The sequence below is a fragment of the Myodes glareolus genome, chromosome 6 (assembly GCF_982192425.1).
Source record: "Myodes glareolus chromosome 6, mMyoGla1.1, whole genome shotgun sequence".
Classification (NCBI taxonomy): domain Eukaryota; kingdom Metazoa; phylum Chordata; class Mammalia; order Rodentia; family Cricetidae; genus Myodes; species Myodes glareolus.
The window spans coordinates 29905203-29977291 of NC_142031.1; the positions used below are offsets into that span (position 1 = coordinate 29905203).

The 72089-nt window shown below is 41.8% G+C and overlaps 2 protein-coding genes and 1 long non-coding RNA gene across 4 annotated transcripts in view; 2 read left to right on the forward strand and 1 right to left on the reverse strand.

Moving 5' to 3' along the window:
* Window positions 1–813: 813 nt before the first annotated feature.
* On the forward strand, window positions 814–5753 carry Mrpl19 (mitochondrial ribosomal protein L19). The gene is made up of 5 exons (XM_048416439.3): window positions 814–1062; window positions 3331–3449; window positions 3626–3760; window positions 5067–5248; window positions 5361–5753. The coding sequence occupies exons 1-5, from the start codon at window positions 842–844 to the stop codon at window positions 5580–5582; spliced, it is 879 nt and encodes a 292-aa protein (XP_048272396.2). The 5' UTR covers window positions 814–841; the 3' UTR covers window positions 5583–5753.
* A 2412-nt stretch (window positions 5754–8165) lies between these two features.
* Window positions 8166–46228, reverse strand: Gcfc2 (GC-rich sequence DNA-binding factor 2). Of its 2 annotated transcripts, XM_048416438.3 has the most exons (17): window positions 45943–46227; window positions 44092–44334; window positions 39497–39721; window positions 38130–38224; window positions 34852–34967; window positions 32125–32311; window positions 29836–29959; window positions 28377–28458; window positions 27827–27939; window positions 25756–25955; window positions 23959–24109; window positions 21725–21843; window positions 19358–19434; window positions 17402–17468; window positions 15692–15838; window positions 10851–10975; window positions 8166–9848 (listed from the first exon to the last, which is right to left on the reverse strand). In XM_048416438.3, the coding sequence occupies exons 1-17, from the start codon at window positions 46181–46183 to the stop codon at window positions 9731–9733; spliced, it is 2430 nt and encodes an 809-aa protein (XP_048272395.3). In that variant the 5' UTR covers window positions 46184–46227; the 3' UTR covers window positions 8166–9730. The 2 variants fall into 2 exon arrangements, with proteins under 2 accessions (XP_048272395.3, XP_087763246.1); XM_087907120.1 differs by lacking the exons at window positions 8166–9848; window positions 10851–10975 and adding an exon at window positions 10984–14579 and having other exon boundaries at window positions 45943–46228.
* A 15584-nt stretch (window positions 46229–61812) lies between these two features.
* Window positions 61813–72089, forward strand: part of LOC125388538 (uncharacterized) — an 18688-nt gene continuing 8411 nt past the window's right edge. Inside the window, exons 1-2 of the long non-coding RNA XR_007228267.3 lie at window positions 61813–62000; window positions 63541–63614. This is a non-coding gene — a long non-coding RNA (uncharacterized LOC125388538). The remainder of the gene's footprint in view (window positions 62001–63540; window positions 63615–72089) is intronic.

A 72089-nucleotide genomic window follows, 5' to 3' on the forward strand; every position in this document is an offset into this window, starting at 1 on the left:
TGCCAAGTTGACAAACCAGCCAGCACCTATTATTCTATTTGGAGTTAATGAGAGCCAGCAAAAGAAGATACTCATCCTTCCCCCATGGAATGCATATTAGAGGAACTAAATACTAATATAATAATTATACAAGAGGTGAAGCAAAATTTCCAAACAGCATTCTACAAGGCTGGCTGTATGTATGATCAGAACTGGAGACACCAGGATGTTGCAGACCCAGAGTCAAACTACCAACCCTTTGTGAACCAACAGCCTTGGGACTGTTAGGTGAATTTATCTGGAGACCCCTCAATTCCATGAACACAAAGACTAAGAATGCCAACAGTCAGCATCTGAGGCCTACAGCGGAGACTTCTCCACTTCGTTATAGCACACCTAAATTGATGGACCCACCAATGTATTTGAGGAGTGTTTTACGGCCTTCTTTGTTCAGATACTATGAAAACTCCACGAAATTGTTACCCTATCAGAACATGGATTTATGGTGACTTAAATCTGTGTTCCTAAACCATGGTCACTAATACCTGGCTCCAGAATAAACTATCTCTTATTCCCTTTGAGGAGACAGTTGTGTTTTTGCATACAGGCACAGGCAAATAACAAGTGAAAACGAGACTGGAGCGGCGTTCCAGCTGTGAGGAACATTTACTGATGCTTTAGAGGACCCATGGTTCTCAGCTGTAACTCCTGCTCCAGGAAACTGGCCTCCTTTTGGCAATACAGTGTCCTCAAACTAGCGGTGATTCACAGGAAAGCAGATTGGTCCCATAGGAGCCACCGTCTGGCCATACCTCGTCGCACTGACTTCTGGGAGCTGTAGTTCTGCATTGCGTGTGTAGACATGGCAGCCCCCATGGCAGAAGGCTGTAGGGTGTCCCTGAACCTGGCCCGGAGCTTCCGAACGGCCAGGCCGCGGCTCGCTACACTCGCGTCTGATGTCTTCTGTGTCCGCACGGGACCGAGCCGGCTTCAGAGCACCGGACCTTCCGAGCCCAGTGGGTTCAAGCCACCACCGAAACCTGTCATGGTGGACCGGCGCCGAGCCCCGGAGGAACAGAGAAGGTGAGGCTGCCTCGGCCTAGAGGGCGTGCGCGGGCGTCTGCAGCTCCTAGAGCTGCCTGAGTGTTCGCACTGCTTACCTTGTAGCTGGGCTGCACATGCTCGAGTTCCGCGTCTGCCCCTCTCTAGATCCTGAAGAGACGCAGGCTTGGACTCCCATTCCTCAGTTTTATGTGTTCTAAACTTTTCATCATAGTTGCACCTGTGAACGTGTTTGAGTTGCCCTGACGTCCCCAAACCCTTCCTCCTGGGTGGAATCTGTTGGCTAACGCGGTGGATTTCTGAGCCACCTAGGTTTGCATAGCTAGATCCTGTTTCGGAACATTCACAACCAAGACAAATCTGACTTTTCGTGGGAAAAACTTGGTGCGATTTTGGGCTCCGTAAAAGGGGCGTGGCTTGTCTCTGGGCTTAAATATTTTAAATATCCTGTAGTTCTGATTTGAAATATGCTTGGACTTAGGAAAGCTAATGATTTAGAAAAGAAATATTTTTCTATGACCACATTATCTCATTGAGGTGGGAAAATAATCTTTCAAAAGCTGGCGAGATGCCTAGCCGTTAAGAACACTTGAGGCTCTTCCAGAGGACTCTCAGAGTGGCTCACAACCATCTGCAATTCCAGCTCTTGTGGATCTAGCACCTTCTTTTTGGTCTCTGAGGGAACCAGGCCATGTATGTGATACATATACATACATGCAAGCAAACACTCATAGACAGTCTTCAAAAGGTAACAGTATGGACCAACAGTGAGTGGTACAGGTGTCTCTTGTGCAAGCCTGTCCACCTAGATCCATCCCTAGAAACACAGTGGAAAAAAAGACCCTACTCCAAAATTCGTCTTTGCACCCCTACATGGATGCTATGGTATGCACCCCACCCCCAGTACACAACAATTATAAATATGGAGGTGTTTGTCTCCCTGTGTAGACAGGCGGGCCGTGAGCATACCGAGATCTGCCTGCTGCTGCCTACGACTGTTTGGATCAAGGTGAACACCACCATGCTTGGTGGGAGGTTTGCAGCTGGTGATTTTAATATATTTTCTCCATACTTACAGTTCAGCGGGAGACCTGTCGTCACAGGCTCTGCAGCCTGAGAGGCATGCAGTGTTCACACTAAACTGTGACAAAATTATAACTAACAGCAATAGTAACGTGTCAGTGGTTCATTAGCCTTAAACTTCAGGGTCTTTTTTTTTTTAAATAAATAGATGACAGCAAAGTTACCTAATTTCTATGAAGATTAATTTATGGTACTGAGTTAATCATCTTAAAGGGAACTATTTACTTTGGCTCGGGGTTTCAACAGTTTTAGCTAACTTTGCTTGGTCCTGGCCCTGTCACTTTGGCCTTGCAGTGACACAGTACAGCATGGCAGGAAGTATCAGTGAGGTAAAGCAAAAGAAACAGAAAGGGGCTGGGTCTCATTCTTGCCTTCAGGGTACATGCCCAGTGGCATTGCTGTGGCATAATTCTGTTGTTCACTGTAAATATGTATGGTTCTCATTGGTTAACAAAGAGCCGACTGGCTGATGACTGGGTGAGATTTTTTGGGGCAGGTAGAATGCTAGAAAGAAGGACGGTGTCTCGGAGACGCCATGAGATGCAGAGCGAACAGGGTGGGGAGTACATATATGAGGTAGATAAGCCTCGGGGCAGCACATAGATTAATAAAAGTGAGTTAATTTGTGTTACAAGAGCTAGCTAAAAACAAGGCTAACCTATCAGCCAAGCATTTATAATTAATAATAAGTCTCTGTGGTTATTTGGGAGCAGGCAGGTGGGAAAGAAAAGTCCGACTACATGACATGTTTTCTCTACTGGGTTGTAATTCTTTTTTGTTGTTGTTTGTTTTGCTTGAGACAGTTTCTCTGTGTAGCTTTGGAGCCTGTCCTGGAACTCACTCTGTAGAATGGGCTGGCCTCGAACTCACAGAGATATACCTGCCTCTGCTTCCGGAGTGCAATTCTTAAAGCTTTCTAACCCCCAGTGACTGCACAGGCTGGCAGCTAAGCTTTTAGCAAATGTGCCCTCTTGGACAATTAAGGTCCAGACTGTGGGGGTCTAGATGCTTTATAAGCTTTTAAACAAAATGTCTGGTGGGTACTTGGGAGCACTGACAGTTCAGTTTTAGAAATAACATGATTCCTTATTTAAATGGGATACATCAACATTATACCCTTTCATTTCTTTGTAAATCAGTTCTTCCCCTCACCCCCTTATATCGGCCCAAATTACCTTTTCCTTTTTAAAATGCCTTCCTTTATAGGTTCCTGAGTCCTGAATTCATTCCTCCAAGGGGCAGAACAAACCCTCTGAAATTTCAGCTAGAAAGAAAAGATATGCTCGAAAGGAGAAAGGTGCTTCACATCCCAGAGTTCTATGTCGGTGAGTGAGGTCCAGTGTCTGTCAGCAGGTGTGGGGGATAGTTCTTTGCATAAAGATTATTCTCTAGGTGTCTGGGTTTTGCTGTTAGTTATTTATTTCTAACATACTAAGTTATACACCTTATGTGTTCATTCCTGCGTCTCATGCCCGAGCTTGCTTCTCTTCTGACCCTGTAGGAAGCATACTACGTGTCACCACAGCCGACCCATATGCCAGTGGAAAAACCAGCCAGTTCCTGGGAATTTGTATCCAGCGGTCAGGAAAAGGACTTGGGGCTACTTTCACCCTTAGAAACACGATTGAAGGACAAGGTATATTTCTTCTTGTGCTTCCAGAATGTGAAAATGGGTTTTCCCCAAGAGATAACATGTGCTTTGCAGTGGATAGAGATTTGTGTTCACTGTTTAATGGACTGTTGGAGGGTCTACTTTCTTTTGAAAGCTTTTTATTATATGGACAACACCCATTAGGATTAGACTTTCTGGGCTGGGCATGGTCACATATGCCTGTTATCGTAGCACTAGGAATATGCTGAGGCAGGAGGATATCTTTTAGTTCAAAACCAGGTTGGACTACATAGTGAGACCCTGCCTGTATACACATGACATCTTCAAGAGGGGAAGCAGTGAGGGGAGGATTCCTTTTGCTTTATTAGTAGTGTGTTTGAGACAGGCTCTTCCCATGTAGGCCATGAGTGGCCAGGGTTTTGCTATATGGAGCTGGTTGACCTCAAACCTGAAGCAATCCTCCAGTCTCTTGCCCTCTGAGCATTGAGATTAGGATTAGGGATGTGAGTCTTCACATTTAGCAGGATCCTCCTTTTTCCAGAGTCCACCGGGACAGATAGGATGGTGTCCTTAGGAGTGAAGGCCCCTGCTTTGCTTATGTCATGACAGTTGCTGTAGTCAGCACTGCACTCTGGATTCAGAAGCAATCATGCATGCCATGACTAGCACAGTAGAGGAACAAATAGTGAAGTTCTAGAAAGATCAAGAATTGAAATGGCAAGCAAGAGTGTTTACTCTTCCCAGTGCACCTCAGGGTTCTCAGGCGTGAAGTTGTCAGAGAACTGTTACTGCGAGAGGAGCCCTTCAGGGTGAGTTCTTGAGGGGTCACACTCAAAACAGTGTCTTGTTCCCCAAGTAGAGGGCCCTGCCTGCTGTTCTAGTTTAGCCTCTGTTGCTGCCATAATACACTCCTGTCCAAAAGAAACTTAGGGGAAGAGAGTTTATTTCAGTTTACACGTTCAGGTCATAGCCTCCAGTGGAACTAAGACAGAAACCATAGAAGAATGCCATTCGCTGGCCCACTCCTAAGCTCATGGTTACCCAACTCTTCATCCAGCCTAGGACCACCTAGGATGTCCAGGAATGGTAGCTCCCATGGGGGACTAGGCCCTCATGTATCAACTGGCCATCAAGACAGTGATCCTGTCCTGTAGGCCAATCTGAGACTTACATGACATCATTCAATTTTCACTTTTTAATTTAAATGGATTTGGTTTATTTTGCTTTAGTAATCTTCAGTTTAGAAATTTTATGTGTTCGCTCCATCTCCTACTTGCTAGCTTTGTAGTACATGACTATATTATGAAGTATAAGCATGTTCCCTTTTTAGGTGTGGAGCTTTGCTTTGAATTGTATAATCCTCGAATCCACGAGATCCAGGTGGTGAAGTTGGAGAAGCGACTGGACGACAGCCTGCTGTATTTACGGGACGCTCTCCCCGAGTTCAGCACCTTTGATGTTAACATGAAGCCGGTCCCACACGAGTCCTCCCAGGAAGTGCCTGTTAACAAGGTACACCATGCACATGTGCTTAGGTGCCAGTTTGAAGAAGCACCCTGCAGAAAACTCAGGGAGACTTGTGTGTGCGTCTCACCAGCCCAAGTTCTGTTTTTGTTTTCCTTAGCTCCAAGTTAAAATGAAGCCAAAGCCATGGTCCAAACGCTGGGAACGTCCATACTTCAACATTAAAGGGATCAGATTTGATCTTGCTTTAACTGAGGAGCAAATGAAAGAAGCCCAGAAGTGGAGCCAGCCATGGCTTGAGTTTGATATGATGAGAGAATATGACACTTCAAAAATCGAAGCTGCGTTATGGGAAGAAATAGAAGCATCAAAGAAGTCTTGATCTTGGGAATGGTGAGGTGGCTGCTCAGGCCTGATGATCCGAGTTCAGTTCTGGAGCCCGGAGTGGAAGGAGAGAACTGATTCTGAAAGTTGTCCTTTGCCTTCTACATGCACACCCTAGCATGCGTGGACCCAACTTGTACACACACGTAAAAATATATTTTTCTTTTAAGCCCTTGTTTTGAGAATGCCTTTAGTTAATTGCAGGTATATTAGCTCGGGGTTTGGTTTGAAAGCCATTGTGTGCTTTGTAAGAACTTAGCTATTAAATCAAAGAGCACTACTCACCTTATCAGTACCTAGCATAAAGTCTGCACATCAGCTTATGGCGCTACACTGAGAATCACCCAACATTTGTTCCTTTTCTGGAGCCAGTGGAGTCAGCGTCACCAAAATGAGATGTACTGGGATATGAGCAAGGGGAGTAAAGTGGGAAATAATCATAAAGACACAGCAGTATGGGAGTTAAGTGTAATAGGCGCTGTAGAGGTGGATCAGTAAGAGCACTTGCTCTTGCAGAGGACCTGAGTTCAGTTCCCAGCACCCCGGTCTGTATTGTATGTATGTACATAGGTATCTAGAGACCAGAAGGAATCAGGTTCTCAGGAACAAGTCACAGCTGCTATGACCCACCTGACATGGGTGCTGGCAAACTGAACTCTCAATCACTAGCCATCTCTCCAGCCCTACACAGAATATTAAATGCCTTGTTTTGACAGGCTCATTAGCAGGTAGAAAAGGGTGCTGTTTTTCTCTGTGGAAGTCTCAAGGAGAATGTGCAGTCTGAGTTGTCATCTGGCTTCATTTCCCCCTCAGAGTTTACAAAAACCACTTGTGAGGAACTCCATAGCTCAACAGAAGACACCCCAGAGCACCTGGGAGACCACAGTGTGGACTGGGTGGTGAGTGTCCAACAGGAAGGTGGTCAGAGTGTATTTTTCTTACTTTCTGCATGAGTCAAGCCCTAGGGGGTCAAAACCCTGTGGGAACAGGAGTGTACTTGGTAATCCATCATGGGTTGGGAAGCTGGAATGCATCAGAGTAAAGGCTAGCCCACCTGTAACATCACAAAGCTAGCCTGGATCTTGGTGCCTACATCAGTGAGCCTCTCATCTCGGGGTGGCTTTTCTGGTGAGCACTTTCTGCGGTCCTTGTTGTCTTCCTGGCTACCTCCTGTAGATGGAGCATAACTTTACTACTTTCCAGAGATGCACACTGACCTCCATGGCATACATGGTGTGCCTCTCGTGTTCTTGAATCCTTTCCCTCATGTGGCCATTTTACTCCTGAGAGAGACGATCTGGCCTGTACTGTCAATCTGCTTTATGTTTCCTTGTTACAATTCTGGTAATAGTGCTTTAGTTCCATGCTGAGAAACACAGTCATTCGGGCTTCTGTTCCTTATGTATGACTTCAAAGTGTGTAGTTTTAAGTCTTCACGGTAATGAAATGATAGCATTGTTCCTTGGTGCCGGTATATTTGTATATACATTTTGGGGTGAACCTTTTAATGCAGTGACTTTGGGAAACTTGGCAGTTGTTGCTTTTCTCTCAACTTCCTGGAACTGTTACTTGGAGTTTAGATACCCACTACACCCTCCTTCCTTTAGTGTATGCATATGTGACTATGGGAGTGTGCATCAGATCCGCTGGTGCTGGGATCCGAACTCTGCTGAGCTTCTCCAGTCTCTGCCTGAGTAGCATCTCCTCTGATTTTCCCGAGTCTCTGTTTTAGAGTTTCCAGTTATATCTGTGACTTGTCTGTTTGGGTGTTGTGGGTGGGTAGAAAAATGAGGTGGAACCAAGGCTCACTCAGCTCCTTCTGTCAGTACTGGGCTGGGGATTCCCTGTGGAGTACCAGCGCTAGGTTGTGCACCTGCATGTTTATTCCCCTTACCCTGTTTCAGTGCTGACATTACATTTATGAGTCAGTGTAAGGAGAATAAAATCTACCCCAAATTAGTTTTCTAATTCATGAACATGGTCTCTCTCCCCAGTTAGGACTTTTTAGAGTTTTTCTTGCCAGGTGTGGTGACATGGCCTGCAATCCGAGGGCTTGGGAGGCAGAAGGGTCCCAAGACGAGTGTCACTTACACCTCAGAATGAGACCCAGTCTCCAGAGAGAATAGAACAGTGGGACCAGCCGAGATAGAGAAGAAAGGTGTGTCAGGTCTCCCACAGCCCCAGCTGGCTAGGAGTCTGTGAGCTGAATCACCAGGTGAGTGTCTGCCCGGCTGTGTCAGTGCATCCATTCCACAGTGACGGCAGGGTTGGCTTCACAGCATGTTTCAATTTCCAGAGTGTCTGCCCAGGTTAGACCAATGAGTATATCTACCCACGTCTATCTCTAAAAAAATCCAAAGCCAGAGAACAGCTTCCAAAAGTCCACTGGAACAGTTAAAAAACTAGAAAATTCAAGCTGGGAAGTGGTGGTGCACGCCTTTAATCCCAGCACTTGGGAGGCATAGGCAGGTGAATCTCTGTGAGTTTGAGGCCAGCCAGGTCTACAAGAGCTAGTTCCAGGACAGGCTCCAGAGCTACAGAGAAACCCCATCTCGAAAAAATAATGATGACAACAACAACAAAACACTGGAAAATTTAATGTAATAAAGTCTTTGCCATTTATATACAAAACTTTCTGTACACACACACACACACACGTGCTTTTGTAATGAGCAGCTGTCTAAAACGACATTAACGTGAGGATTCAGCAATGTTTGGGCTTTCTGTGGGGTTCCGTTTGTACAGTTTGTACAACAGTTTTAACATCTTCACGTAGAGAAGCACAAGCTTTCACTGCTATAGCAAAAACATGTCAGCTGTTCATATTACATGCAGTCTTGAAAGTAGGGCTTCCAAGTATGTAAACGCGGGCCAGAGTCACATCTTACAATATAACCAACATTTTCCAACTACCTTTAGGGCAATAATTTATACACGGGGTCATCACTGAGTAGCTTAACAGACTTAACCCCAAAAAAATCATTTTGCAAAAAATTCCTAATTTCTTAACTATCTTGCCTTAGTCTTCCTTAATAAGACAAATACTTTACATTTCTGTATTTAAAATTGCAGTGGCCTTCTTAATTTTACAATGAATGATAAAACAAAAATCCTAACTTGCTACCAAGTGATAACTTCATTATCAAAAAAACCTTAAAATTCAAAGAAAAATGTTAAGTTTTTTGATAAATTATTTGCCAGAACACAGGCAAAAGATCAATATTTTTAATATGGAAGTATAATAAGTCTCTAGAAAAAGATGGATATAGTTCACAAAGAATTACAGATAACCCAAACCAATATGTCTTCCTTCTTCAACAGGGGCTGGAGAAACAACTTAGTGGTTAAGATCTCTTCCTGAGGGCCTGAGTTTGACTCCCAGCATCTATATATTGTGGGTCACAATCTCCTGGACCCCTAGTTCCAGGGAATCTGATACCCTCTGGCCTTTTATGGTCTCTGCGTGGAAGTGGTGTACATAAAGTCACCCAGGTGTATACATAACCACACATACAAAAATAAACCTTTTTAAAAAAGATTTTTTTCCCTAACAAATTAACAATGAACTAAAAATCTGGAGACTCACTAGCACTCTTTCACTGAGTTCATACAATCAACTGGTACAGATTTTAGAAGGACAATTTGTTATAAAAATGTGTTAACCATCTCATAATTAAGCAGCTCATTCTAAGATTCCCTCATTAGCTGATGTGTAAACAGTGGGAGTTTTAATGCCAAAGCTGGCTGGGCAGTGGTGGCACACGCCTCTAATCCCAGTACTCGGGAGGCAAAGGCAAGTGGATCTGTGAGTTTAGGGCCAGCCTGGTCTACAAGAGCTAGTTCCAGGACAGGTTCCAAAGCAACAGAGAAACCCTGTCTTGAACCCCCCACCCCCCCAAGAAAAGGGATGCCAAAGCTGACGATGGCTTTAACTCTGGCCATGCTTCTGTGTACCCGATTTCTTCAACTCCTTCTCAGCCCGAGGAAGAACAGCTGCTGCTGTGCAGGTAGCGCCCTCGGTCACACAGCGCCAGGAAGGGCGGCCTCCAGGACACTGCAGTGGACAGAGGATGAAGAGGCAGCACTGTGCACAGGAGTGGAACTGAGCACTTTCATCAATGACTCTCAACACCTCCCACAGCGCACTCAAACGCCTGTAACTGGGGGTGTGGGGGGCTCCAGGTGATATTCCTCTATAAGGGATTCGGCTTGACTCAGAGCTTTTACCTTCATCAGGATAAGAACTATTTCATGGACTTCATTCCTGAAAAGAAAAACCAAAACGCATTGACTCCCCGCTAATGCAGTAGAGCCTACAGGTGTATGAGTGGTAGGAAGTCTTTAGTGCAGTGGGCCCTAAGCTTGATCCTTAGGACAAAACATAAGATGAAATAAAATGAATGAAAGAGATAAATTTAGAAGAAAAAGTGCTGTAACATGTGAAGGGAGTCACAGTGGACTCAGGATCTATCAGTACCTGAAACAGGAGCTCCATCTAAGTATTTAAAGTCTGTTACATCACTGGGTGAAGTGCTGGTTAATCCCTAAGGCACAGTGACACTAGCTATCATGTCACACAGAAACATGTTAAATGTGCTGCTGGCATGAACAAACGGGTGCTGATAGCTCCATAAAAACACAGCACATACAGTATATTACACCATACTCATACAGTATATTACACCATACTCGACGCTGACTACATTATTCATTTTTGTATTCGCCACATATACACATATGCATTACAGCATGTCGGTGGCAGCCTGTATCATACCTATTTGCATGAGCAATGAACAGACCATAGTATTGGCACAGACAAAACAGTCCAATGATGGATTTCTTAGACTGGCCCCAGCTTCATACACCTCATGATTGTAATTGCAAAGCCCAAATACAGAGTATCCTGGAAAATGAATGTGACTGGCAATAAAAAGCAGAACACAGAGCAAGCCTGCCATGAGGGTCTCCACAGTGCTGTGCTGTTCGATTCTACAGCCACGATACTGCCAGCTAGGTGGAGCAGTCACACCAAGACTTCATCAATACTACAGAAGGATGCTAGGCATGTGCCACAGTGCCTGGTTTATGAGTTCTTGGATTGAACCCAGGGCTTAGCGCTGTTAGGCAAATACTATGCCAGACTAGTTACATCTGTAAATCCAGATGTTAAAAATTATAGTAAAAGTACAAATCTTCCTTAAAATTGCTGAAAGCATTCAAAATTCTTGAATTATGCTTTGGAGGTGAAAGATTAAATGAGCATTACCTGAATTCACTTGTGGATAATTTATGTGCAGACCGCAACAAAAACTGAATGAAGTTTTCTAGTTGGGGAATCGATGTCCTCATAGCAGAGTTCTCAAACCATTTCTCTGGTAGACAGGCTGCTATCTGTCAAGACACATGGTAGGCTTAAAGCACAATAGCAAAGAAAGTTTGAGATTTCCCTTTCCTGTGTCAAAGGTAATATGGCTTGGTAGAGGGCTCAGTGGGTAGCAGCACTGGCTGTTCTTCCAGAGGACCCAGGTTTGATTCCTGTAGCCCACATAATAGCTCCCAACCATTTGTAACTCCCGTTCCAAGAGATTTGATGTCCCCTTCTGACCTCAGGTACTGCATTCACACAGTACAAACATATAAGCAGGCAAAACATCCATATATACAAGATAACTGAAATGGAAAAAAGTCACTCAATTAAAAAAAAATTCTTCATTGCTAAAAGCTTAAAGCAGATGGAATCTGCTCTGTGCATTGTTTAGCAATGCTTATAATTCCCCATACACAAACATTCAAAAGAAGAAATCAACAGGTGATTGTAAATATGTTGAATGGAAGAAAAAGAATGACAATTTGACCTATACCAGTGTGCTTTCTATGTCCGTAGAAGCCAAAGAGATCACTTTTTAGTGCACATGAGACAAACAAGCAGAAAAAAAAAAAAGGGTTTTCCAAAAATAACACAATTAGGGGGAAAGTCAAAAAAATGTTGAAAAAAAAATAACTTCCTCATAGCAACAAGAAGGAAAAAGAAAGAAGAGGGAAAGACAGAGTTCCCGGACAGTCGTGCAGGCCATGCTATCATTGGTAACATCAAGACCAGGATCTGGAGAAAGGAGAAAGCAAAAGCACCTCTGTGATGGAGTACAAATTCTGGAAAGTACCTTATAAAATAGAGCTGGTGTCAGCCTTAAAACAGTTGTAAAGAATGGTGGTAGGCATCTGTAATTTTAGGATCTGAGAGACCCGAGCAGAAAGGTGTAGGAGGATCTTCTGTCTACGTGTTACTTTCATTGGTTAAATAAAGAAGTTGCCTTGGCCTTTTGATAGGGCAGCTCTTGGGTGGGTGGAGTAGACAGAACAGAATTCTGGGAGGAAGAAGGTAGTGAGGCAGATGCTATAGCTCTTCTCTCTGAGATGGACGCTGGTTAGACTCATGCCGGTAAGCCACAGTTAAGTGGCGATACAGATTATTAGAAATAAGTTGAATCAATATGTGAGAGTTAACCAATAAGAGGCTAGAACTAATGGGCCAAGCAGTGTTTAAATGAATACAATTTGTGTGTTGTTATTTTGGGGTATAAACTAGCCAGGTGGCCGGGAGCTGGGCGGCAGGAACGCAGCCCGCTGCTCCTTTTACAACAGAAAGGGATTTGAGTTCAAAACCAGCCAGCCTTGGTAGCAGACAGATCCTGTCTCAAAACAATGACAGGGCTGGGTGTTGCTGAATGTGTAAGTGGCAGAGTAGGTGTAAGTGGCAGAGTAGGTGTTTAAAGCATCTGAGGCCTCGAGTCTAGACTTAACAGCAGCAGCAGCATCAACAAAAGCAATATAAAGTAAATAAAGGCCAGGAAAAAAGACTTACTGTATTATTAATTATTGAGAAAAAATGCAGATGTGGGACTGCAGAAGACAGAGACATGGAAGAGCTGCTTGTCAAACTATCTTTAAAAGTTTTGGAACCAGTCTTCACTGGCTTGGAACTGTCATTTGTGTGTGCTTCCCAGTGCTTTGCTATTTTACATGTGTCTGTAGGTTCTCATGGAGCCAGCAAGCCTGTCCATGTATGAGGTGAGACCATTCTGTTGACCTGTGGCCTGCTTCTCAAAACACACTTCTCCTTCATTACTTTTGAGATGACTTTGCAGTCAACTTGAGAACATTCCAGACAGAGAATGATTTAAATTTAAGAACTATAAGGATGGGATTATAGTTGTGCTACCAAGCCTGGATTCCTAAGCACCATTTAATACCATTTTTACCTTACGGGCAGATCAAATGTTTTGGGGACATTTGAGTATTGTAGTGTTTTGAATAAAAACAGCCTCCCTAGGTCCACATACTTGAAAATTTGAAGTCCAGTCCCCCAGTTCATGGCACTGCTTGGGGAGGTTAGAGAACCTGTGGGAGGTGATGCCTTACCGGAAGAAGTCCATCACTGGTGAGCTGAAAATGTGATCTCAGTATTCTGTTGTCAGGCCTTCCCCTTCATTACAGACTCTCTCTCCGAAACTACAACCCCAAACAAACTCGATCTTCTTTAAGTCTCCTTTGGTCATGGTGTTTTATCACAGCAACATAAAAGTAACTAATGCAGGTAGTTTGAGCTACCTTTAGTAAATAGTGCTATAATGTTCTTTGTACTTAAAATCTGTATGTTCAACTCTGATTTTGTCCTAGCATAAATTCTTAGAAGTCAACATTTAAAACTTTCAACATTGTCCTGAAGAGCTGTGTTCTCTTGCCAGTGACAGAATCTGTTTTCCAGAACCAGTACGCTGGATACTACAGGCCACAAGGCTTCTATAGCCCACGAATGGTAGCAGCCCAGGCTTACACCACAACTGGGGATTTTAGTGAAACAGTAACAGCAAAGCCCCACTGTTGTGCACTGCTGGCTGTACAAGCACCTTCGCAGTACACTGACTAGCAGGTCTCTGTTGGTGCTGTCACTCTTTGCCACAATGTTTGCAGGTTGTTTTCCAGACCCGTTTGTGGTGATTTGACTTGTATATTTTGGAGCCACTTCCAGACTTTTAAAATTTGATGTGGAGTTTAATCTTATGTGTTATAGTTGCTTTCCTAATTTCTAACCTAGTTCTTTAACTCTTTAGTTTTCCTTCTTCCTTTTCTCCCTGCCTCCCTTCTGTCTTGGTTTGTCTTGAACTCACGATCTTCCTGCCTGAGCCCCTCAAGTACTGAGATATGGAGTGTGCAAACCGTACTTGGCTCCTGGCATCATTAGTAAATACTTTCCTCCACCACTGCTGTTTCAAACCAGAATACTGATTCTTAAATATAAAAGTAGCTGCTGGGTTTTGCTGTTAAATGATTTGTGTACTCATGTGTAATCTCCAAAATGTAGTATGAGGGCTGGCTTGTTGGGGTTTCTGTCCCTCCCAGTACCCCAACAGCCGGCAAGCAACAAAGAAAATCACATACGGGACTCCATAAGATTATAAACTGACTGGCCCATTAGGTCAGGCTTCTTGTTAACTCTTATAACTTATGTTAACCCATTATTCTCATCTATGTTAGCCATAATGGCTCCGTACCTTTCTCAGCTGGGCAAGTTACATGCTGCCTCTTCGGTGGTCTGCGCAGGAGTGGCTGAGAGAGAGCTTCTGCTTCCAGAATACTCCCAGTCTCTTTGCTCCACCCTACTTCCTGTCTGGCTTTCCCGCCTATACTGCCTGCCTGGCCAATCAGCGTTTTATTAAAATATGATTGACAGAATACAGATAATTCTCCCACACCATTTCCCTCTTTTTTTTTTTAAACAAAGGAAAATACCCATAGTCCATTTGTTGGGAATGTGGGCGTAGTATTTTAGTCTACTTCCTGCTGGTCGGGGGCGCTGATAATCTTATGGGGACCTAAAGAAAATTTAGAGTTATAGTCAAGTCCTGACTGAAGTATCCTGTGAGTCTTGATCATCTCAGGCAGCAGTCTTGGATCAGTTCTGGATGTAGACCTCTGTCATCTGGGCCATCTGTTCCTATCGGAGATTTTTTAGGTGGCCTCCCTTGGTCAAAGGTGATTATTTTTAACTCTGAATAAATCCAGAGTCTCTCGTTTTTTGTGGAAACAAAAGCAAAATCTCTTCTCCAAAGTAACATACCTTTTGACTTCAGTTTTGAAGCCAAGGTATTTTCAAAATACCTATTTTGGGTTAGTTTAGCAGCATTTATAAACAAAAGTCTTTTAGCAGCTGTTGCTCCTTCCTCAACAATCAATTTAAAGAGAGCATAATAACATACAGTATCAAGATTTTCTGTGCATTTTTTATCTTTATGTGGCTTTATTTTAACCTCTATTTTTTTTATTTTTACTTTTACTTTTTGAGACAGGATCTTTGTATATCTTTGTCCTGGAATAACACTGTAGACCAGGCTGTCTTTGAACTCACAGAGATCCTCCTGTCTCTGCCTCCCCAGTGCTGGGCTCAAAGGTGTTTGCTACCACACCTTGAACTCACAGAGATCCACGTGTCTCTGCTTCCCCAGTGCTAGGATTAAAGGTGTGTACTACCAAACCTTGAACTCAGAGATCTGTCTGTCTCTGCCTCCCAGGTATTGGGATTAAAGGTGTGTGCTACCACACCTTGAAGTCACAGAGGTTAACTACCTCTGTCCCTTAAAGTCACAGAGGTCAACATGCCTCTGCCTCCCAGGCATTGGGATTAAAGGTGTGTACCACCACACCAAAATTTAATTATTTGGTTGTAATATAGATTTTAATAACTATATCTTTAAGAGTCATTCATGTCTTCGTATGTTTATGTACAAGTTCCTGAAGAGGCCAGAAGAGGGCACTGAATTCCCCACCAGTGCTGAAGTTACAGGTGTTATAAGCTGCCCAATGTTGGAACTATGAACTAAACTCAAGAGCAGTATGCAGTCTTAACCACTGAGACATCTCTCCAGTCCTACTACTTAAATCTCTGCTGTTACTGTTTTGAGAGAGGGTCTAACCTTGTAGTCCAGGCTGACCTAGAGCTTGCAACACTTATACCTCAGCTTCTCTAGTGATGGTATTAGAGATATAAGCTACCACACTAAAAATTACAGACATTAATGACACAATTAGAATTGACTCTATATAGCTTACCTGGCTGCACTTTTTAACAGCATCTGGTCCAGGGAAGGCATGAGTAAGAGCAATAATAAGATAGCGATTCAGCAGCTTCCCTAGTCCTAGATCTTGCAAGGTGTCATCTGGGAGAAGTCCATTCCAAAGAAGAATATTGCGGAAGAGCTAAAAGAAATACCAAGTAGTTATGTGTGCTTGCCCTAAAAGCTGTAATGGTAAATAACAACTGGTCCAACTCCCTCACTCTCACTAGTTGGCCCTGTTGTAAATGTCAGCTTTGGAACAAAGAACATTCCCAAGTAAATACCTGATCCTCACCTCCATCTATTTGCTCATCCTACTTCTATTATTAGGGTAACCAACTCCAATATACCTCATGCAACTCCACTGCAGCCCCTCCAGATCAGTGCCCCACTGTAACGCATCTTCTTATTGTCTGGGGCCACTAAGCCTAAGAGTGCAGTTTACCAGGAACAGAAAGCAATGTCAAGGCTAGTGCTGGTATTAACGTGTACTGCTAGGAAGCCTGGCAATGCCAAGAACCTCGTAGCTGACATGTAAAACAAGACAACCTAAGAATCTCCTGATAACAGGTTAAGTGGCTCATAATAAGATCTTTAATGAATACATGTTGCATTTGGAGGGCTGAATTCAAGTTTCTGTGAATTGTGAGAAATCTGGGTCTTCTCCTAGTATTCTGAGTGCTGAATGACATCTGGACTAGTAACAAGCCACACTTCACACTGTCACTGTCATCGCTGCCTGTCCTGGAAAGCATCTTCCCCGGCCTGGCCAGGACACACATTCACTCACTGCACTGAAACTGCTCCTGCTAAGGACATTTATGTCCTTCTAATTTCTCAAACACAATGGACATTTATTACCCCCTAGTTCTTTATCATGGCATTTAATACTCATTTTCATTCTTGAGCTCCTTGAGGCACAAAGGTTCACAATTCATTATAAGGTACATCTGAAGACCCCACCCCCACTCAGTTCCCCATCCCAGTCTTTTCAAAACTTGTCACTCATGGCCAAATACTGCCTATGCATAACTGCTGTCAAGTTCTCAGCTCTGGCCTAACCCCTGCAACAGGGACTTGTATGCCACCTGTATTGTGTTACATTTCCACAGTTCTGTGTGATTTACTACATCCAAAGGAGATTTCAGTCTCCCCCAAGCCTGCATCTCCTACATGTTTAAGAATGGTATAACACCAGGTGCCAACATCAGGCACTTGGCTGTGATAAGCCGTGTGTTCCTTACATGTCAGCTGTGGACTCTTTCTGATGCTTCACCTGAAATATCATTGGAACTGATCTCCTTATCATATCTACCTCCACTGACTTGACTTTAACTTTAGCTTCAATCAAGGGTAGTCAGTTATGACCTGAGATTAAATTCAACCCAGTGCTTCTTTTGTAGGGTCCATGAGACAAAAACTGCTTTTACATTTATAAAGGACATTATAAATATTAAAACGTAAAACAGAATAAGGCATGGTAGCACATGCCTTTAATTCCAGTACACAGGAGACAGAGACAGGAAGGCCTATTACAAGGCAGCCTGATCTCCATAGCAAAGACCAGGAGAGCCAGGACTATATAGTGAGACTATGGCTCAAAATTATTAGTGCTTTTGTACTGAAGTGGCAAAGTGGAGTTCAATACATATGTATGGATGCAAAGATTAACAGAGATACATTTTAAAGACAGTACTCTGCTTACCTTTAGAGCCCCCCAGAACTGTCTTTCTTGGAACTTTGAATGTGGTGACATCTTTCCTTCTTCGGAACTAATTTGAAACAAATGAGGAGGAGGGGGAAGGAAAGGAAAAAGAGAAGATATAAAGGACTATTATTTTTTCAGAAAACCGCAAAAAAAAAAAATAGGACTTTTTGTTGTTTGTTGTGTTTTGAATTCTGTGCATATCTGTATGTCTGTGTATGGTTTGTGCACAGGAATGCATTGCCTGCAGAGGCTGGAAGAGGCCACTGGAGTCCCTGGAGTTGGAGTTACAGGCAGTTGTGAGCTGCCCAACCTGGGTGCTGGGAATCAAACTCCAGTCAGCTCCGGAAGAACATTATACTCTTAACCACCAAGCGACCTCTCTGGTCCCTTTTTGTTTATTTTTAACTAAATAACTTAAATAAAAAATTAATCAAGGCCCTCTGGTGGTATCTACCAAGAATTATAAACGCATCCACACCCAACCAACAAGAGTTTCTGCAAGTGTGTCTTGTAGCTAGAACTGCTTGAGCACAGAACGGTGTATTGCCAGTTTGTTTATAACCTCGCTGTTGGGAAGATTATCACTCACATGCTGGTCAGTTATAGAAAACCTACATGCCTACTGTGCACTGAGAAAGGAACAAACCTGCCTGTACCTGCTTATAATATACTTCATCTCATATAGAAGGCGGGGGAAATAAGGTTATAGCATATATAAGATAAATGGCAAAAATCTGCAGTCAGAAGTCAGGGTAAAAGTAAATATATCTCATTTTAGGGAACTGGAGAAACAGTCCAGCAGCTAAGAGCACTTGCTGTTCCTGCAGAGGACCGGGGTCAGTTTCTACACCCACAGTTGTGTGGTTCACAACTGCCTGTAATTCCAGCTCCAGGGGATCCAATGCTCTCTTCTGACTTCTTCTGAAGTACACATACATACACACAGGCAAATGTTCACAATATATAAATCTTAAAAACAAAACACAATCTCATTTTAAAGATATACTTGATTTTAGCCAAAAGACTCAAGCAACTGCCTTAAATATGAATAAACCACAAGCATACTTTGAACTATGTGAATATATTAGTTACCTAAAACAGCACAAAAACAAAACTTACTGGGACATAATTTTTATTTGCAGATACCTCTTCCTGACTCAGATAAGCCAGAAATCTCCAAGTCTCCCACTCCTAACTTTCATCGTGGGAGTATCACTGGGTAGCTAGAGTTCACAAATTATCACTACCAAGAAGGTTTTCTTGGCAAGTATATGACCATAAATCAAGCCCCGTGTTTCCTAAGATGAACAGAGCTAACATCTGCATCCATGATGCTCCAGGCTGTGCTATGCATCCTCTGTACATGGCACTGCTCTGTTCTGAACACTGTCTTCATCATCCTGCTGTCCTGTGGGGGTAGCTATTGACTTCTCCCGCCTTGTACTGATGATAATGACAGTAAGGACCCAAGGTCAAACAACCCAAAATGGTAGAGCTAAGCACCTGTGCTCTTTACTTCTCTAGGTTACAACCTCCTGATTCTAGGGTAAATTTAAATACAGGAAACAATCAAACACAATGTCCAAATGTTAAGCATCATACATATGTGGGGCACATATGTGTATGATTTAGAGAAATACTTGCTGAAATTTCAGTTTGCATCTCAGAACAGTAAGTAAGTGCTTTAGGTCTAGAAAAGACTAAAGTGTTTTTTGCATTACATCCTACAAATTTGTATTCTCTAAGGGCTAGATAGGATGGCACATGCCTCTAATTCCAGCATTTGAGAGGTGAGGGCAGGAGTACACATATAATGTTGAGGAATTCAAGTTTATTCGCAACTTTGTAGAAAGTTCAGGAAGAGCCTGAGTGACATCAGGCTGTGTCTTACATGACCCTATTCCTCCTCAAAGAAAAGCTATTTCCCAGAGTATAAAAATTAAGAGCTCTTACCTCTTAGGATATAGAGGAATAAAAACATCATCTTCTATTGACTTCTTAATTCTCTCAGCAACAGATTTAAGTAAATCCTATTTAAAAATTTGGAAAGCATCAGCAAGCTATAATTGGAAATATAGTAACCAAATCAGAAAATTTTAATGGTATGAATGGTTCTGCAGGCACAACACTGTTACAACACTGTAGGAACTTGGAACATGCATGCGGTTGTCAGTGAGTCCCTCTCACTGCTGTACTGCATTCTGTGCATGACTACTACTATTAAACACTTGATGGTTTCCTCTTAGGGGGTCCATTATGCTTAATGATGCTATTAAATACCTAGCAGAAGTCTCTTAATGTATACAGAATAAATATATACACTAAAATGGAATTGCCGGAATAAAGCTCATGACCTTGTATTCAGCTTTGTACAATGATAACTAGAATGGTAGTACCTGATACTAGAAACCCAGTAGCTGGGGAGATCATAGGCCCTAGGGGCAACCTCCCCACTAGGGTCTAGCCAACTGATGTGGCATCAAACTACAGCTTAATATTTGTTATCCACAGACAAATGCTATTCATCCTTAACCAGAAAAGCTGTCTTTGCAGTAAATAGAGATGAATGAAGAGACTTGTGTCCTCAGCCCCAAATAGGACATTATACCCTCCCCCCCTTTAATGCAAAAGAAATGCTGCAGAAGAGAGAATGGAAAGAATGTATGAGCAGAAGACAGGGAGAAGAGATACAAAATACTATCTTCAGGAAATGGCACAGCCATGGCAAACACGAGATCTGAGCAGCAGTGGCTGTCTGTGTAAGCCTGAGATGTCAAGAGCCAATCATGGCCTGGGGAGGTCATGGGGTCCTATCCTCCCTGATGAACTACTGATGGATTCTGGAGGAGAGACAGTTATTGGAATCTATCAGGCTGTAATAGATCCAAACTCATGGCCACACAGTCCTGGTTAGAATCAGAGGGTCACAAAACAAAACAAAAGGATGTGGACATAGGAAGGGAGCTGTGGGAGGGAAGGATGGCAGAGGCAGAAGGGAGATGAGAGCTGGGGTGAGAGTAGACAGTGTATTATGTACACACGAAACTGTCAAAGAACAAATTTAATCAGTAAAGGGAAAAACAAAACAACGAAACTCAATAGTGGAATCCCATCTGTAGCCCTCCCAGCTGTGTCTAAGACATTCTGTTTTCTTCTGAGCATGGTGGCACACGCCTGTAATGCCAACACAAGATATGCAGATCTCTGTGACTCCAGGCCAGTCAGGGCAAGACACCCTCCATCCTTACTATACTGTTTCCCTGTTTGTCTTTTTTTTTTCTTCCCTTTTCTGTTTCTTTTCTTTTTCTTTTTTTTTTTTTTAACTGTTTGCAAATCTGGGAAGTGCAGCCCTGTTCACTGTACTTTAGTCTCACTTTGAAGAGCAGTGTGATTTTGGGCAGCTTCCCACAAAGACCTCCAAGCTATCTGCCTAAGGTCTGTCTGGTTTTTTGTTTTGTTTTGTTTTGTTTTGTTTTTTAAAAAGAAAAACAGGCCCTGTCCTTCCCTTCTGATTCCTACAAGTTTTCCATAAAGTGTAGATGCAGGTCTTTGTTGACTTGTCGGTCCTTGAACTTTGGATAATTCATTTGGTTTGTATACCAACAATTATAAATGAGACAAATATTGAATTCAGTAACTCAACTTAAAGGACATTATATTATATGCATCTATTGCATGAAGTAGTAGCTAAAGCCTCTGACAACTCTCTATGTAAACACTCAGATCCACTAGGATAACTGAGAATAAAGGCAGAATGAAAAATACCCAGCTCTAATTACTACTACTAAGATGAACAGATGATGGGAGTTTAAAGTATTTCATATATCAGCAACATTTCTATAGTGACATGCTGTTCTCATTTTTAGAAAGACTCCATATATTGAAAATTGAAATTGGCTTACTACCAATAAAAAGAAGCAGTATGTAGCACACATTAATCTACTCTAGACCTTATACCAAGAATATTGCCCATAAATGTACAATTTAAGCAAATGCATTTTTAAACAAAAGCATATTGAACTAAATAAAATTTTATTTCTTTCTCCACTTAATTATAAGTAACATACTTTAAGAGTCCTATATCAATAGTTATAACAACAAAAGCAAAACACAAATTTTATTTTACCCCATCTTTTAAATACTTTCTATTCTGGCTTAATAAGAGAGATCACTTTCTAGGTAATATATCCACATATTAAAATCTGAGCTTGTATAAATTATTTTACTTTGTGTGGTATTGGAAACTAAACTCATGGTTCCATGAATGACAGGTCAGTGATCGACCATTGAGCAAAAACCCAAATCGGCAAAAATCATTACCTGTTTGCTTTTACTAACTTCATTTTCAGAAGCGGAATGTTCAAAAACCAGTCTGCAATGCACTGTTAAACTTCTTGTCTGTGAGGTTGACAGGGGATCCCAAATGAACTCTACAAAATCTGAAACACATGTCAGTGGTCACACAAGTTAGTAGATCATGCTTCTCATCTTTAGCACACCTGTTCCATTCTTTACTGAGGTTAAAAATCCATGGCCAATCATGACATTTCCGATTTACACATACTCTCAATTTCTAATCATTACCACTTCCTCTTTGCATACATCCTAATTTCTTTGTCCTTGGGTTTTGCTACACCTGTCAGGTTAATCTATAAGCCTAGATAAATTCACTTCTCACTAACTGTGCCTGCAATTTGCAGATGAAAGGTAGTTTTAAAGAAAGGTATACCAAACTGATCTCCCAAAATTCAAGTGAGCCTCAACGTCAGCCAGGAATTGTTTGCCCTAGCCTGCTCACTTGCCTGGTTGATTCTCCTGGTTCTTACTTCAGCTGAAGGATCTATACTTCCTTCCTCTTTCTACCCTCATGAGTATGGATTCACATTTGTGTGAATACTTGATCATGTGTGTGTGTGAAGCCTCATGCCAATGGTTGCTATTGTGGCTACCCAACTTGCTATTAGGATCCTCTGTCTGCATGTTATAAGCACTTGGGATTACATGCCAGCCACCATGCCTACCAGGTTTTTATGTGGGTTCTGGGGATCTGAACTCTAGTCCTCATGACTGAGTACAAGAGTTTTTAAACACTACACTATCTTCCTAACTCCAACAATCCCTAATACCCTCTTCAGTGCTATCCACCATTGTCTCTCCTTTTAAAACAAAATTCCTCAAAGTCCTGTCTAGATGTCTACTTTGTATTTGTCTCTCTGGAATCCTCTCAATCAGGCCTCAGAACTCTCTACAGAGGGGTGACTACATCTCTCAAGTTAAACAGGATATATGCATAGCCAGCTCCAAAGATTGATTCTAATTCTTCTGTGGCTACTGTCAGCAACCAAAACTGGGTCCCATCTTTCTTCCTGGAAATACTCTGCGTGGATTTTGGGACACCATCCTCCTGGTCTTCTCTCTGGTCTTTGCTGGGTACTTGTCACTTCTATGAGGACTCAATTTTGTTTCCTTCTTGCTCCTTCTTGCACTCACTTCCTTATTATTTCATGTCACTTCGTGACATTAAGTGTCATCAAAACACAGCCACCTCCTGCCTGAACTCCTGACTGGTAAACTCAGCAACCTATCTGATACTCCACTCAGAGACAGGCACCCAAAGCAACACAGCCCACCAGAGTGCTGCTGAGTTGCCTCCTTCAGATTCCCAACTGAGTCAAAACCATGGAACCTTTCTTAATGTTCTCCTGCTCCCCTGCCCCACAGTGGATCCTTCAGCACACACTGGAAGTGCTGTCTTCAGAACACACAGAATCAACCACTAGAGGGCCTGGGCTGTGCTCATCCTATTACAGGATGGTGGGCTCAAACAGATGTGTTTTGACAGAAACGGGAGAGGGGCGCAGAGTCAGAGAGATGTGGGACAGCTACCGGGGAAGTAAGATGTACTAGACAACAGGTAAAGCCACAAAACCATGTGGCAAAATGTAGATTAATAAAAATGGGTTAATTTAAGCTCGAAGAGGTAGTAATAAGCCTGAGTTACAGGTCAAACATTCTGTAATTGATATAGGCTGTTGTGTGATTATTTGAGACCAGGCGGTTGGGACAAAAGAAAAGCTCCGCCTCCATTTACAGAGTTAGGATTAAAAAGTTTGGATTTAAAAAGTAAACCACTGTTCAGAATGAATAATAATCTTCAAAGTTTAACCAAGTTAAAAACTCATTCTCTGGAATACAATAAAAAGATTCTGGTCAAATACTGTTTTAGTAAAAGAAGCCTCTAAGAAGCAAAGGCATCACTAGCTGCTAATGGCAGGCACACAGGAAATGTAGGGCTCTCAAAGAACAAGAAATGGAAAAGAAATGTAAGAAAAGGGAAAGAAATGTATGTAACACATATGACGGTGTGCTGCTCTTGACAAAGAGTGACAGATGACTTAGTGTGCCACCACTACTATTGTGGGCAACGTTTGTACAATAAGCATTTCCCAACCAGGCTAATTACATATGAAATCAATTGCTCTTCACTGCATACAGCATTTCCTTGTGTCTCCAAACTTAAAGTATATGTGTGATTATAACAGAATCAAGATTACCTGTAAGGTGAGGAACAACTGTTTTGTTGATGACAGCAGACAGGATTTTTTTATCTGACTCATCCTCCTTCTTTGCATCTTCCTTGCTGCCGTCCATAAACTCTGTTATGGATGTGAACCAGGGCATCTGGTTTAGACCTATGGAGTCCAACTATAAAATGAGATTATAAAGTTATACATTATTAAACTTATAAGTTAACTTTTTCCAAAATCCCTAGAATTTTTCTATGGCTCAAAGAGAATAATCACGTTTTAACACTATATATACACCAAGGTAAGGTAGGATGGCATGGCAGAGCACCAGGGAAGATAACTAAAATCTGTGCTTTATACATTCATCCATACAGCAAACATGCAGCAAAGGCTGCTGTGTGCCAGGACATTCAGAGACCAGCAATGGCAGTGTTCAGAGTGGAAAACCATGTATGAGCTAGGCATTTGGAATTGCCATGAGATTTACTGATAAAATGCATTCATCTGACTCAAACAAAATTTCTTCAGTCTTTTCACTTCTTGTAAGAATAAATTTTAATATGCATGTGGTTTAGTTAATTAACCAGTTAGCAAACAGCAAGCAGATGGCTGATACTTTTTGAGTAGATGAATGAAATATCCGGAACTCCCTATCCTTAGAAGTGACCTTGCTGTATCCGGGGAAGGTGGTGTGGTCCTATGGAAGCCTGAAGACAGATATTAAGACCAACGAGGAAACACGCTGTTACCATTTACTCTCTTAACTCTTGCTGATTGCTGAGAGCTTTCCTTCCAGATCTTCGTTTTCTAGCATGCAGGATCCAGACCCTGGGGTATCTTCACATGTGGAGGGTTAGGGCTTCTCTGTATTTACTAATTCTTACTTTGTAACAGAGCTTAAATCCAGCACCCCCTTTGCCAGGCTCACCCTGAACTTGGTTATATCAACTGTCTTCTATATTTCATTCTTCCAAGGTGGCTACTCCGAGTGGCTCCTACAGCACCACTGCCGAGGCCCTGAGATGGTGCAGCAGGAAAGGCCCTTGCTGCAAGTCTGGTGACCTAAGTTGGATCATTGGAACTCACACAACAGAGAGAACAAACACCCGCACAATCCTCTGAACCCTATAAGCATGCCACGGCATGTATGCACCTTACCACATACACAAATAAGTGTATTTTTTGAGAACTCCACATTACCTTCCCTATGTATCAGTTTTCGTATTACTTTCATATCCTCAGCTGGGAATCCAGGTTTGAAGGCCAGTGTACTCACCCTGAACTGGCATCCCCCTCACTCTCGGGAAAGTGCTCTCATGAGCTCCTGCACACCCTGCGGCCCCGTTCTCATGCCTCTCCTCAATGTGTTCTGCTAACCAACTCTTTCCAGTCTGTCACTTCCAACTTCATAATCCTTGGAACAGGTTTTTAAGTCAAATTTACCAAACTTAATACAACATCATTCTGGGGAAATTTTCGCACATTATAAAAGCTTTAAAATAGGTTTGCATTACTGGTGTTTGGTCCTACTATGCCTTAGAATCCATATTCTTGTGTGTGTGTGCTTGAGCGCGCACATGTGTGCATGCACACCAGCACGTATGCTATGGAATGGCACGTGTGAGAGACAGAGAACAACTTGTGGCATTTGATTCTCTCCTTCAATCACCTGGGTTCCAGAATCCGAACTCAGGTCATAAGCCTTGTAGCTACCTGCGAAGTCACCAGGCCAGGCTGAAGTTGTGGTGTTTATAGTTAGCCTGATGGGCAGGACACATTAGTAGCAGACATGGCCAGCACAGGCACAAGTTTAAGCACTGATACCTTAAGAGGATTCCAATCAAGCAGCTGAACTCGTATCAGGGGACTTAAAAGCTTTGGTAAACAGAAACCAACGAAGGCTTCGTAGTAGGAATCAGGAAACTTTTCTCGCCACTGCTGAAATTTCAATAAAATATTCTGGACGTTACAAAAATCATCATGCACATCTTCAAAAACTTTCTTACAATCTTGTAAAATGTCACCTGCAAACAAAGTAAGTCTCTTTATGTTATGTATTTTAAGCCTACTTTCCTGCCAACAATTAATTATGAGTTTCAGATATTACATTTATTTAGTCACTTGTAACAAAGTGATAACACTGACACTGATAAAGCCTGCTGTGTACTGAGTTCCTCTCTACAGGCCAGAATGTTATACAGCTATCGTCCCATATCGTTACCATAGCCACCTTCTCCTTAAGGCAGATAAAACCCACTGATTTAAACAAAACAAGCAAATGATATTGAACTGAGGCGGGCCAGAAAAAAAGCCCCTTTCCGTTGAGTCTCGTGAACAGCAAAGCCCAGAACCTCTGAGCTGCACTGTGCCCTTCTCGGGTCACCATCAGCAGAGCACAGGCAGGTCACAGAATGGGAAGAAAGCTTAAACAACTGTACTCAGGCACAGGTTAGAACCCAAAATTCACAAAGAACCAGAGTTTAAAAACCAAGGAAAAAAAACTGCCAATCAATAAGTGAGCTAGTAACTGAACGTTTTCAAAAGAAACACAAATGGCCAACAGCAATTTTAAAGCTACTCAAGATCAGGGAAGCACAGATTACAACTACTGAGAGCCTGTCTCACTCTAGTCAGAAAAGCCATCAGGAAACCCAAGAGTAAATGCTGGAGAAGATGTGGGGGAAGAGGAACCCTATCCTCAGCCAGTGCGAGTGAAAATTAACACAGCCATGAAGGCAATCAGTTTGGAGACTCCTCAAAAAATTAAGCTATTTACCCAGAGAACCACAGACCCTATCATAGACAACCCTCATTTATTGATGCTCTACAAGAAAGGAAATGAACAACCAAGATGTCCACCATGAACTGATGTTGAGAACTTGGGACATATCTAACATGGAATACTATTCAGTACTAAAGAAAAATGAAATCACAAAATAGCAGGAAAATAGATGGACTTAGAATGTCTAACATTAAGAGAGGTCACCTAATCTCAGAAAGAAAAACACTTCACATTCTCCCTCCTAGGCAGATGGTACCCTACACTGCATACATGTCTACATGGAAACAAATTAAGTGTAGGTACAGTGTAGCACTGTAGAAAGGAGAACAAGAAAGGCTAGTATTAGGGGACAAAAATACAGGTAAAGGGCATACAGTCATGAGTCAATCTAAAGCCACTTGCTTTCTATTTTCAGTTCTGACTTAGTTTTTCCTGTGTGTGCGCACATAAGGTGGAGAGGTAAATAAAAGTGTAGCTGAAAGGATGAGGAGCCCAAGTATTAGTGCCCTGCCCCCAACTCAAGAGCCAACCTCTCTCAACACCACTACGAGAACCCTCCGAGGGCTGTGTGGGACAGCACTGCTGCTGCACAGGCACACTGCGTCTTCCTAGTCTGTCCAGCGGGAGCATTACACCTTTACTAGCTTTTCCTACACAACTGGAAAAGCAAAGTGTAACTGATAATGAAAGTACAGAACCCCAAGCACGCTCCAGGCTCACTGTGGAGTTCACTGAGATTCACAGTTGGGAACTTGGCAAATGCCTATTTTCGAGGATTTAACTTAATGTAGCTTCATGATGCTTTAAAAAAAAAAATAAAGTGATTTTTTTTAAAGGTGGTTTTTCTAAATTTAGTTGTTTTAAATTATAAATGGTAACAGATGAGGAAAGAAATGCAGCCGAAATGCTTGTCTGTGACCCAGGAGGCAGCAGAGAGCTGGCAGGTGCCAGAGTGCTCATATCACCCTTCTCGGGAGTAGTAAGTCTGATGCAAAAAACGTTTTCATTTTTCTTAAATTTTCCCATCTTAGTAGTATGGATCTAAAGGCAGCTATAACAAGTCTTCCTCACTATTTTAACACTTCAAAATAGGTTAGAACCTTGGCAATTGACCTTGGCGTTTTTGGAAGTTGGTCATCTCTGCAGGAGACAGCTCATCGTCACTAGAAGTCCCTTCCTGATGATCACAGTTGCCAGCGAGCAGCCTTGCTTGTCTTCTCTGCATCCTGCATTGTGCAATAAAGTAAACCAAAAGCAAACAGTTCTTGTAGAAAATACTGAAAAACAATGTTACTGTTCTCTAATGGACACATCACCATACTGACACCATTTTATCTAACTATGTCACACACTTTCTGTTTCTTTAGCTTCTTTGGTTCTTGTGCAACTCAGATCATTATCAGAATGGAAAGACTTCTTAAAGAGAGTGCAACTAGTTAGAAGTGGTTTCTAGTTCAAAGCAATCCGCCTAACAAAGGCCACCTCACTAGTTCTGCCTGAGCCCCAGTTTGTCTCTAAAGTAGTGAGGCCAGCTGAGCTCAACTGTGGTTTCACATCATGAAACTTGGCATGTCAGGTGGGGTGATTACCTCACAAAGTTAATTCTACTGCAATAGTGAAAGGTGCTTGCTCAATGTATTAAGACTTCACTTTGTACAGATACCTTCGTGCTTCAATCTCTTCCAGAATCCGTTGATCCTTGTCATCTAGGGCCAAGCTTCCATTTGCCGATGTCTCAGCTTTGCCTGTTAATTCACAAAATCAGCTTTGTACTACAGTCTCAGAACAGTGAATCACTGAGGTTATAGGTAAAATGAAGTGTATTTATGTGTATATATAACACGAAATGTGCTCAAAATGTACATTTTATTACCAATGAATTTAAATGTCCATTACTTATCAGTGTTAACAGGCATCAAGCCTGTTGTCCTAAATACATGTATCTTGCTGGTGTGTGCCACTTAGATTTCTTTTTTCTCATTCTTTTTTCTTTTCTAGCAATTGCACCAATTTCCTCTGTAGTCATATACTAGAGATATTTACCCGGCCAACATCTTACTTATACTATGTATGGCTTGCTTCATTCTGCAAGTTCCACTGTTTCGAATGACCAAATATGGGAGCCTGGCAGTCACTTTACTGTTCTTTGGATCTCACTCCCAGAGCACCTCAAGCTAAAGGCACAACTGTGGCTGCAGTGTGGTGTGAGGACGTGGAATGGCCACCCCTTACCAACTCTGCAGATACCCACCAGTCTTCGCAGGCTTCAACTACAGAGCTGGAAAGTCCTTTCCAACCATTCTGCTCATTTAATGGCATATAAGTACACGGTGTCAAGAGATCTGGGCAGATGGCTCAGCAGTTAAGAGCACTGACTGTTTTTTTTTTCAGTTCCAAGCACCCATATGGCGGCTCATAATTGTCTGTAGTGCCAGTCCCAACGGACTGCATACCCTTTTAACCTCTCAACAGTCCTGCATACGCGTGATGCACTTATATATACTCGCACACACATACAAATAAATATGTGTTAAATAAATTAAGCTAAAATAAATACTTAAACTCTGTCTCAAATGCTTAAGGGACTGGAAATTCTAATATTTAGTTTTTAACCTTAAACAAGGTATATTGAAACTCCTCTTTGTAATGTCAGGTTTCGGAGAAGGATCAGTATGAAAATATAGAAAAAGCTTTTTCTGGCTAGTTTTATGTCAACTTGACACAAGGTAAGAGTCATCAGAGAGGAGGGAGCCTCAACTGAGAAAACATCTTGATAAGATCTGGCTGTAGGAAATCTTTAGGGTATATTCTTAATTAGTGATTGAAGTGGGAGGGCCACCACTGGGTTGGTGGTCCTGGGTTCTATAAGAAAGCAGGTGGAGCAAGCAATGGAAGCAAGACAGGATTCCTGCTTTTGGTGATGAACTGTTACATGGAACTGTGACGAAAATAAACCCTTTCTTCCCTGACTTGCTTTTGGTTGTGGTGTTTCATCACAGCAATATAATCCTAACTAGGATAGCAGTTTTTCTTTTTTTAAAAAAATAGAGAACTAAAGATACTTTTACTCTCCAGATGGTAATCTAGCTTAGCGACAATAACAAAACATAGGGACTACTAACGTGATAACTGTTGCAGATAGGATGATTCCCATTTTAGCTCATCTTGCCTGCGTTTCAAAAGTGCTTCTGATCGTTTTAAAAGCAGCATGTGTGTGGATGATTCTACTTCCTCAATGCTGATAATCTGAAACACAAAAGTGACATTTCCCTGTTTATCAATAAAGAATTACAGAAAGAGTAAAAGGTATTATGATCACATGTATACATCCAATTTTTGAATAAATAACTCTAGTATTAGTGCAAGTATCACAGATTATGAACCAAATGACAGTGCCAGGAGAATGTGCATGGGACAGGTAAAGGACGGAGGGGGGGAATGAGAGGACAGAAGCTGGGATGCAGCTAAGTGGTACAGGGTCTGCCTAACATGCCTAAGGCCCCCATTTGAGCCCCAGCACCAGAATAAACTTCGTAAAATGGAAGAGAGTTTCTAGGGACAGCTCAGAGGGCTTTGCTACGGAAATCTGTAACCAGATGAAACTGGAATCCCACTTCCTCAGAGCAGTCACTTCACTCCAGTGTCCTGCAGCTGCTCCCAGGGTGACGGCTACAGCAACCCCATATAGGTCGGTAGGATGTGAAAAGTGTAATCCAAAGACAAATGAAGAAAAAAATTAAGACTAAAAAAATACCACAGAAGGCAAGCATCACTGACAATTAACATGTAAAGGACAGATACTATTTCATAGATAGAATGATATGAAAAGTAGACTTTTATTTTTTAAGTCTTTTTTCTTTTCCTTCCTTCCTTTATTCATTTTCTTTTTCTTTCTTTCTTTCTTTCTTCTTCTTCTTCTTTTTTTTTTTTTTTTGGTTCTTCCAGGCAGGGTTTCTCCGTAGCTTTGGAGCCTGTCCTGGAACTCGCTCCTTGCTCTGTAGATCAGGCAGGCCTTGAACTCCCAGAGATCTGCCTGCCTCTGCCTCCTGAGTGCTGGGATTAAAGGTGTGTGCCACCGCTGCCCAGCCCTATCTATTTTCTTTTGAAGTTCAGTGGTATAAGTAACTTATCTTGTAAAAAGGTAGTAGAGATTCCAATGTCAGGACTGAATATGCACAAAATACAATGTGTGAGGTCAAAGACTTAAAAATCTAATGTGAAATTTTAAAACCTACAAGTATCAAAATAAACCCTGTAAATTTTAGATTAATTGAACAACTATCTTAAAATTATTTAAAATTAAAAATTTTTAATTGGGCTGCAGAGATGGCTCAGTGGTCAAGAACACTGGCCACTCTTCCAGGATCCCAGTTCTATGTGTAGTACTCATATGGCAGCTCACAACCACCTGAAATTCCAGTACCAGGGGATCTGATGCTCTTTTCTGGACTCCACACACTGAATGCATGAGCTGCACAGACATACATGCAAGCAAAAACAACCAAACAAATTAAATATAATATGTTTGAAACCATAAATTCTAAAAACTAAGAGAAAAAAAAATCTAAGAACCAAGATGTGAACAGAGCAAAGGACTTAGAGAATTTATAAGAAAGAGATCTCCACAGGGAATGGTGGCTCACACATGTGAACGCCCAGAACTGGGGAAGCTAAGGCAGGATGATCACCACAAGTGAGCCAAGTCACCCTAAGCTTCAGACTGGGACCTTGTTCATAAGCAAAATTAATCCAGCTAAGAAAATGAAGGTCCACCCCCCCATCAAAATAGATATTTTACAAAATCCATTTTTTTTAACCACTCTAGCAATTAATTTTTCCAGTAATATGTCTTAGATGAAATGTTATGACTGAGTCTTAATATGAAGAGATGTCCCTAGTCTTATTGCAACATGCCATGCCATGTTTGGTTGATATCACTGGGAGATCCGCCCTTTCCCGAAGGGAAATAAATGGAGGAGTGGATCTGGAAGAGAGAGGAAGTGGAGGGAGGGATTGGGAGGAGAAAAGGGAAACTGCAGTCTCCATAGAAGACACGGAAAAAAAAAAATGTATACCGAAAGTTTTATGTAACTTTTTACAATAGCAACTAAAAAACCAAAAACCAAATGAAAACAAAAAACTCAAAACCCCAAAACCAACTAACAGCCCAAGTCTAACATTAAAGGGAATGTGAACAGCTTGTTAAAGATCTGTATGGTAGCATGTAACTGTCGTCCTGGAACTCAGTAAGAGCCTGCTGAAATCCCACCCCACCACACCCCTTCTACGTGGGTTCTCAGTCCCTGTGTTTGTTTAACCCCTTTACCCATGGAGCCATCTCCCCTGCCTGTCTTTTCGCTGCTAACTGACCAATAAGGGAGGGTTCTAACTTTAAGAATATTTATATATACCTTTTCATTTAGACAATCAATTATATTTTCCACATAAATTTTCATGCCTTTGTAGAATTTGTAGTTTAGATTTTGATCTGGTGCATTCTCCAGGTTCTGGATTGCAGTCTTTGAACTCTTGATGTCTTGTTCATATTTTTCATATTCTCTCTGGTGCGAGCGATAAGTATCCTGTAGTAATGTTAATCTAAATAAAATAAAAGTTTCATTTTTCATATCTTTTCTTTTAAGCAGTATGCTAATGAAGATGTTTTCAAACACAGCTAGGGACAATGATTCCCACAGAAACCTGGTTTAGGTGTGTCAAGCTAGGGCGAGGACAACTGCTGATCTCAAAGAAAAAGGCACAAAAGGATACCTACAGGGACTCAGGGACAGACGCTGACCACAGGACTAATTTCTCCATTTAATTATTTCTTGAAACTGGGTCTCTTTAACCCAAGCTAGCCTAAAATTCACTAGGTATCAAAAGGATGACCCCGAACTCCTCATCCACCCTCCCTCTTCTCCTCCCCCCACACCAGTGAGGTGTAAAAACAGTAACAGGCAGCAAAAATCATGAATGAATTATTTTAAGTAGAACATTAAAGTGATAGACTTTCTAAGCATATATTATGTTTAAAAAGATAGCCATACATCAGGGTATATATTGGCTTGGCTTTTTTTTTAAATAAAAAAAACGGGGCAATATAAAAATACCATGTACTTCTATAAGATACACACGAGGCGATTTCTAGAAGAAAATGAAACAAACTGGTGGCAAATCTCCGTAAGGAAGCCAGTTTTCTTCTCAGTGTGTGTCATTTTGTGCTGACTTATTAAAAAGCACTAGAACACAGTTTCCTTTTAAAATAAAAAGCCTACTTGAAAAACAGACCATAATAAAGTTAAAAGTGGCATTTACTCAGAGTATCTGAGACATTAGTCTACACCAGTGACCCACTGCCTCTCATTCTATCACTCAAGACAAGTCTCTCAGATGCAATCCCTCAAGAAACACCAGATGGTCTCTGGTTTATATGCAGGAGATGTAGGAGCTTTAATTCTGTTTTTATTCTAACTAAGGAAGACTAATCAAAACTCCAGTAAATGATAATGAATGTACTTCAGAAATAATCTTGAATCTGTTTAGAAGTTGGCAAGCTTATTTTGTAGCAGGTCAGACAGTAACTATCTCAGCTTTTAGAGCTACATAACTGCTCTTGCCACTACTCAGCTCTGTGCTGTGTCACCCAAGTACCCACAGGCAGTACTAAACATTCAAGCAGAGCTGTGTTCTAGTAAAACTTCATTTACCAACACACAGTGGTCTGGAGCCTGCCAACCCCACAGAATTAAGACACTAAGTGCTGGTATGTTTGAAGATTTAAAATATTTATTTCATAATATTACAAAGTGTCCTTTCTATAAAAATATTTTTAAGCAAGCAGCTACTGTTGACAGATACTGCAATGTGATTAAGGAACTGAGTTACTTTAAAGCTTACGTGTAGATATTAGAAAAGGAAAATCTGAACCTATTCTCAGGCAAGAAAAAAAAACATCTTGAGCTAGTCACTTGGGGGTAATGCAGAAAAAGCCTGATGCCCTGAGTTCAATCTCCAAACCCCATGTAAAGATTGAAGGAGAGAATTGACCCCTCAAAGCTGTGCTCTGACTTCACACATGTGCTATGCATATGTGCACTATACACTTTGAAAATAAATGAGGATATTCTCTAAAGGGCAGCAGAAACAAATGCACCCCTTATGCCATACTGTCACATGGGCTAATCAAACCCTGACCATCACATCTACTCTCTCATAAACAGGTACCAGCAGACACTGGATTCTGAGTACATTCTGTAATAAAGTACTCAGAACCAATAGCCTTTGGCAGGACATGCCATTATTTTAACAAAGTGTAAGTCATAAGGTTAGCACTATCGGCTCAGGGTAATTATCAATGCCCACAGTGTAAAAAAGATTGTGTTTCTGGAAGGCACTGTACCAAGAGTCATAAAAATAAGCTCTTGGCCATGGTAAATTTTCTGTTAATGTATTTTAAGAAAAAGCACATGCACACACACAAAAAGCCAGATGCAGTCACACACCTATAGTCCCAGCACTAGGGAGGCCAAGGTAGAAGAGTCATTATTCAAAGGCAGCCAGAGCTGCACAGTGTGAGGCTGGCCTGGGCTGCAGAGTAAGATCCTGCCTCACAAAATGCAACAAAACAAAGAGACATGTTCACTACTATAGCAACCGAAGGATGAGACTCAGAAAAGACGAATAAATAAATTAACTATGGGAACAAACAGGAACTATTTACTATAGAAGATGAACGTGATGGTACACCGTGGAAGCACATGGGGTTCCTTCTGAGGAGGAGGTCAGAGGACAGGAGTTCAAGGCCAGCTGGGCTACAAACCTAGAGCACATCTCTAAAGACCACACACACACACACACACACACACACACACACACGCACACACGCAATGAAATCCAGCAGTGTAGAAAAATGCCTTTAGTCATCATATTAAGTTTTTAAAAAATTGCAATTACTGGTTTTAATCGTGTAAGGAATATTTGTCATTAAGACTTAACAAGAAAATCTGCTATTTATATTGTAAAATGAGACCTTTTCCTATAAACCCGTTCAATGTGAATGTTTAATAATTAAAAGAATAGAGTGCTTTATTACTACTAATCACTGAGGACAAACAGATTACAAAACAAACATTACTCACCTATTATTTAATTGTTTCTTTATAGTTTCCAAGTTTACTGGTGCAAATGAAACAGAAGTATCAAACTTCTTCAGTGTTTGAGACCCACTGTTGTAGGAAAGGTCTATGTTTTGTCCCTAAAAGATATGAAGAGTTAATTTAAAAAAAAATTTTATTTACCACACAAAAGAGACTAAATAAGGTTCCCATGTCTTTATAATATCATGGTCACAATAAAATATTTTTAAAGAAATCCTTCATCAATTTTAGAATATATGAGTGCTTTTTATTTATTTATTTTTTTTGCAGCCAGGAGCTGTGGTGCCAGCCTCACCCACATAGCGAGTCCCAGGGCAGCCAGCGCTACATAGGGAGACCCTGTCTCAAAGAAACAAAACCCAAACCAAGCAACCCCAGCCTCCCACCACAATCCACCCCCGCCTTGGCAGTACTGAGGACTGAACTTAGGGCTGATGTATGCTAGGCAAGTGCACTGCCACTGAGCTACAGTTCTAGACTGTCTATTAAATTTATACGTACAAAACACATTTTAAAGTTTGGATTTCCATGAAAGTTAGTTCCTAAAATTTCAAAGCTAATTTTATAGATGTTCTGATGCATTCTTGGGACATCATGGAATTCTTGAAGAAACAGGAGTTAAGTAAAGCCATGGCTGTTTGGAATTTGGAACCTGTAGAGAATGCATTCCTAAAAGAGTTATCTTATGGCCCTTCCAATCAGTCTCTATGGCAACCACAGCTCACCACTACTCGCCAAGTAAAGCCAATTCTCAAAGTCCACTATTTCAGACAAGGAACAAGACACAAACCGGAAACTTAAGCCACTGTTTCTATTTTCCATCAAGCATCACAGCTCCCTTCAGGTGTTACCAAGCTTCTTCCACTTCAGTCTTAACCTGCAGATCCCAAATGGTCCCAGTCTTGCCATTCCTTCTGGTCAAACTCCTTACATCACACATATCTTTCAATAAGGAAGTGGTCTTCAGGATTTTTCCACCCCTCTCCCCATTTACTCACTCTTACAAAAGTGACCACCTGACATATTCCTCTGTGTCACCTCGGGACTCCACCGAGACCTGTGGCACATTCCTAAAGATTTCCTCAGCTGCCTCAAGCAGATTGCATTTCCCTGTAACTGGATGCTGTATGCTAAGGAAACCCCACAACTCCATTCCCAGTAATGTCAATGCAACCTTCTATGGTGAAAACCTGAGATGGATTCTGAGTGGGGACTAATCTGATTATGCACAAAGGGCCTACAGCAACACGGGTCCTCATGAAAGAGGCAGAGTGAAGATAAAGAGAGAAATGCAGCCACATGCTAAAGAATGCCAACAGCACCTGCAAGGGTCAAGGTATGAATTATCTTCTGGAGATTCTGGAAGAAGTGCCAATCAGCCCATATTCGGATTGGGGGTTTTTGTTAGTGTAAACTAAAGTCAGTGTGAGCTGTTACAACAGGCGCAGGCATCGAACACAGTGGCAGACCCCCGACAGGGCCATCAGTTACATACGTACTGGGTAACAATGCAAATGAAATAAGCCAGAGATTCTCCCACTAAATCTGCTCCCAAAGCTGGCAAGACTGAGGTGAAACATTTCCTAACAGTGTTGAGAGAAACTGGGACATGTTTCCTTTAGAAAGTAGTAAAACACAAGCAGCAAAGACTGTTTATCTCTCTTGGTTAAAAGTATTCAAGAAGTAGCCCACAATTGTACACATGAAGATGAAAATAACCAAATATTCAGATTCTTATTTGCAAAAAGGAAAGATAAATTTGCACTGTAAATAACGCTACCTAAAATGTTCACCACAAGGAAGGATGCTTAACTCTCACCAATGTTAGACACCAAACTGAGTTATGATGAGGCAGGAAAGGGGTGTCCTTATCTGCTTCTCAGTTGCTGGGATAAAACACTGACCAGAAGCAACTTGGGGAGGAAAAGGCTGGTTTCATCTTACAGTGCCAAACAGCAGCTCCACATCAAGGAAAAGCCAGGCAGGAGCCTATAAGCAGGAAGTGAAGCAGGGACTACTACAGAACAACACTGCTTACTGGCACTTCTCATTACTATGCAGCGTGGTTACTTAATGAAATTATTGTGTCTCTGTGTATATACGGGCACACACATGCCATCGAATGTCTAGTCATAGGACAACTTTGTGGAGTTGATTCTCTCTTTCCACATTGAGTTCCAGGGAGCCATCTTAAGTCACCAGACTTGTTCGGTAAACATTTTACCTGCTGAGCCATCTTACCCAACATTTCTTCAATTTATCTGTATTCTCTTTTTCTGAGAGTTATTAAGCTGTTAGGGCACAAATCTCATTAAACTCTCTAGACTTAAGTACTTTATAAATAAAGTTGATTATTTTGGTTAGGATGACCATGACAACTGCTGTGCTATGAAGTACTCTGTACGAATGCTCTAAAACCTCTGGTATTTACCACGGTAACAATTAGTCTTTAAAAGGAAAAGCAGCAAACACAAGGGAATCAGTAAGCCTGAGCTGCACAGTAAGAACTGAGCATATTCCTTCTCAAAGTGCTATTTGGAAGTTCTTTTGATTCACGGGCTTTACCAAAAGTGAGGAAGAAAAAAAAAAAGTCATAATTATAAAAAACAATCTGTTAGTAAGTTCTCTAGTTTAAAATTCCAAAATGAACATGGTTTGACCTATACATTTTAGTGTTAATAGCACAGAGCTCTTATAGTGGGTTAAATGATGGTCCTCCCCAAGATCTACCCACAGAGCTCACTCAGGACTTAGACTTGTCCCACGTGGTGAAGAGTCTTCATGGTTATAGCTAAGGAAGGATCCAGATGAGAATAAACTGATTTTCTGGGTGATCCTAAATGCAAACACAACTGTCTTCCTAAGACACACAGAGCAAAGATGTCAAGAAGGCACGTGGAGGCAGAGGCGGGGGGGAGGGAAATGGGGGGGGCACAGTAGTCCTAGAGTCACCCAGAGCACCCACAATTGGGAAAACCAGTTCTCACGCAGTCCTGACAACTCACAGCACATGTTGTGAGAGAAAGCATGATGACTCAGCAGAAAAGCTGTGCATGGAGCCCTGAGCTTGATCTCCACAATTCACACCACTGGAAAGACAGAACCAACTCTACAAAGCTGTCCTGATTTCACACATGCACTGTGGCTTGAGTGCTCCCCCATGACGATTTTAAAAGTAAAAATAAAGTCACCAGGTTTGTGGTGATTTGCTACAGCACCCTCAGGATGCTAACAGATAGCACAGACATAGAAACAGTTACCTGCATGATCTTGACTGCTTTCTTCATTTGCTGTTGTTCCCAAATGTCCTGATTTTCATCTTCCGGACTCTCTTCGCTTGCTTCATCTCTGATTGCTATACACCAGAGACACACGTTAGCGTTAGCTCACCATTCTCAGGGCTAAATAACCAGCTGGAGTGCTGTCTCCCTACGGGAACTGAAACGCAACTACTGGGTCCAGGGCCAGCATGCTCAACACCAGCCACGTTCCCATATGAAAGGGCTGGGGAGAATGAAAGTTTGGTTTTCTCATTAATTTGGACCACTGAGATAGACGTCTTAGCAAGTACATTTGCCATCAATCCTGACAACCCTGAAGAATCAACCAACTTCCTACAAGTTGTCCTCTGACCTCCAGAGTTATACTGTGACGTATGTGTGCCCATACTCTCACACACAACACAGAATAAACAAATGGGGCTAGCAAGATGGCCCAATGGTTAAAGGTGTCTGACATCAGGCTCAATGACCTGAGTTCCATCCTGGGACCCAGAACACATGATGGAAGAGAAACACTACTGCAATTTATCCTCTTGACATCCACATGTGCACTCTGACCTCCACATGACCACACAAGCACTCACATCAACACATGTGTGAGCTCACACACATAAAATAAGCAAAAAACAATAAAAATTAAATATATTTTTCAAAAGAAAAAGATACTTAATTCATACCTAAGAATTAACATTTAAAAAATAGTTTCTGGGAGCCTAGGACGCAGCATAGTTGGAAGAGTGCTTGCCTAGCATGCATGAAGCCCTGAATTCAATCCCTAGGACCTTGTAAGTCTCATGTGGTGGTGGCACAGACCTATACAATCCTGGTATATGGAAAGTAGGGATAAGAGAAGCAGAAATTCAAGGTCATCTTTAGCTACATGCTAAGTCTGAGACTAGCCTGGCTACACGAGACGCTGTCTCAGACACAAACAGAATTTCTGGGTACAAGGGACCAGCTTTATTCTGTGGAAAAGTGTGCTGAGGCATGTTACAAATGAGAAATGCGAACAGCCCAGCAATAGTAAACAGCACACACCCTGAGGGAACGCTGAATGATATGACAGAATCAGATCATTTAAAAACCATGATACTATGGACTGGGGATTCAGCTTGGTGCTACTGTTTTTGGGGAGGGTAAGAGAGGTGCTAGGATTAGAGGAAAGCGCCATCATAACTGTGTAACTAGGGCTCTAACCAAGGCTTCACGCACACTATAAAGACTGCCAACTGAGCTGCATCCCCATTTCCAAGAGCACTTTTTTTGAGAAATGATAGAAACAGGGTCATAAACAAACAAATTTCACTATTGTAATGAAAATGCCGGTAAATAAACTAAATACATACATGTTTCTTCAGCCATTCTTTGTCTGAGTGTTTGAGGCTTTGGGGTAAACAGTATTCTCTTTTCACAGTCATCAGGATCGCTCTCCGGGTCGTACTCACTGCCCTTCTTACTGTCAGAAGTGGCGGAGGGATGGTTTACGTCCAGTGAAATATAGTCACCCGGGGTCCTGGCCAACTCACGTTTTCTGCGGGCTTCCCGGATAAAAGCTGCATCAGGGATCTTAACTGAAACAGATGAAGACGACAATGAGAACCAAACCTACAGAGTGCATGCTCCTTGCATTCAAGGCAAAAAAAAGGAACCATGTTCCTAAATTTTCCACCATTTAGATAGCTTCATGTGACTCTAATAAATGGTTCAACATCTAGTCAGTAAAAGAAGAAAATTAATATACTAGAAATAAAATGCATATCAGAGAAATGAATTTAATCTAGCACTATAGAAAATACACTGGCACCATTCCCTTGTGCCTTCTACTTTCTTATCAAGGTTTTGCAGTGAGACCCACATGTAAGAAACGAGAGAAGTTAAACATAAAAAAAATAAATTCTTTTCACCAGATAAATGTACCTAATTAAATGACAGCTTTTGTTTTTAAAGGCATTTTTGTTTTGCTTTAGAGATTTACTTATTTTATATATATGGATGTTTTACCTGCATGCATGTTTGTGCACATGTGTGTACCTGGTAGCCATGGAGGCAGAAGGGCGAATAAGATGTCCCGGAACTGGAGTTAAAAGCAGCTAGCTGTAAGCTACTTATGTGGGTGTTGGGAATTGAATTCAGGTCCTCTGGAAGGGCAGCCAGGGCTCTTAACTGCTAGGCCATCTCTCCAGCCCCTAAATGATACCTTTAGTGCAACTTTATTTTTTTGTTTGTTTTATTTCTATAGTATAGCACATATTCACTAACATGAATTCTTATAATTTAGGAACTAAGGTTTCTTCGTGCATAAAATTTACCTTTATAGTTCATAAAAAATGCTTTCTTAAGAAAATACCACCATAAATAAGATGGGAGAAATTCCTACCACTTCAAGCACCTGAAAACAATAGAGATTTAAGTCCCATGAGGCCCAGGCAGCCACTGCGTAAGCAAGAATGACTTCAAACCTCCTGCCTTCTTCACATTCCCAATGCTGGGATTCCAGGCACAGACCACCATGACTAGTTTTTGTGATGCCGAGGATTCAAATCCAGAGTTTCATATGTGCTGGGCATTTACTCTACCAACTCAGCTATACCTCAACCCTGACCTCAACTTTCTGGGAATACAAGACATGTATCAGGCAAATAGAAAACATAAATGCAAATGCTCTAATGCTTAAAACACAAGAGGAAAAGTCGAGACTTCAGAAGTCTCAGTCACCATACAACAGGCTCAGTGACAGCAGTCCTCAGGAAAATAAAATGTGCAGAGTCAATCAGGAAACAGCACACGGCAACCACTGACAGTAGGACAACCACGGGGCCGGAAAGACGGCTTAAGCCTGCCAAGCCTGACGTCCTGAGTTTGATTCCTGGGACTTTCATGGGGGGAAAAGAGAAAAGATTGACGGAAGCCATCCTCTGATCTGTATACGCTCATGAGTATGTGCATGCATGTCCGCACAGTGAGAGAGTCTGAGACAGAGAGAATAAATAAGTAAATAAATGTAAGGAAGAGGAAGAGAAGAGGAGAGGCTCAGCAGTTAAAAATGCTTGATGCTCTTCCCCAGAACCAGCTTGGTTCCCAGTGCTCACTTGAGCAGGTTGTGATCTATAAAGGATCTGACGCCCTCTTGTGGACTCTGTGGGCATGGACTTGCACATATGTACACGCACATAAATAAAAATCATGTCTTAATTCAATCAGGCTATCAAATTATTTGCTTTTTAATAGGCAATTTGTACTCACTTTGTTTTTCCTTTCAAAGAATCTAGTTACATTATTGATTTTATTGGGAATAGAAGCACACAAGTAGATGTCAGGAAAACTTGTGGGAGTCAGTTCTCTCCTTCTATCACCCGGGTGCCAGGTATCAAACTCATGTCCTTAGGCTTGGTGCCAAGCATCTTTAACCCCAGATGCCATCTCACCAGCCCAGTTATTTATTTCTCTTTGAGACAGGCTCTCACGTAGGACAAATTGGCCTGGAACTTGTGATCCTCTGGAATTACAAAGAGGTGTCACTCCATCCAGCTGGATTATTTAAATAATCTAGTATTTAAAGATTATCGGGAGGTAAAGGGACAGGTGTGCCTATATTCTCTTACAGGATTTAACAGATAACACAATCATAATAAAACATGTGTGGCAATGGGCCACATGCTAACAATCCCAGGGTTGGGTATCCGAGGAAAAAAAGACTGCAGAGAGTTCAAGGCCAGCCTGGGCATCATAACGGCTTTCGGCCAGTGCTACACTGCAAAACCATGTCTCAAAAAAGAAAAAAACAAAACAAACAAACAAACAAAAAATCAGAACAGAACAGAATGAAGCGTAAATCAAGTAACTGTTGCTGAATTCTTTAACTAAATGAATACTGAAAAGGAAAATTGTTGCTTAGGAGCAACCTGCCAAAGCTCTGGACCTTTCCTAATCTAGATGATGATGTAACGGTGGTGTATGTGAAGATAAGCCAGTATGTCTCTGAAACTGAGAAGAGCAGTTATTAGCATCTAAAGCAGACTAAAGTTTCAGATCACAGGAGAGAACACCTGGCTCAGCCCTGGGAACATATGAGGAATATTTGGGGAGCTTAGTAGTAACCTATGGTCCTGGAGTTGAGCACGGTCTGTTTGTACAGCCTCTGAGGAACTGGAATGTGGAGGAGACTAACACATTCGGCTCCAATACTTAAGTGTACTGGAGACAGACATGACTTGCAAGTGGGTCACCTGCATGAGCTGGTGGGCTCAGACACTACATCCCAGGCATGGGGCTCACTGCTGAGATGCTGGTGTCACTGAGTGCAGGCCTCTCCCAAGTTCTAAGTGAAAGATGAGGGAAGGGAAACTATATTTCCTGTCCCGTTCCTCCAAACCTCCATGGCTCCCACACAGCAGATGTCAGATGGGGGCAGAACGGATACAGTCACCTCTGCGTTTTGCTCTGATAGCTCACGTTTGCATATGCACCATCTACCAGATAATCATCTAACAATCTGATCTTTTTTGGTAAGAAGAATCTCTGCCAGAGAACATCTCAGGGCAAATGGTCTATCACTGGCTAATTCTCTAGGCCTATCATCTGAACACATAACGAAAGCATTCATTGTACATGCGAGGCTTTGTGCTGGGATGACAGGCATGTGCCATCAGATCCAGCCTTACCATCTTCTCTAGACAGCACAGCCGCGTTTGTAACGGGGTATGTGGAGGAGGGACAATTCTTTACTGTGGAGCTGTCCTGCACTCTGAAGGGAACTGACCACCCTCTCCCCCTGGGGAACTATACAACTCTGCTCTCTCTGATCAGAAACTATCCTACACATTATCCCAGACTGGCCCCTTGCCAACACTTCAGAACCATTTCCTCACACTGTTTACACACAGAAGCACTGCTGACTGCAGTAGCACTATATCCATTTAATTAGATTAAAAATTCAGCTGCTTAGTTACAGTATCCACATCTTAAGAGCTCAATAGCTAATTGTGGCCAGTGGCTACTGTACTAGATGGTGAAGGTACAGAATTTTTCCATCGTAACAAAAATTCTATTGGACGGTGCTGCATCTGGAATCTACCTCAGACTGCATTTGCTTACCAAGAACTATGTATCATTTTTAATTGTGCATGTGTATTTGCACACATGAAGGCTGGTACCCGAGGAGGCCGGATACATGAGACACCGTAGAGCTGGAGTGACGAGTGGCTGCAGGCAGCCCAACATGGGTGCCGGGAGCCGCACTACTTCTCTCGCAGGTGTCTTAAGTGCCACTAGACTGGAAAGAGTCTATACGGCAGAAAACAAGCTACGAACACCCGAATTACATTTAAAGATCTGGATGAACATTTCTGACTTCCTGGGCCCTAAGGAAAGGTCCATGATAACTTCTCAACTTTGCCAGTACAATGCCACAACAAAAGTAAGTAATATCTCAAAGTTTTTAATGACCATTCTTTCTAAAAAAAAAAAAAAGGCATTATGAGTTTCTCACACATACTATATTGTCATTATAAGTTTCCTACATATATTATAATGTTCTCCTTCAGGTTTGAGACATGCTACTGGCATTGACAACATTCTCACAGACAAACTCTTATCGGCCTCAAGTTATGAGACTGCAAAGAGCCCTAGGTAAGGACATACTGTGGAGGAGACTTCCTGGGTCTGAGCCCTGTCTGATCTTGGGCATATCATGCTATAAATAATGACCCATTTGCTCTATACGTTTTACTGTTTCATCAACAATAAGAATTACTGGTGTATAAAGTACTGATATTAGAGCTGGGCTTGGCGATACATCATAGTCTCAGGAGGCAGATAGTGAGTTTGAGGCTGGCTTAAGCTACAGAATGAATTCCAGGCCAGCCTGGGGTACAAAGTGAGACCCTGTCTTGAAAAAGGAAGTTAGTTAAGTTAGTTATATAAAATTATAAAAATTACCAACCTGTGGGTGAAACTTCTTTCTCTTTCCGAGAGCTAGGGCGGTTAGAGGATGGACTCTGATCACCCTCACTTTCCGACGAGGGATGTGCTCCTTCACCTTCATCCGTTGAATCCTCCTCACTTTCCGACGAGGGATGTGCTCCTTCTCCTTCATCCGCTGAATCCTCCTCACTTTCCGAAGAGGAATGTGCTCCTTCCCCTTCATCCGCTGAGAGATCAACTGTTTTGGACTCTAAGAGGATACCTGCAGAAGCAAGAAAGTCAAAATATTTGAATCAATAGCCAAAATAAACATATATAATTCATAAGATTTCCTCTTAGTTCAACTACATGGAGCTCCAAAAAAGACCGGAGCAAATAAACGCTTTAAAGGGAGGCTGAGAGGTGGGCCAGAGGTCAAGAACACATACTGTCCTTGCAGAAGACTCGAGTTTGGTTCCCAGCATATGGGTCAGACAGCGAACAACCACCATTAACCAGGAGAGGAAAAAAAGCAGTTTTGCTTACATTTGTTGATGAGGCAATAAATATAGTGAATTTTATTAAGTATTGAACTGAGTAAATGACTTCTTTAGAAGAGTGGTAACAAAATCAAAATAACCCATGGAAACAAAAGCTCAAAGAGTTACAAAGAAAGTCCAAAGGCAAAAGAAGTTTGAGAAGCACTAGTCTAGAAGGGAAGAGATGGTGCTTCGGGGGCTCAGTGCTCTTACTCATGGTGGACTGACATACCTTGTTATAAATAAAAAGATCACTGAAACATTAGATGAACAAAGGGCCCTCACAGTGACTTAAAAAATCACTAAGAGGTTGAACCTTGAAGACTTTAAGTGAAATAAGCTCAGCACACAAGGACAAACAAGGCAAGTACACAGTAACATGGAATCTAAACAACCCGAGGAAGTCACAGAGACAGAGGAGAATGGTGGTTAATATGAACTAATGTGGGGATATGTTGGCAAAGGTTACAAAACTTTACAAGAATAAGTTTAGAACAATAAGTTTATTGTACAACAGAGACATTAGTAAATACCTATGTGTTTTGCTGTATGTTCTATTGGAAAATGGCTGGAGGATATTATGGGTTCCCACCATGAAAATAAATTAGATCTGTGTAAAGAGCTCAAGGTATCTCAAATCATCTTCAACACCATTAAACATGCCCAACTTCCACTGACAAGTGGGCATATATGAAAAATCACTCATATTCTTTAATGGGGCTAAAAATAGGAGAAAAGCCAGGGCTTCGGGACTGATGAAGTGTGAGTGTTCTGTCTGCATGTATGGATGTGTGTGTCTGCTGTCTGACAAGGTCAAAGAGGGCTTCCAACTTCCTAGAGTTACAGACCATTGTGAGAGTCCATGTGGCTACTGGACACCGAACTCAGATCCTTTAGAAGAGCAGCCAGCGCTCCAATCTGCCTTTCTAGTCCTCAAGTGACTTTGTATTCGATGACACGAATGGAACAGTCCATAGTGTCATCAATCTCAGTCACAATAAATATCGCGTTTTACATTATTTTTACCTACTTTTTGTTGTTAGAGCAGAGAACTGATTTCAAAAATAATGTTCCAAACCCTGTCCCTTATTCTTTAAATGAATTGTCAGGTGTTCTTAGAAAACTACTAAGAAATTTCCAAATGGCACATCTAACTCTTAGCTACTTTTAAGAGCATCAGTAGTTCGACTCCTCTTTGAAGATTTGGGTTCACTAGTCGGTGTGGGTCGCCGGAGTACGCCAACTGCGACGTGCTACCAAAGTCTACAGAAGCATTCCGACAGCCCAAAGACCCACAGAGGCCTCTGGAGCTGGAGCCCTGCAGATCAGACCCCTTCCCGCCCCTCGGTCACCTGCGCCGCGGTCCCCGCGGGAAGCAGTTCCGGGGCTGCGCCTGGAGCTCGCCCACACCCGACCTCGGCCCCGGGTGCCACGGGCCCTGCGCTGAGGCTCTGCTCTCTCTCCTCTTCCGCCCGCAGACGGCCGGCTCGGCTCCCCCGGCTCCTCTGCAGGCCGCTCCTCCGCGCCGTCGCTGTCGCTGTCGCTGGACTCGACCTGCCGCCGCCTGAAAGTCCTCTGAGGCCTGAGAGCCATAATACACGTACGGTTCGCGCGCGTCTCCGGGCTCGGTCTCCAGCGCCTGCGCAAGCACCCGCCTCGGGTTGCGCATGCGTGGTTGTGAGAGTTCCGGCCGGTGCTGCACCGGTCCACACTCAGGACCACGGTTGGTTGAGCCAAAGCAGTCTGCTTATTGGGACAAGAGTAATGTCTCAGACGTTGTCGCATTTTCTTACGCCTGGGGTCCGGGAGAAGACCTGCACATTCCGCCCAGAACAGACAGAACTGGATAGACTAAGAAATTAAGCGTTAATGATGTGCGCAGAAATAAGGAGAATCAAATGATGGTCTCAAGGCACAGGATTTAGAGAATCGAAACTCCTGCTTGTTGGGATCTTACGGGAGTTGAGAGTTGAATTCTGGGAGGAATTAGAGGACTTCTGTTGTTTCAACCCATCGGATGAACAGGTTTAAACGCCTGAGAGCCATATTTGAGTACACCAGAGAGATTTCCAGAAACAAGAACGTATTCCAGCTGATTGAGTAAGGAAGGAAGATCTGTTCAGTGTGTGAATAAGAGTCCCTGGAAAGAAGCTGTGTCGGCAGAGGCCGGTTAGCACTTCAGTGAGATGGAGAGAGTTTTTACGGAATGCTGCAGGCAGTACTTCTGCCAATCAAAGGGTTTAAGGATGCTCCAGAGAGCATCTGAAGCCTATGGCTGAGATTTCTCCACTGCACTCTGTACTCTTAACGTTTCTACCAATGTATTTTTAAAATGCGTTGGCTTATGGCTTTCATTTTTCTGTGACTATAAAAACTTCTAAAAATTTTCTACATTGACCATGTTATCTGAGAAGGCAGAAATCTGTTTATGGGCCATGGCCGCTCATTTGGCTCCAAAGCTGTATTTCCTTTGGGGTGAGTGCTCTTTTCACATTGACATTGAATGGGTCTCGGCAAGCTAGAAATAATAAACCCAGATGGTGAGTCGGTCTCTCAGAGTTGTGATAAGAGTTTGCAGTTGTTCCCATAAGCATCAGAATCCATGCTGCGACCTTTGGAGGTCATAACATTAGTAGCACACCTCTCCCCAATAGCAGCTAACATCAGTTCCACTGATCAAGAGTCAGATCACCACAGTTTAAAGCCAAATTTGAAGCAAGCTTTAATTAAATACTGGCCAGGTGGATGGGTTCTGGCCAAGTCCATACTGAGTCATGTTAAGAAAGCAAAACCTACAATTCACAGCATTTTCCATGAGGTCCAATCAGTGACAAGCATACATACTAATGTTGTGGGGCCCTCACCCCTTATTCTCAAGGGGGCGAGACGAAATTTCCTAGTAAAATGTTTTCCCAGGAAGATAGTGGCCTTCCCCTCTCCTACCAGGGAGATTCCGAGCACAAGGTCACTTAGCTCAGCCCAGCCAGCCACCTGGTACAGGCTGATGAAGATGGCCTGACCCAGAAGCAGTGGCCTTGCTCTAAGAACAAGAAGAAAACAGACTTAGCAGGATGGGAGGGAGCAAAAGTCCTTACACCTGTGCCAAAGCAGCTTCAAAAAGCCTCTTTGTAGTCATGCCTTTAATACCCCACAGAGGAGATACCACTCCTCTCTCTACCTCGCTGTAACGGGGTCAGTAGACAGGGGTTCCTAACATGTTTGTATTATGCTGATTAAACCGTGCTTATTTCAGTCTGGGCCTCTCTGGTGGTCTCTCTCTGGGGGTCGTAATCTGGGCACAACAATGTATGCATACCTCATACTTCCTACCTACATCCAACCAGCAGCAAGTATACATCCTGACATATTTCCTACCCGTGTGTGATCGAGTATGTCTGGTGCAGATGGGTCAAACAAACTTGTTTAGGGGAGTGAAAACTTGTGACTTGTTATCTCCCATAAACAGTAGCCTCCAGCATTCCAGAAACTTTCTGTCCTTGGGCGAGGAGTTTGCAAATCAGAGGCATTTTTGTTTCATTGATCTCTTAGGCATAGTAATTAAAGCTTAAAATGTAGCTTTGGCTCTCACACTTACTGTTCATTTTGTTTGTTTATTTGTTCTTTCAAGAAGACTTTGGTTGCTCATCAAAATACTCCATTTGACTACATTCAAAAAGCTGGGTGCATACAGTTAGCAAACACAGTCATTGGGACCTGACTCAGAAACATTCTTCACAGGCTCATGGCTTTAAAAACCAGGTCCACAGGATGTGGCACTGTCTGGAACAGCTGTGGAACCTTAGGAACTATGGCTTAGTTAGCAAAAGTGACTCTCTGGGCACAGGCATTGAAGGTAATGTATACATGGCTCTCTGGCCAAGGCTGTCGGCTTCCTGGTTGACCAAGATGTGAGGAGTTAACGCTTGACACATGATGCTTCCACTACCCACCAGGCCCATCACCTTTGCCCTTCCTACCACGATGGAGGAACCTCAAAACTACAAGTCAAAGTGAACCTCTCCTCACGTCAGCTGTTTCTTCCGAGCATTTTGTCACAGTTTCTTGAGAAAAATAACCAATATAGTAATGACATATATATTTACCGTTTTCTTTTTACTCTATTTAGTTTTAAATTTTTATTTTTTATATTTCTTTAGTGTGTATGTGTTTGTGTACATGATGTCTTATGCCTAAAAGTAAGAGGGCAGGTATTGGGAATCAGCTCTTTCCCAGCTCTTATGTGAGCTGGGAGTTTGGCTCGGGTCATCAGGCTCCCACGCAAGCACCCTTACCAGCTGAGCTGTCTCACCAGCCCTTTCATTTGTTTGTAATTTTTATTTTTAACCTACTTATGAATCCATGTCATTTGCTCATGGTTGCTATACCTGTAAGACTATATTATAGCTGAGTGTTTCTTCTTGCAAAGGCATGTATATTATTTATGCCTATGTTAATTTGAAAATAGCATGATATATATCATTTTAAAGGAGCATTATTGAAGATATATATATCTTCAATAATATATATTATATATTATTATTTATATATATATACAATAATGCTCCTTTAAAATGAAAATAAATATCTTTTAAAAAATTAAAATTGTTATTTCCAAAGTTGTATTGTCCAGATTTTGATCTTTTGGGATTTTAGACTTGAGAGGTTTCGATCTTTGGGGACTTTTGACATTGGGCTACAGCATTTAAGTCTGTGTCAGTCAGACTTCCATGCCTGTGACAAACCTTAGAGAGAGAAAGGTTTGTTTTCATTACTGGCTGTCTAAACAGACAGAAAAATCAGAATTCCTCGGTATATTGCTGGGGAATGAATCAAGTTAAAGGGGAGAGGTGAAGGGCTTAAAATGTCCCTCCTCAACTATGACTTCCTCGCTTTCTATCTACTGTTTTTTGAGAAAGGATAGCATGTATTCCAGGCTGGTTTTAAACTTGCTATGCAACCAAGGCTGATCTTAAACTCCTGAATGTTTAGATTACAGGCCTGTGCCCCCACACTAACTTTTTCTTGTCTATGTTGAGATAGGACAGCATCTGACAGGTTCTTGGCACTCTCTGATGGAGAAGCAACAGTACCTCAGGAGGTGACCACCTCCTAGCTGGGCTGGGTCTTACTCTGTAGCCCAGCCTTGCCATGGTTATGTTCCTACCTCAGTTTCCCGAGTGCCAGGACTGCAGGTGTGAGCCTATACACCCAGCAAGCTCAAATCTTCTGGAAAAGTTAGTTAATTGCCCAGGCCTCAGTGACCTCAGAGGAGAACAAGCTAGCTGCCTTTTAACCCTAAAACATCATGAAACCATATGTCATTTGTTCCTCCTTCACCCCTGAGTTTTCTCATCATGCAATGACCTTGGAGCCTTCTGATACTGTGAAAATTCTCCACCCATCTCAGCAAAGCTCAAGTCAAGAGAACAGAGAGTTCAACCCAGGCCAACTGAAGAAGGTTGTTTTCTATTTCTGACACAAGTTGGGATCACAAGTAGGGATCATGGGTACCAGAGACACTGTCCACTTTGATCCATATACCCAAAAGGAAACTGTTTTCTACACTCTCCCCTAATATCCAATTAGGTCAGATTAAACCAAATTAAAATGCCCATGTTTTATTAAGTACAGCACTGTCAGGTGGCTGAGAACATGGCAGGGGAGACAGAAAACCGGGGAGCACATGCAAACTCAGGACCACACGTTCCTCCTCTGGGATCCTACTTAAATGCTTTGTGGGAGTGGCATGCTGGGATTTGGAGTCCAGACCAATGCAACTCCCAGGCCTGGGGGCTGGGATGGATGCCAGGGGCCAGGGTGATGCTCCCAACTTAACACTCGGGAAGAAATCCCTTGTACCCAACTGTCTTGCTAACCTAGGATTCCCAGTCGCCTTAAACTAGTGCAGTGGTTCTCAACCTTCCTAACATTTAATAAGCATATAATGCATTAGGTCTTTTCTATGATTAATACCTTTTCCAGTGAAACTGGGGATCATGTATACCAAGAACACATTCTGCTACTGAACTATATCCTACTCTCTCATCATCTTCTTATCCACTCTATATAGTATGTGTTGTTATTAACACACATATCATTTTGCATTTCTCGGCACTGGGGGACTGGCAGAGCAACTCCAGGGAGGAGATGAGAAAGTGTGAAGATCTAGAGTAGTGATTCTCGACCTGTAGGTCACAACTCCTCTGGGGATTACTTATCAGGTATTTATACTACAATTAAATTGGCATTAGCAAATTTACAGTCATGAAGTAGCTGCCAAATAATTTTGTGGTTGGGGAGGTCATTACCACATGAGGAACTGCATTAAAGGGCACCTATAGAATATCCAACCTAAATAGGAAAGAATATATCTTCTTCTCAGCATCTCATGGAACCTTCTCGAAAATTGATCACATACTTGGTAACAAAGCAAACATCCACAGATACAAAAAAATTGGAGTAACCCCTGTGTCTTATTGGATCACCATGGAGTAAAGTTAGAATTTAACAACAATACTACCCCCAGAAAGCCCACAAACTAATGGAAACTGAACAGTCAACTACTGAACCACCCAGGGTCAAGGAAGAAATAAAGAAAGAAATTAAAGTCTCCCTTGAATTCAATGAAAATGAAGACACAACTTACCCAAACCTATGGGGAGCTATAAAAGCAGTGCTAAGAGGAAAGTTCATAGCACTAAGGGCCCATAGAAAGAAAATGGAGAAAGCACACATTAGTATCTTAACAGCACAGCTGAAAGTTCTAGAAAAAAAAAAAGAAGCAGACTCACCCAGGAGGAGTAGAAGACTGAAAACAAACAAACTGAGGGCTGAAATCAACAAAATAGAAACACATAAAAGAATACAAAGAATCAATGAAACAAAGAAAATCAACAAGATGGACAAACCCTTATCCAAACTAATCAAAAGGCAGAGAGAGAACACCCAAATTAACAAAATCAGAGATGAAAAGGGGGACATAACAACAGACACTGAGGAAATTCAGAGAATCATTAGGTCTTGCTACAAAAGCCTGCACTCTACAAAATTGGAAAATGTAAAAGAAATGAACATATTTTTAGATAGATACCATATACCAAAATTAAATCAAGGCCAGGTGAGCAATTTAAATAGACCTATAAGTCGCTAGGAAATAGAAGCTGTCATCAAAATTCTCCCAACCAAAAAAAAAGGCCAGGGCTGGATGGTTTTAGTGCAGAATTCTACCAGAACTTCCAAGGAGAGCTAATACCTATACTTCTCAACGTGCTCCATGTAATAGAAATAGAAGGATCATTTCCAAACTTTTTTTTAATGAAATGACAGTTACCATGATGCCAAAACTGCACAAAGTCCCAACCAAAAAAGAGATTACAGACCAATCTCGCTCATGAACATCGATGCAAAAATTCTCAATAAAATACAGGCAAACCAAATTCAAGAACACATAAAAATATCAATCATTATGATCAAGTAGGATTCATCCCAGAGATGCAGGGCTGGTTCAACATACAAAAATCTATCGATGTAATCTATCATATAAATAAACTGAAATAAGAAACCATATGATCATTTTATTAGATGCTGAAAAAGCATTTGACAAAATTTAACACCCCTTTATAATAAAGGTATTGGAGAGATTAGGGATACAAGGATCATACCTAAATATAATAAAAGCAATATACAACAAGCTGACAACTAATATTAAAGTAAAGGAAGAGAAACTCAAAGTGATTCCACCAAAATCAAGAACAAGGCAAGGCTGTCTACTTTCTCCATATCTCTTCAACATAGTGCCTGAAGTTCTAGCAATAGCAATAAGACAACATACATAAAGAGATCAAGGGGATTCGAATTGGAAAGGAAGAAGACAAACTTTCGTTAATTGCAGATGATATAATAGTGTACATAAGTAACCCAAAAACTCTACCAGAGAACTCCTACAGCTGATAAATACCTTCAGTGATGTGGCAGGATATAAGATCAACTCAAAAAAAATAAATCAATAGCCCTCCTATACACAAAGTATAAAGAAACTGAGAAGGAAATCAGAGAAACAGCACCTTTCACAATAGCCACAAATAACATAAAGTATCTTGGGGGTAACACTAACCAAGGAAGTGAAAGACTTATTTAACAAGAACTTTAAGTGTTTTGAAAAAGAAATTGAAGAGGATACCAGTAAACGGAAAGATCTCCCATACTCTTGGATAGGTAGGATCAACATAATAAAAATGGCAATTCTACCTAACGCAGTCTATAGAATCAATGCAATCTCCATCAAAATCCCAACATAATTCTTCCTAGATCTTGGGAGAACAATAATCAACTTTATATGGAAAAACAAAAAAACCTAGATAGCCAAAACAATCCTACACAATAAAGGAACTTCCAGAGACATTACCACCCATGACATCAAACTCTATTACAGAGCTACAGTAATGAAAGCAGCTTGGTATTGACATGAAAACAGAGATGTTTAACAATGGAATCAAATTGAAGACCCAGATATTAATCTACACACTTATGAACACCTGATTTTTGGCAAAGAAGCTAAAATTATACAGTAGAAGAAGGAAAGCATCTTCAAAAAATGGTGCTGGCATAACTAGATGTCAACCTGTAGAAGAATGAAAATAGATCCATATCTACCACCATGCATGAAACTCAAGTCCAAATGCATTAAAGACCTCAATATAAATCCAACCACACTGAACCTGATAGAAGAAAAAGTGGGAAGTAGCCTGCAATGTATAGGCACAGGAGACCACTTCCTTTGTATAAACCCAGTAGCACTGACAATAAGAGCAACAATGAATAAATGGGACCTCCTGAAACTGAGAAGCTTCTGTAAAGCAAAGAACACAGTCAATAAGACAAAAAGACAAACTGCTGAATGGGAGAAGATTTTCACCAACCCCACATCAGACAAAGGTCTGATCTCCAAAATATATAAAGAACTTAAGAAATTAGACATTAAAACTCTAATTAACCCAATTAAAGGAAATGGGGTACTGAACTAAACAGAGAATTCCCAGCAGAAGAATTTCAAATGGCCAAAAGATGCTTAAGGACATATTCAACTCCCTTAGCTATCAGGGAAATGCAAATCAAAACAACTTTGAGATACCATCTCACACCTGTCAGAATGACTAAAATCAAAAACACCAATGATAGCTTATGCTGGAGAGGATGTGGAGTAAGGGGAACACTCATCCATTGCTGGTGGGAATGCAAACTTGTGCAACCACTTTGGAAATCAGTATGGTGGTTTCTCAGAAAATTGGGAGTCAACTTACCTCAGGATCCAGCAATACCACTCCTAGGTATATACCCAAAAGATACTCTTTGTGGGGCGTAGGAATTCTTTAACATTTGGCTCTCTAGGTCCTGCCATTCACATAAAATAGTTCAGGCTTCTTGAGGGCTTTTCTTAAAAGAACAGTAAAAATGTTAAGAGAAGGTTTTGTGCATCAGGAAATGGGGCCTAAGAGAGGGTCTTTAGAGTAGCCAGTAAAGACAATCTATGGACTTTATTTTGTTTGTTAAAAGGTCTTGACCACAGAGCTCTTTTGTTTCTGTACCTTTCAGAATTGTATTCTGTTGGAAAACTCTGCTATTAAGGTGGCAGTCCAGCATGTCCCAGATAGCTCTCTGAGCTTGGTGCAAAATGGAGTACTCCCTTTCTCAGCCAGGTTTCCTCTTCTCTGTCTAATCTTATTTGAATAGCGTCCCTAAGCTTAGATGCCTGATCTTATTTGGAGGGTGACCCTGCACAGAGCTCCCTGCAAATGCTGTATGATTCAGCACATAAGTCTTGTTCCTTCTTCTCACTCATATGATAATTAGGTGCTGTGTTATGACCAATCAGCCTTTCCTGCTTGTAACCCTCAGAACCCTTATATACCTTACCCCTGGAAGAATAATGGGCTATCTCTCTGAAGCTGACTCCTGGAAGCTCTCTCTGTAGTACTCATGGCTGTCCAAGCCCTGCTGGCAGCTTTTGCTCTCTCCACCCTCATGGACTGCTGGTAATGACCCATGAAGAAAAGGAGACCCACAGTTTTGGGAGAACACACTACTGTGACTGATTCAGGCAGAATCTTTTGACATACAAAAATATGTGTGTAAATCAACACTGAGCAGGAAGGTTGTTGGGTTGGACAGGTCTGAGAAACAAGGCAAGAATTCCCAGTGAGCCCCGCTACCATGGCTGGTTCACCACAGAAGGCAGGGCCAAGGAGCTTTACCAGCTGGCTCCAACCTTCTCTTCAAGTACAGAGGTGTTTTCAGGCGAGAGAAGCACACTTGACCTTCACAGTGAATTGCAGACAAGCAGCATTCAACACTATTGTGTGAAGATTCTGTAGTTCTTTGGTAAGTTCAAGAGATTTTTAAATAAAACATGGGCACTATAGAGTTCAAGACCACATACTACAAACTTAAAAACTGCTGAGACAGTAACATATCTTTTGATTTAAATTTTGAAGTCAAGATATTTTAAAAATATATAGATTGGTAAATACGCTTCATTTTCTCTATCCACCTGTTCACTCATCAACATTCTAAGCTGTTTCTAGTTTCTGGATATTATGAACACACAGCAGCAGCAAACACTGTTGAGCAAGTGTCTCTGTCATAGGGTACAGAATCCTTTGAGTAGGTGCCCAAGAGTAGTATAGCTGGATCCTGAGGTATATCTATTCCCTGTGGAAGCAGATTCTTGAAAGCGAGGCAAAAGCCGTAGAGGTCTGTGAGGCTTCTGCTTCTGGCTGCCCAGCGAGCCATAGAAATGGAGAAATTTGGCAGAAAGAGAAGCAATTCACTGGCAGCTGGGGAGATGGGCTACTGAGGGAAGCAGAGAACACAGCAGGTAGTGAAAACAGAGCAAGAACTGAAGGAATGTCAGAGTGGCTAGCTGCTGGCAGCAAGCAGAAATATGGGTCCTTTAAGAGAGGCTTCCTGACTCAATGTTAGGAGTGAAAACCTCACGACTCTTTAAAGAAGCCCTGCAACCAAACACTTCAATGGTGTTCATAAGCAGCTGGCATCAGGATTCTTGGTGGTGGCATAGACCTTGAAACTCCACAGAGTTGTGGCAATAAATGTGGCTTTTGTCAGTACCTCTTCAGTAAAGATAGACTCCAAAAAAGCTAGAAATGGGGTGCAGCTAGTTGCCAAAGTCACAGCTTTAATTCTTGCCACATTGCTGATCAAATTAAAGACTTAGGTGCTCAGAAAACGATAGAGATATACAGTAAAGACAGGCTAAAATAAACCTCTTTATATCATTTACAGTGTGTTTAAAAATATGCAGAGGCCCCATGTCAGCCACATTCAGAGAATCCAGACCCATCACACGCTCGTTCAGTCCCAGTCCAGCTGGCCTTGGTGAGCTCCCACCAGACCAGTCCCCTTGTATCAGTGGGTGAACGCACCCCTCGCGGTCCTGACTTCCTTTTTCATGTTCTCCCTCCTTCCGCTCCTCATTTGGACCCTGGGGGCTCAGTTCAGTTGTCCAATGTGGGTCTCCGTCTCCATCTCCATCCATTGTCGGATGAAGGTTCCCTCCGATCCTGCCTTCCTTGCTCACGCTCTCCCTCCATCTGCTTCTCATTTGACTGTGAGGCCATTGACAATGGCGCTGGGTCTTGTTTCATCTGCATGTGCTGGCTTTCTGGGATCCTGGTCTGTTTGGATGCTCACCTTCCTGGACCTGGAGGGAGGGGGGAGGAACTTGGACTTCCAGCAGGGCAGGAAACCCTGACTGCTCTTAGGGATTGAGAGGGAGGAGGAGAGGGAGTGGGGGGAGTGGGAGGGTGTTGGGAGGAGGGGAGGAAGTGAAAATTTTTTATAAATAAATGAATAAATAGATTTTAAAAAATATGCAGAGGCTAGGGAGAGGAAAGAAAAAGGATAGCGGAAGTTCTTAATAAAGAAATAGTCAGGTGTGGTGGCATATACCTTTAATCACAGCACTTGAGGGGGGCAGAGGCAGGCGGATCTCTATGAGTTTGAGGCCAGCCTGGTCTACAGAGTGAGTTCCAGGGCAGCCAAAGATACACAGAGAAATTCTGTCTCAAAAAACCAAAAATTAAAAATAAAAAAGAAATAGAGTGAAAAACAGTCATGTAAAGATGAATCTAGATACTGGATGTCATTGTGCTGTCTTTGCACTGTTTGCCTGCTGAGTAAGGAGAAACAGCTGATAAAGGACACTTGATTATAAATGCTACTGGATTAAACCAACCTATATATTTTAAGAATATCTTGATTTCAAAATTTAAGTCAAAAGTTGTGTTACTTTGGGAAAGAGGTTCTGTTTTTGTTTTCACAGGAAATGAGGGCTGTGGATTCATTCTGAGTTAAGAAAAATAAAGTTTGATCAAGGAAGACCCCCCCACACACTGAAAAACCTCAGGTAGGAGGTGGTGGCTCAGATGATTCAATGTTTTAGAGGACCTCTGTTGTAATTTCTTCTAAGTTCTACATCCAGAACAGCCTCAAGACTGTTGACTGAGATAATCCAGTCTCACAGAATACTTGTCAGGACTTGACTACAATCCAAAATTTTTGGGGGGTTTCCATAAGATTTTCAGTGCCCCCAATGAGCAGGAAGTACATCCACATTACCCAAAAAGTGGATCATGGGCTTTCAAGTTGTTATGAACAATGGTCAGGAAAAAAGCTGAACCTTAAAGGAGATTAGATTCAGGGTCTTGTTTTAAAAAGATATACACCTCTGCATGTTTGTTTTTGGACTGAATAATTGTGGAACTTGTGCCTACAAGCTCCACTTTTAACTTCGGGGTGGCGTATCATGCAGCAGGTGGGAGCTGCACAGAACAAACAGGCAGAAGAAAGCAGATTTCCGCTCTGTCTTTCCTGGGACAGACATACTCTTCCGCTATCCTTAGGTCAGAACTCTGCTGGCCTCTAGATTATGAAGCGTGGACTTGTGTTTTAAGGTCCTCGTGGGTCTCACCTCAGACTGAGACTCAAGCAAGTGGCTTCCTTGGTCTGTGCCTTTCAGACATGGACTGAGCCAAACTACCAGTATTCCAAAGCCTACATCTTGTAGAAAGCCTGTGGTGGGAAGGCTCTGACATGTAGGCCAATCCCTTAAGACCTATGAGGTCGTGAGAAACTTCACATGGATATCAAAGAATGCTGCAGACAGCCTGGGCACACAGAGAATTGCCACAAGGACAGAGTTTCACAGAAGAGTCCCCTCTATGGCAGTACTGTAAGACTGGGGCAGCCTCTTGAGACCTTGAGACCCTGGAACTACAGGGCAATCAGTGTGCACCCATAGTCTGGGACAACTATGTGCTCAAGACTCCAGCTGTGAGAGCAATCACTGGACTGAGCACAGCAAAGCCATAGCGACAGGGTTCTTGACTTAGCTAGGACCACTTACCCCATTCCTGCTTCTTTCTCCCTTCTAAAATGAAACTGGACTCCTGAACCTCCATTGTATTTGCATGTGGATTGTGGCTGGACAGGCCTGTTGTTAGGAGGTTTCTGTTCTACCTGGTTCCTGCAGTCCTTAGGTCCCAAAGAAAATCACACATAGGTCTACATAAGTTATAAACTGATTGCCCATTAGCTCGGGCTTCATATTAGCTCCTATAACTTATATTAGCCTATTATTCTAGTATACGTTAGCCACATGGCTCAGTACCTTTCTCATTGGGGCAAGTCACAGCCTGCTTCTTTGGTTTCTGGACAGGACTGCGGGAAGAACTTGCCTCTTCCCAGAATACTCCTGTTCTCATTGTGCCACCTCTACTTCCTGTCGGGTTGTCCCACCTATACATCCTGCCTGGTTACTGGCCAATCAGGATTTATCAAAATATAATTGACAGAATGTAGACCATTGTCACACACCACAGGTCCACAGCTGGGGAAGGCTGACTGTCTCACTGGTGTCTTATTGAGACAGAAAATTGCAATTTGAAGATCTTCCTCATTAAGAAGAGGTTTTGACTCATGCTAGGTAAGACAAGGATCAGCCAGTACTTTAAGATCTTCCAAAAAGCCAGGCCTGGTGATGCACATGTGGAATTTCAGCATTTTAAGCTAACAAAGCAGGATCTCAAGTCAAGTCTATTCAGGCTACAAAGCTAGACGGTACAAATTAACTGAGATAATTTGAGGATTTGTTTTTCTGAGACTTTTAGGAATTCCCCCCACCCTCCCTCCATTCTTTTTTTTCTTTCTTCCTCCCTCCTTCCCTCCCTCTCTCCTTTCCTCCCTTCCTTTTTAACTTTGTATCAGATATCGGAAGACAGACTAAAGAATCTGGCCTTTTGGTCAGTCTCTTCGGTGCTACTGTGTCTGCTCAGCTGTACTGTCAGAATCCAGAGCTTCTCCTGTCTCCACACCCCCATACCTTAAGAGAACCTTGTATGTAGAGGTGGGAACTCTACCCGTTGTTCATGTGCTTTCTGGTGGTTCCATCTCAGTCACTACTAGCCCTTCATCCATGGAGTCATCGTCTCCCTGGCCCTACTTGAGAATTTCTGGAGAATTTTCGAAAGGGCTGAGAACACAATCTCCTGCAACTGAAGTTCTCTTGAATTTGAATCTCTTCTTCATGTGACAAGATTATCTGAGAGTCCATCTTTCTGAGAATAACATTGTAGAAAAACACATCTCTTATGAGAGGAGATGATTTCAGTAGATACTAACTTATAATTGTTCAAATCTCTACAGAACCCTTAAAAGGCGAGGAGCTGACTTCCAGCAACTTTTCAGCAAACTGACCTGGCTTAAGTTAAACACCATTTTTACACGACAGTCAGGGGGGCAGGACACGCAAACACAGCACTCGTCACACGAGGTTCTGTTACCACGGCAGAGTAAATGGGATCCTGTCAGCAAGAGACTGAGGACACAGACAAGGGGCACAGCATTCTCTGTGGTGCTCGGGGATCCAGACTTCAGACACCTGTCCACCAGCACTGCCTTACCCTACCAGTGAGCTCCAGTCTCACTCCTGTGTGGCTGACCTGGATGCAATGGGGACCACTTCTACACAAGTCTTTTCCAAGTCAGGAGCTTGTGGTGACTTACCTGGCCTTGTAAGCATCACACATTTCCCAGGTTGAGTGGCTAATGTCATTGTGCTTGGGGCTAAGTCCTTAGAGACATCTTCTAGTCCACACAGTGGGAATGGATTTGCAAGTCCGGTTCCCACTGAAGCAGTCTTTGTAGATGATCATGCCGCACCAGAGCCCACCTCCCCACTGTGATTTTCTTCATTGCCAATCACAGTACTAACCAGGGAGCAGGAACTGAAGCTGAATCCATAGAAAGGGGCTGCTTACTGTAGTGCTTCCCATGGTTTTCTCAGACTGTTTTCTTATACACCCCAGTACCGTCTGCCTAGGGGTGACACTGGTCACAGTGGGCTAGGCTTTCCCACTTCAAACATGGTTCAAGGAAATGTTCCACAGACTTACCTGCAGGCCAGTCTTATGGAGGAATTTTCTCAGTTAAGATTACTTCTTCCTAGATATGTCTAGGTGTTGAGTTAATAAAAACTAATCAGGACAAAGATGAATTTATTTTTTAAATATTAATGCCATGCTTGAATATCATCATGCTAGCAGGAATTTGTATTTTTGGGCATTGGGTACATATCAACAAATTTCAATACATTCCCAAAAGAGTATTTCATAATTTAATGTCATTTTGGAATGAGTCTAAGTATGGGCCTACAAACTATGTGCTCTTTATTTATTAATTTTTTTCAAATAGCAGTATTGAAAACATTGATCTACATTTTTTCGGGGGGAAGGTTCAAGGCAGGGTTTCTCTGTGTTACAGCCCTAGCTGTCCTGGAACTGGCTCTTATAGACCAGGCTGGCCTTGAACTCAAACCCACCTACCTCTGCCTTTCAAGTGTTGGGATTAAAGGCATACAGATCTACTTTTAATTGTGAGAGAACTTCTCTTCTTCTTCTTCTTCTTCTTCTTCTTCTTCTTCTTCTTCCTCTTCCTCTTCCTCTTCCTCTTCCTCTTCCTCTTCCTCTTCCTCTTCTTCTTCTTCTTCTTCTTCTTCTTCTTCTTCTTCTTCTTCTTCTTCTTTTTGTGACAAGGTCTTACCATATAGCCCTGATTGGAATGGAATTTACCATGTAGACCAGGACAGTCTTGAACTTATAGAAATTCACCTGTCTCTGATTCCCAAATGCTGAAATTAAAACTGATTAGAATATGATTTCCCCCAAAATGTTATAGTTAGTGACTTCCATTCAGTCACTGACTTTTCTGTAGTTTATCCAGATCTAACATGGTGAAACATATTAGCAGTATATGTAAGCCACTTTCAGACATCTCAAACCAAAAGGGAAAACTTATTTTAAAAGCCCTCTCATAATATTTGCATTCCAACTTGGAACAAGCACACCCTACTCTTCTAACTTCAGATGGTCTGTCATTTAGTCTTCCTCTTGTAGATGAATTCCAACATTACTCATAGTTTTCTATGCATAACATTGTGTGGAAATCTAGCTCTCTGCTCTTTTCGGTTTTGGCTAAAACTTAAAGCCATGCTGTGCACAGCTCTGACACCAGGTGTGTGACCAGGAAAGCGGACTGAATGGAAGGATGGGTTGATAGAATTTTTGGGAGGCCAGTATTGCTGGAACTGTTAGTGTGTTTCTTTCACTTCAGCAGTTCCATGTCTAGGAATTTAAATGTAGTTCACACTTAAAATGATGTTCACACTACAGCACTTTTTGTAAGATCAAAATCACAACTGAAACAAATGGGAGCCTCCAAAATAGGCAGTTATGTCAACATCAGTTAAATATGACACTCTTAGCTGGTTACTCTCAGTGAAATGTTCTGTGGCTTTTAAAGCTAGAATGGATATGCTAAGTATGTATGTACATAGATTGGGAGAAGTGTTGTATAAAATGTAATCTATTGCTTTTGGACAGATAATTGACAATGTCCTAAAGAATCACGGGTGTCTGTAGCAGGGTGGGAGGAAGACTGAACTTTTGTTCCCTGAGTGATTGGAGCTACTTCTGAGTACGGTACACTACCAACTCTACCTGTGCTACTGGCCTCAAGCTACAGAGGGTACTGGTCTGCCAGAGGCCTGCTGACAAAACCCGCATTTCCGGTGCCTAGTATGGCTTCGTCGGCAGGCCGCTACGCATGCGCACTAGCGAGGCACGAGACTAGGAGTTCGTTGATCCGTTTGTGTTCTGCATCCAGCTACTCATGCAAGGAGGTCGTCGTTCTTGCTGTTAGGGCTGCTCCGAGGTAGTGGGCGGCATCTCAGCGTCCACATGATGCAGGGTTTTTATGGCCATAGTTGTCGCCATGGGCTCATGGACGTTGCCGGACGTGCCCTACTGAGGAAGAAGGGAAGGAACCATGTCCAGAGCAGGTTAGGGGCTTTGGTTTGGCCTCGACCTTTCCTGCGCCTCCACCGCCATGGATCTTAGTGTTCTCCGGGACTGTCCTCCACCTACCAGTAGTCCCAATTTATCCATACAGGTCTCAAGTCTGTGGAGCTTGGGCCTGCATGGAATGTGGGGCACCGCTGCTGGTATTGGGACGCCCCTTTTCCACAGTCCTCAGATTGTTTAAGTGCTGACCATGTGAGGGATCCGGTCTGAGTAGGACATATTCTGCCCTTGTGGCTCTTCGTTTCATCTCTACACATAAGTAGCAACCTGAAGCCAGGCATGATTCAGGCTGTCCATTCCCTGTTTTCATACTTTAGTAAGTCCTTGTTTATCCCCCGAAAATATTTCGAATTTGTCAGCTTACCTGCTTCGGAGTCTTGGTGCAGAATTTGCCTGACATAGCTGCAGACAAGTTCTACAGATGAACATTCATTTATTTACTCCTTCTTTCCAATCTACTCTTCACGTTTATGCAGTTATTTTAAAGCCAAAATGAAGTTGAAATTGGGAGACAGGTCAAGTTAAAATTAAAGCATTGCTTTAAGAGTTTTAAAAAACAAGTGAACCCCTTGTGGTTTGTAACATAAGATTCTGGTGCTCTGGGGTCCTCTTCACACAGCCCTCTCTTGCCACTCAGTCCTCACTTTTAGGCTACCTTTATGGATGACCTCTGGTTAGCAGTCATGAAGGTACAGAGGCCAGCTCAAGCCTTACTCTCCATGGTGGTCCGTAGTGTGACTGGAGTTCAAGTCGTCTGTCCACGGGAGAACCTGGGGATTTCTACTGACAGAATTGGTGTCAGTGGTGTGAAGACTGAAAATACAGCGTAGTGAAAGACTAGAACTTGGGATCTTTCAGCTGGTGTTTATTACTTCTTAGTGTTTTCATTAATAATGTTAGTTAGCCAACAAAACACAGGGGTTGCTCTCGTTCACTCCCCACTATTCTGTGTCCTTTGCTCCTCCCACTGGTTTCTATCTCCCAAATTGTCAACCTTGCATGTTCAGGCGTGTGTGTGTGTGTGTGTGTGTGTGTGTGTGTGTGTGTGTATGCATTTAAACCTATGTACACACACAGTTCCATATGTGAGAAAATCCTACTTGTCTTTCCTCTGTCTCCAGTCTCATCTCTTGTTGCCCCTCCCCTCCTCTTAGAACCTTTCTTCCTCTGACATAATCCCAGTCCTGCTCACATGCCCTTCATGTCTCCTTAGTATTTGACTCCAGGCCGTTTTTATCAGGTATACAGATGTTCTGACCATTCCTGATTTGGGGTATTGTTCTTATATTTGGAGACCACTACACTGTTTTATTGCCTTGCGTCTATTTTCCAGATATTAAAACAGGGAGAAGGAAAGTAGAGGTGGTTCTTAAGAGTTGTATAGGTTGAGTGGCAAAAGTCAGGGCAGAGAGAAGGGACGTGTTGTATGGGATTGGCTTTCTATCTTAAAGACACCTTCATTCCATGAAGAGAAGATGGTTAAGTTGCAATCTGGTCAACAACAATCCTATGTAACAGGTGGGAAGACTGCGTCCAGTGGACAGAGGATGACTGGGACTCATTTTGCTGCTTTCGAAGTTCGTTTGTGAAAGGTGAGTGAAATGAATTCAGGATTCTTTCAGAAATGCACATTCCTCATATAGAATGCCAGTTCTCAACCAGATTGCTAACACATTTACCCTTCTTATAATAAAATGACTCTGTGATATTACTTTGTTAACCAGAAATGAAACTCACAGATCAATTTGATCTACTTTCATGTAGTTTCAGGAAAAGACATGATTGTAATGCTCTAACATAACGAATAAACCAAATTTATGATAATGTGTTTCAGTATGTGAACACATTGACTTAACTAGACTAGAAACATAAATAGTTCATTATCCTGTGTCAGAAAGGTGATTGCTACTGGAAATTCAATGAAAATTAGAATTGTGGGGAAGAAAATGTTACGAACATTTGTGAAATGGAATTAGTTGCAAAAACGTAGATAAATAGGAACTTTTTCCGCTATTTTTGTTCTAATGTTGAAATTCTCAGCTGATTCAGATGTGGGTCACAAATAAGCACAGAATTGCAGTGTGTGTGTGTGTGTGTGTGTGTGTGTGTGTGTGTTTTTCAAGGATGGAGATGTACCCACTATTATCCCAGTATGTTGAAGACAGAGCCTAGAGAATGACAGTTTCAAATCCAACCTGGTCTTTGTAGTAAATTCCAAACCAACCTGGACTACAGAGTAAAAATTGCCTTAGAAAAGTTCAAAATTAGGGTTTGGAGATAGGTCAGGAGTACGAATCCTTGCTATCCTAGTGTGAGGACCTCAGTTTGAATACCTAGCATTTGTGTAAATAGCTAGGCATGGCTGCCTATTTCTGTAACAGCAGTATAGAAGTTGACAGGGAAGACAGATTCTGAGAGCTTGCTGACCAACCAGCCACTCTAGCCAAAATGATAAGCTTCCCTTCCAATGGTAGATCCTATCTTATTCAAGGCTGTAGAGGAAGTAGAACAATAGAGAAAGACACCCAGCATCCTGCTCTGCCTTCTACATATCTGTGAATGACTGTGAGTCCATACATATGCATATATGACATATCCAACCTCCAAATTCCCTAAGACACTCATACCTTCCTGAAAGTGAGCTTCCTTTCTTCCAAGCTCTGGAAGAGATACCGTAATGGAGCTCCCAGGAGAGTAAAAACTGCCCTCTGTGCAGGTGGAGTTTTTTTGTTGGGATCTTCGCTGGTCAGCTCTGTCCCACCAGTCAGCTCTGTCCTGCCAGCTGTTCCCAAATAATCACAAAGAGACTTAATATTAATTATAAATGCTCAACTGATAGCTTAGGCTTATTACTAACTAGCTCTTACAACTTAACCCATTTTTTTAAATCTAATTCTACCATGTAGCTTGATACCTTAGCATGGCATGTTCATCTCTTGCTTGCTCTGTATCTTCTGGTCACTCCTTGCAACTCCGCCCTTCTTCTCTGTGCTCTTTTTGTCCACAAGTCCCACCCAGCATTCACCTGTCCAGCATTTGGCCAGTCAGCTCTTTATTTACCAATGAGAGTAATACATATCTATAGTGTACAAAAATTGCTCTACAGTAATTGTGTGTGTGTTTGTCATTGTGTGTTCATCTCATGGGGCCAGAATAAATGCATAGTGTGGTTGGTATAAGACTTGTGGTGGATAATGTCCTCGTGGGCTCATATAGTTGAATATAGTTGGTCTCCAGTTGGTGGATCTATTTGAAAAGGAGGAGGAGGAAGAGGAGGAGAAGGAGGGGAAGTAGGTTTATCACTGTTGGTAGTCTTTGAGGTTTCAAAAGCCCTTGTCATTCCCAGTGTTCTCCCTCTGCTTCTTGCTTGTGAATCAGATGTAAGTTCTGAGCTACTGTCCCAATAACATGCCTGCCAGTCTGTTTCCATGCTCTACACTCTTGATAATCATGGACGACTGAGACCCAGATTAAATGTTTCTTTCATAAGTTGCCTTCACTATGGTGTTTGTCATGGCAGTAGAAAACTACGATGGGACTTTTTAAAAGAAATACTTTATTCATTAAATTTACTTATTCTGCTTTTTGTAGGTTTTGCCTGCACGTTTGTATGTACACAGTATGCATGTTGATGCTCACAAAAGTCAGAAGAGTACACCAGATGCCCTGGAACTGGGTTATAGATGGTCAGGAAACTGCTGTGTGGGTGCTAGAGATCAAACCTCGGTCCTATGTAAGAGCAGCAAATGTTCTTCACCTCTGAGCTGTCTCTGCAGCCAAAGACAGGACTTAACAAAGGGTTGTTCTCTTTTACTTCACTCTCTGACAGACTTCTGAAGTATTGTAATTCCAAAATAATGTTTTTCTCCTTTGGATCTTTTTTTTAATATGACAGTAAAATTAGGAGCTAGAACTGATTATTAATTCAACACGTATGAAGCAAGGTAAGTGGAGTGCATTTTAAAAAGATTTTTTACTTGTGTGTGTTTTTCATATGTGCCTGTGTGTACATGCGTGTGCATGAGTAGTATATGTCTATGCTGAGGCCTGCATGGGCTTATATATAGATTAGAGCATTTCTCTGTGGGTCCTTTTTATGACTCATCCTCTCTTCTTAAGCAGGGCCTCTTCTTCCTGAACATGAAACTTATATTAGTCAGGGTTCTCTAGAGGAAAAGAACTGATAGAATGAAAGAATAAATGTCTGTCTCTCTGTCTATCTATCTATCTATCTATCTATCTATCTATCTATCTATCTATCTATCTATCTATCTACCTATCCATCTATCTATAATTAAAGGATTTATTAGAGTGACTTCCAGAATCCAGTAGTTATTCAGTCCATGAGGCTGGATGTTTCATTTGGTCTTCAGTATACACTGGAATCCCAGAAAAATTCCCTCCATGGCTTTAATACCAGTGAAGGAATGAACTTGCCAGTGAGAGCAAGCAGGCTGAGAACTACAGTGTCCTTTTTCTATGTCTTTTACATTGGCTGCCTGCAGATGTGGTCCAGGTTTAAGGTGGATCTTCCTGTTGTATAGAGAGGTCCTGCTTGTTCATCCCAGCCACCTGGCTAACTTACATCTGAACTAACCACACAGAAACTGTGTTAATTAAATTACTGCTTGGCCCATTAGCTCTAGTTTCTTATTGGCTAATTCTTACATCTTAATTTTACCCATTTCTATCAATTTGTGTATCACCACGAGGTTGTGGCCTACCAGAAAAGTTTCAGCATGTCTACCTCTGGCCACGGATTCATGGCATTTCTCATTCTGCCCTTCTTCTTCCCAGCATTCAGTTCTGTTTTTTCGCCTACCTAAGTTCCATCCTATCAATTAGGCCAAGGCAGTTTCTTTATTCATTAACCAATGAAAGCAACACACAAGCAGAAGGAAATCCTACACCATTTCCCCTTTTCTGTTTAAACAAAAAGAAAGGCTTTAACTTTAACATAATAAAATTACATATAATAAAACAGTTCTCATGCAAGAATTAGAGTTACAATATTTATGTCTACTTTATCTTTTATCATAACTAAGAAAAACTATAACTATAACTTATCTATTCTTCAACTCCATCAAAGACTCCAGAAGGATATAGTATTACCTAAGTAAACAGGAAGTGCATTATAAACAACTTCCAAAACTCTAGAATTAACATCTTGCTGCTTGGACATTTACCCAAAGTTCTTTTGTGTTGGGGGCCAATTGTTGAGGGGAGCACAAGGCCCTTTGTTCCATCCTGCCCGGCTACCTTACACATGAAATAATCACACAGAAACTGTATTAATTAAATTACTGCCTGGCCCATTATATCTAACCTCTTCTTGTCAACTCTCACATCCTGATCTAACTCATTTCTACCAATCTGTGTTCACCACGAGGTTGTGGCTTACTGGGAAAGATCCTAACCAGCGTCAGTTTCATGGAATCTCTCTGTCTGCCTTCCTCCTCCCAGCATTCAGTTCTGTCTTCCCGCTTATCTCAGCTCTGTCCTATCAAAAGGCCAAGGCAGTTTCTTTATTCAACCAATGAAAGCAATGCAAATACAGAAGGACCTCCTACACCACTTTTGTACCATTGGGGTATCCATCTTCAGCCTACAGGCTCATAGTATCCAGCAGACTTTTCTGTGTCCTGCAGAATGTCTCACAGACTCTGTCATGAAAAGTCCTAAATTTTTAAAACACTTAAATGCCATATTCTGAAGGTCTCTGAAAGATTTGAAAAATCTCTATTCATCTGAAATACTTCTATGTACATCTAGAAAATCTAAGTAACATGACTACAAACTTGACAATTATAGAGGATTATCTATTACCCTATATTTCTTAATTATACATTACATTTTTTAAAATGAACTACACAATCACACCACTTCAATCAAGAGCAGAAATATACATATAACAAGATTGACCTTAAATTTTTATCAATAAATCAAGATCCATACCAGTGTAAATTATTCATATCTATGTCATATCCCCCCTTTAAATGTAAAAGAACATTTATAAGCAATATTTGGGAGTATGGGCACAGATTTATCCATACTGCTTTGTGCTGATTGGGGGCACTGTTAATTAGGTCTTTTATGATGTATCCTGTGTTCTAGGTTCATCTCAGTCAGCAGTTGAGTGAAGTAAGTCTTTGAGGGTGTTCATGGCAACTTTTCAGGAGGTCTTGGTTCATGAAACCATAATCACGTGGAGGCATCCCACAGGTTCTCATCTTCTGTGAAAACAAAGGAAGAACCTCTTTTCCAAAGCACCATATTCTTAGACCAAAATTCTGAAGTCAAGATACCTTTCTGCTAACCCTATAATAGCTCCCTTAATCAAGACATCTCTCTCCTTTCTTCATCTCTGTCCTTCCTCCATCTCTAGTATCCCATTCCTTCAATTTCTCCTCTACCCTCTTCTTCTTTCCTCCTCTTCTCCTCCAACCTTCCTTTTTCCCCCCACCCCTATGTTCCCAACCCTGCCAGTCAATCCTTTCTGTTTCCAATTTCCAGGTAAGTCTATATATATTCTTCTTTGGTTTCACCTTATTACTTAGCTTCTCTAGGATCATTAACTACAGGCTCAATGTCCTTTGTTTATAGCTAGTATCCACTTATGAGTGAGTACATACCATATTCCTCTTTTTGGGTCTAGATTACCTCACTAAGGATATTGTTTTCTACTTCCATCTATTTGCATGCAAAATACAAGATGTCATTGTTTATTACTGCTGAGTAGTACTCTAGTGTAAATGTGCCACATTCTCTTTATCCATTCTTCAGTTGAGGGGCATTTAGCTTATTTCCAGGATCTGGCTATTACAAATATTGCTGCTATAAACATACATGAACAAATGCTTTTGTAGTATGGTTGAGCATTTGGGTATATGCCCAAGAGTGGTATTGTTGAATATTGAGGTAAGTTGATTTCCAATTTTCTAAGAAATTGCCATACTGATTTCCACAGTGGTTGTACAAGATTGCATTCCTACCAGCAATGGATGAATGCTCCCCTTCTCCACATCCTCTCTAGCATAAATTATCATTAGTGTTTTTGATCTTAGCCATTCTTAAAGAGAACTCCCATAATCAATTTCTAAAAATAAGAAAATAAAAGAAATTAAATAAGGGAGATATGATATATAAAGATGAATACTTTACATTGGTATGGATTTTGATTTATTGATACAAATTTAAGGTTGATTTGATACACCGTGTATATGTATTTCTTCTCTTGTTTAAGATATTGTATTTGTGCAGCTCATTTGAAAATGTATAGTTAGTTAAGAAATACAGATTAATAGATAGTCATCTGCAATAATCAAACATTGTAGTCATATTAGTTAGGTTTTCTAGATGTACAGAGATATATTTCAGATAGATAGGTAATTTTCAAACACTTCAAAGAACTGTAGAATATGGCATTTAAATAACTTAGGATTCTGTTGATGTGAGACATGATTGCTCCTGGCAGCACTGATCTATTCCCAAGAGAATACTGGGCACAAGAGACACTCTATTTGAAGCTTGTTTTCTTTTTCTGTTTTCTCATTAGTGTCAAGGTCATTTCAGTGATCTTTTCTTTTAATTTTTTTTCCATTCAAAAATTTACACTTCCTCTCCTCCTCCCATTTCCCTCCTGCTCCCCCACTTTTTCTCCTCCCTCCCCCTTCCTCCTTAAGAGAGGGCAGGGAACCTGCCCTGTGAGAAGTCCAAGGCCCTTCCCCCTACATCCAGGCCTAGGAAGCTTTGCATCCAAATAGACTGGGGTCCCAAAAAGCCAGTACATGTAGTAGAAACAAGTCCCAGTGCCTTTATCAATGGCTTCTAAGTCAGCCCCCATTGTCAGCCACATTCAGAGAGTCTGGTTTGATTACATGCTCATTCAGCCCCAGCCCAGCTGGATTTGGTGAGCTCTCATTAGAACACACACCCCTCCTGGTCCAGACTTCCTTGCTCATCTTCTCCCTCCTTCTGCTCTTCAACTGGACCTTGGGAGTTCAGTCCGTTGCTCTGATGAGGATTTCTGTCTCTATCTCCATCCGTTGCCAGATGAAGATTCTATGGTGATATTCGAGATAATCATCAGTGTGATAGTGGGGCAAGGCTAGTTCAGGCACCCTCTGCTCTACTGCCCAAGGACTTTGCTGGGGACATCCCCATGGACACCTGGGAACCCATCTAGAGCCAAGTCTCTTGCCAACCCTAAAATGGCTCCCTTAATGTAGATATCTTCTTCCCTGCTCCTATATCCTCCCTCCCTCCATCTCCACCCTCCCACTCCTCCAAGCTCTCTCCAGTCTTTCCTTTTTCTTTTCTCTCTCCCCCTCTCCTCTTCCATTCTGACAGGTGTAAAATAGTATCTCAAAGTTGTTTTAATTTGCATTTCCCTGATCACTAAGGAGATTGAACGTGACCTTAAATGTCTTTTGGCCATTTGAATTTCGTCTGATGAGAATTCTCTTTTCAGCTCAGTATCCCATTTTTTAATTGGGTAAATTAGAATTTTCATGTTCAGTTTCTTGAGTTCTTTGTATATTTTGGAGATCAGACCTTTGTCTGATGAGGGGTTGGTGAAGATCTTCTCCCAGTCAGAAGGCAGCCTTTTTGTCTTACTGACAGTGTCCTTTGCTTTACAGAAGCTTCTCAGTTTCAGTAGGTCCCATTTATTCATTGTTTCTCTTATTGTCTGTGATACTGGGGTCCTACTTAGGAAGTGGCCTCCTGTGCCTATATCTTGTAGACTACTTCCCACTTTCTCTTCTATCAGGTTCAGTGTGGTTGGATTTATATTGAGGTCTTTAATGCATTTGGACTTGAGTTTTGTGCATGGTGATATTGATTTATTTTCATTCTTCTACAGGTTGACATCCAGTTATGCCAGCACCATTTGTTAAAGATGCTTTCTTTCTTCTATTGTATACTTTTAGCTCCCTTGTCAAAAATTGGGTGTTCATAGGTTTGTGGGTTAATATCCGGGTCTTTGGCTTGATTCCATTGGTCAACATCTCTTGTTTTTATGCCAGTACCAAGCTGTTTTCATTACTGTTGCTCTGTAATAAAGTTTGAAGTCGGGGATGCCTCCGGCAGTTCCTTTATTGTATAGGATTGTTTTGGCTACCCTGGTTTTTTTCATATAAAGCTGATTATTGTTCTCTCAAGGTCTGTGAAGAATTTTGTTGGAATTTTGATAGGGATTGCATTGAATTTATAGATTGCCTTTGGTAGAACTGCCATTTTTACTATGTTGATCCTACCCATCCAAGAGCAAGGGAGATCCTTCCATTTTCTGGTGTCCTCTTCAATTTCTTTCTTAAAAGACTTAAAGTTGTTGTCAAATAGATCATTTACATCCTTGGTTAGTGTAACCCCGAGATACTTTATGCTGTTTGTGGCTATCATGAAAAGTGAAGTTTCTCTGAATTTCCTCTCTGTTTCTCTATCCTTTGTGTATAGGAGGGCTACTGATTTTTTTGAGTTGATCTTGTATCCTGCCACATCACTGAAGGTATGTATCAGCTGTAGGAGTTCTTTGGTAGAGTTTTTGGGGTCACTGATGTACACTATCATATCATCTGCAAATAATGAAAGTTTGACTTCTTCCTTTCCGATTTGAATCCCCTTCATCTCTTTGTTGTCTTATTGCTATTGCTAGAACTTCAAGCACTATGTTGAAGAAATATGGTAAGAGTGGACAGCCTTGTCTCATTCCTGATTTTAGTGGAATGGCTTTGAGTTTCTTTCCATTTAATTTGATATTAGCTGTTGGTTTGCTGTATATTGCTTTATTATATAGATATGATCCTTTTATCCCTAATCTCTCCAAGACCTTTATCATAAAGGGGTGTTGAATTTTGTCAAATGCTTTTTCAGCATCTAATGAAATGATCATATGGTTTTTTCTTTCAGTTTATTTATATGATGGATTACATTGATAAAGTTTTGTATGTTGAACCAGCCCTGCATCTCTGGGATGAAGCATACTTGATCATAATGGATTACTTTTTTGATGTGTTCTTGGATTTGGTTTGCCAGTATTTATTGAGAAGTTTTGCATTGATGTTCAT

Coding starts and splice junctions, on each gene's coding strand:
- Mrpl19 (XM_048416439.3), top strand. CDS start 842: ATGGCAGCCCCCATGGCAGAAGGCTGTAGGGTGTCCCTGAACCTGGCC. Junction 1,063..3,330: donor GCCCCGGAGGAACAGAGAAG/GTGAGGCTGCCT, acceptor CTTCCTTTATAG/GTTCCTGAGTCCTGAATTCA. Junction 3,761..5,066: donor AAACACGATTGAAGGACAAG/GTATATTTCTTC, acceptor TTCCCTTTTTAG/GTGTGGAGCTTTGCTTTGAA.
- Gcfc2 (XM_048416438.3), bottom strand. CDS start 46,183: ATGGCTCTCAGGCCTCAGAGGACTTTCAGGCGGCGGCAGGTCGAGTCC. Junction 44,335..45,942: donor CCGCGGGGACCGCGGCGCAG/GTGACCGAGGGG, acceptor TTGCTTCTGCAG/GTATCCTCTTAGAGTCCAAA. Junction 34,968..38,129: donor AAGCAGTCAAGATCATGCAG/GTAACTGTTTCT, acceptor CATATCTTTTAG/GGACAAAACATAGACCTTTC.